The sequence below is a fragment of the Miscanthus floridulus genome, chromosome 17 (assembly GCF_019320115.1).
Source record: "Miscanthus floridulus cultivar M001 chromosome 17, ASM1932011v1, whole genome shotgun sequence".
Classification (NCBI taxonomy): Eukaryota; Viridiplantae; Streptophyta; class Magnoliopsida; order Poales; family Poaceae; genus Miscanthus; species Miscanthus floridulus.
The window spans coordinates 92,760,103-92,821,050 of record NC_089596.1 but is presented as its reverse complement, the minus strand read 5'-3'; the positions used below and the strand labels follow the sequence as shown (position 1 = coordinate 92,821,050).

Below are 60,948 nucleotides of genomic sequence, written 5' to 3'. Positions count from 1 at the left end.
GCTTCTAAATATGCCTCCATGCGGATTTTCCAATATGAAAAATCATCCCCCTCGAAGATAGGAGGAGGTCCATCCCCGTGAGACATCTTTCTCTAGATGGTTAAGTCTAGCACTGAGGCTCCGATACTAATTGAAAGGATCAAGATAGCCCAAGAGGGGTGAATTGAGCTAATTTCAAATTTCTTTGCAATAATTAAGTACTATGGTTATCCCAATTAATCCCTTGTACCTAGAAAGTTTTTCTAATGATCTACCACACAAAAGTTTAGCAACCTATGTTTCAATCCTACTCTAGCATGGCAATTCTATGAATGTAAATAACAAGAATTAAATTGCTCAAAGTAAAGAGAGAAGGAGGAATGTGGCAATGTTTTGCTGAGGTATCAGGAGAGTCACCACTCCCCACTAGTCCTCGTTGGAGCACCCACGCAAGAGGTGTAGCTCCCCCTTGATCCATGCAAGGATCAAGTGCTCTTTATGGGTTGATTCTTTGATACTCTAGTCATGGTGAATCACCCACAACCGCTCATAACTTGAGTTGGGTCATCCACAAGCTTTGTCGGATGATCACCAAGATCCCAATCACCACCAAGCCATCTAGGTGATGACAATCACCAAGAGTAACAAGCACAAACTCTCACTTGACCATGACAAGCCTAATGACAAGGGTAGATGCGTACTTTGCTACTCTTGCTTTCACTAATGAGGGCTCTCTTTGGTATTCTCAAATCTCAATCACCTCACTAGGACCTTGCTCTTTTTGGCACTCTCAAAGGTGTTTCTCAGCTTCTAGAATGAGCAAAAGTACCTCCTCACACGAATGGAGGAAGTATTTATAACCTTAGTTGAAAAACGAATCGTTATGTGCCTCTAACGGGTGACCGGACGCTCTGACCATATTGATCGGATGCTCCGATCAGTTCTCCACGAACTCCAGTGTTTAAGTTGTGACTGGACGCGTCCGGTCATGATTTTCCCTCTCTGGAACCATACTGGAGTCAACCAGGACACTAGCACCCAGTGTCCGGTCACTCACCTCTCAGTGTCCGGTCGCGTCCAGACGATTTCACCTTAATCAAATAAACTGAGCAGACTCTGCGCCAGCGTCCGGTCACTCCGAAACCAGCGTCCGGTCAGTATTTGACCCTCCATTCACTTCCAACTCTCGATCATACGTGAATGAAGTTTGCTCTAATGGATCTAAGGGCTTTTTAGGAGCTGTCTAGTGCTAGATTTAGCAAGTGTGCACCACACCTAACTCACTAGACTCACCTAGGTCAAGTTACCCATCCATACCCCCCTTAATAGTATGGTCAAAGGAAAAAAGAAAGTCCTAAACTACACTAAGTGTCTCCTCAACATCAAACGATACTTAGAACTAGTTCATCCTTAACCTTATGATCCATCCTTTGAAAACCAAAATGATTTTCATCGTAGGGGCATGACCACCATGATAGCCCAATCGATCTCCATTATCGTGACCTAACTTAATTGCCTCGGTAAAACACACGTTAGTCACAATAATCACGTATTGTCATTAATCACCGAAACCCAACTAGGGGCCTAGATGCTTTTCGCAACTCGTTGATCCACCTCTAGGATGTCGTCCGATCAACTTAAAGTGGGTGTACAAGGTCAAGCGGGACGAGCTCGGTGCCATTATCAAGCACAAGGCGCGCCTCGTTGCCCGAGGCTCTATTTAGCGTGAGGGCATCGACTTTGAGGAGGTCTTTGCGCCAATAGCGCGCATGGAGTCGATTCGTTTGCTACTAGCCTTGGCAGCAGCAAAGGACTGGCGCATCCATCACTTGGACGTTAAATTAGCCTTCCTCAATGGCGAACTGATGGAGATGGTCTTTGTCAGGCAACCTTCAGGTTTCGCCGTCAAGGGAGAGGAGCACAGGGTGCTCCGACTACGCAAGGCGCTCTACAGGTTGCGGTAGGCCCCACGAGTATGGAACGCTAAGCTTGACGCCACGCTGGGCGAGCTTGGGTTTCAACAGTGCGCAACCGAGCACGCGCTCTACACGCGGCGATGGGGGAAGGAGGAGCTCGTCATCGGTGTGTATGTGGATGACCTGATCGTCACCGGCGCGCGCACGGAGAACATCAATGGCTTCAAGCGCGAGATGGCGGCTTATTTTCAAATGAGCGATCTCGGCGCACTCTCCTACTACCTCGGCATCGAGGTGAGACAGGAGAAGGAGGAACTCACGCTCAGTTAAAGTGCGTATGCCTCCAAGCTGTTGGATAGGAGCGGCATGGCTGAGTGTAAGCCTTGTGTGACTCCGATGGAGGACCGGCTGAAGCTGACGAAGGCCAGCACCGCGGCGAAGGTGGATGCAACACTCTACTGGAGCATTGCCGACGGTCTGCGCTACCTAGTCCACACGAGGCCGAACATTGCGTTCGTCGTGGACTACGTCAGTCGCTTCATGGAGGATCCTTGAGAGGATCACTGGGCTACAGGTAAAATGGCTACTGCGCTACGTCAAGGGGACAGTTGATCATGGGATCATCTTCCCAAATACCGGCGGGAATAAACTGCAGCTCACTGTGTTCAGCGATGAGGACAAGGCGGGAGACATCGACGGACGACAGAGCACCTATGGCGTGCTCGTCTTTCTCGTATCGGCTCCAATCTCATGGCTGTCGCTGAAACAAAAGGTGGTGGCGCTATCTACGTGTGAGGCATAGTATGTAGCAGCAGCCACAGCGGCGTGCCAAGTTGTGTGGCTGCGCCGGCTGCTGGGCGAGCTGACCGGCATGGAAGCTCACCTACCCGCACTGATGGTGTACAACCAGCCCGCCATCGCCCTCACGAAGAATCTGGTTCTGCACGACCGGAGCAAACACATCGACGTGAAGTTCCACTTCCTCATGGACTGTGTCGATGGAGGGCATGTCGTCGTCGAGTTCGTCGAAACTGGTCGGTAACTCGTGGACGTCCTCACCATGCCGCTCGGACGTCTTCGACTCACGGAGCTGAAGGAGATGATCGACATGGAGAGGGTACAAGGGATAGCAGTAGGTTTAGGAGAAGAATTGTTAGAATAAACTACTTGCTTTCCTTGTGTGAACACAGCAAGGGAAGGCGGCGCCGAAAGACCCCCTACTGTGATATTGTAGTCGCTGCAGGTGCAGGCGTCCGCACGGCTCATCTGCAACACTGTAGCCACATGCACAGGCCGGCGCAGAGTCAGCCCTTGTATGGTATCTCATTACTGTTACAGCATGTGCGCTGTACTAGAACTAGATGGATATAGTTGTATAAATAGACTACTACGGCAACTCAGTAAAGAGAGTTCAGATTTGCTATTTTCCATACAGGGCTTCGGCCAATGGTGATGTCTTGTACTGTGTGTGTATGCTTTGTTCTCCCTCTTCTTCAACCTCGAGCCATAGTATATGGAGACGGACAACGCTTGTTCGTGGTCGGAACGACTAATGGGATGCTCGACAACACTAGCGGATGCTCAGTAAAACTGATGAGTAATTCACTCACCTGAGCCGGTGATCCTGTGGACCAACAATCTTGGGTTCTGACGTTGGCCTATTGGCGTGCGTGCAGCCTTAGCTGACCTTTCGGTTCACTGCAAGAACGTTCAGAGCTCCCATCTATCAATCCATCGGTTAACCAACAAAAACGCTGCTTGGATTGGATTCACTTGCTCAACTTGACCCAGATTATGGCCGATCGCTGCTGTCGCTGTCAGAGAACGAAGAAGCCAGCCTTGCTGCGAGCCATTTCCTTATACATTCGCTCTCGGACTAGCTCGGAGGAGCTAGCGACAGGACAAACACAAACTAGCGTATTACTGGCTCTCGCGTCCATCTACTTTTCCGCGCGTAGTCCGTTCCTGACAAGGAGAGATCGTAGTAGAACAATTGCAGAGAAAAAGGTGGCGTACAAAAAGTCCGAAGGATGGATGGATGGATGCAAGTGTGTGTAACTTTCTTCAGTCCTACGAAATCAAACGTGGTTTTGATTGAGGTGATGGCAAGACATCGCACCTAGCTTAGCCTTTAAACTCAGCTTACTGGCAGCTTCCTGAATGACCGGCTCACGAAAGGAACAGTCCTACAAAGACGTTTTCTAATTAACAGTCCGATCCATCGATCAGCGCGTGGGGTGTTCGAGTCCCTCTTGACCACCGGCTGTACCGATTCATTCAGGCGTCTTTCTTCGTCTGAATGCATGTAAAGGTGCCTGCTAGTCAGTCCTTCAATTCACTAGACGTCTCAGACTATACTGAATAGTACAGCACAGCGACGAAATTACAAGCTACAGTCTCATCAGTGTGCACGCAGGTCAACAGGGGTAGTTGTAGCATCTCCCAAAGACACTGCACAAGTTTCCACCGCTTGCGGTTTACCGCATTGACTAGCCGCCGCAGACGAGAAAACGGTCAAGTTTCCCGTCACTTCCCTTTGAAAGCGACGCCCAACGCAACAGCCGGAGGAAGTTCAGAAACCGATCGAGAGACGTTGGCGGCGGCGAGACAACGACGAAGCAGGCCGATCGACGAAGCACGACGGCGGCGGCCGGTCTACCACTACCAGCTGCTACCGCCGGTCTACGTCTAGCTAGAGGTCGCTGCGAACCGCGCTGCATGCGAGTTGGGTTGGGCCCCACAGCGCAGGGACGGAGGAGGGCTCCGCTCGCGGTCACGGCCTTCACGGGTCGTTGGAAGGAGACTGGGAGCGAAAACGAGGCGTGACTGGGAGCGAAAACGAGCGTGGGGGACTGCATGGACCGACGTATCCCTGCCACTCTCCGTGGCGTCCATTCTACTCCGGAGTCCGGACAGCTGGTCTGAACGGTCCACCGTCTGGGCCCCACGGCCCTCCGTGTTGGAGGAATGGTCTCTACCCCTTTCTGTTTTTCCTTTTTTTTTGCGCTCTCCATCTTTCTTTCATTGGCATTATTGTGCAGCTACATACTCCTGATGTATCAGAAATTCAGAGGTCTACGTCTTAAAAAAGGCAAAAAACTAAAAATTAAAAGGAAATTGAGAGCTACTCTACTCCACTGGTGCTAGTATGATGTGATGACAGCTGAGTGTAAGACCACGGCTAGGGCTGAACATCGAGCCAGCTCGGCTCGTCTCAGTCCAGCTCGAGCTGACTCGTTAGGTTAACAAGTCAGCTTGGCTCGGCTCGTCAATATTATGAGCTAGAGGAGCAGCTCAGCTCGGCTCGTTAGTGAGCTCGAGTTGGCTCGTTTAGCTCGCGAGTTACTAAAAAATAGAACATATATGTTTATAATGTTCATGCCACAATAATTTCAGAAGGTGGCGTTCATCATTATGCAACCATACATGATTAATACATATCAGGTTCATCAAAAGTATCAACCATGCAACATAGCTGGTCCATTCATGATCCATGCAGTTTCAGCATACTTACTACTTGCTTGCCACCACAGGCTTAGAAAAGTCTACTAATTCAATGTCAGCATCATCATGTTCTCCCTAGAAAACAATCCATAAAACAATATTTAGGTACCACAACAATTATAAAATCAAAATTCATATGAAACAACTAAAATAAGGATTATATATCAATTAAATAGGTGTACACTTCTAGGTCAGCAACATTATCTTCTGGATTCATGGTCGTAGGTTGATAGGCCTCAACTCGTTTGAGCTCTTGAGCAGCTCACGAGCTGGCTCGAGCGGGTTCGTTAAAATAGCAAGCTAGACTCCAGCTCGTGAAAAAGTTCAAACGAGTCGAGCCGAGTATTTTGTCTAGTCTAAGGCTATCTCCAACAACAACACCTAAAATACAAGACACATTCGTCCTTTGGTAGCGCTACATATAAAAGGTTCAATACATATTCAACATCTTCTCCAACAACTAGATCTAAAAGAGAATCCTTTCTGTAAATGAGTTTCCAGGAGAGAATGCACATATTTAGATTGAATCTCTCAACAACTTAAAATAGATCTCCTATATAGATAATGCTAATTTTAAATCTTTTACTATTTATTTTGGTTTTGATAACCCTGGGTTACTTGTTGGGGACCGTCTAGGCCACAGCCCACGCAGTGCCGAGCGACTGCTGCAGTACAAAGCGTGCCAGGTGGTTGGAGTGGCGGGCATCGGTCGCGAGCTGCCGGCGCACCACAACTCCCAAGGTGAGATGGTCAACTGGACCGGCCAACCACTGTTGCCTGATAGATGCTGCTAGGTGGAAATGCCATTGTTGCCCGCCGCAGATTAATGCTTTGTTGACTGACTAATTCGTATCACCCTTGTTTCTTCTCGTTTTCTTTTTTTTTAAGTAAAGAGATTGTTCTACTGCCGAAACACAAACCAAATTCTACAGATCATCTCCTTTGTGTGTTTTCAGCTTAGGTCATGTTTAGTTCCAAAAACTTTTTCCAAAAAGTGCTACAGTAGCCGTCACATCGAATCTTACGATTCGTGCATAGAACATTAAATATAGACGAAAAAAACTAATTGCACAATTTTATTAGAAATCGCGAGACAAACATTTTAAGTCTAATTAATTTACAATTGAATACTAATTATCAAATAAAAATAAAAATGCTACCGCACCTTAAAATCTCAAACTTCATCCGACTACACAAGGCCTTCGTTTTGAGCTCTGTGACTCTAGAAATTACTATAGTTTCTCGTCAGAAACTCCGTCCCTGTCAGACTGCTAGATCAGGAAGACGTCTAAACACTGCAAGAATTCGACGAGATCATGCATGCGTCGTTTCGCCCTTGACAAAAAGGAAGCTTTTTTGGTGTTGTTTCTGGTGGAGTAACTAAAGGAAATGGAGCGCGTCAATGGCAGAGTAGATTAGAAAGTACTGTAGTAGAAACAGCAGAGAGCACCAGGAGAAGCTCAAGAGTGGAGATACCATGAGCAAAAATTACATCACGCACCAAGGAGTTAATTAAACAACAAGTATCTCACGCGGTACTAGGAATTCTCCGATCACTGCAACGGCGACGGCGCCGCGGCGGCGGCGGCGGGTGAGGGCGCCATCCTGGGGGACGTGACGGGGAACAGCGGCAGCAGCCGCGGCGGCTCGGCGGCCCTCGGGGAGGGGTGCAGGAAGAAGCCCTTCCGCGCGATGGCCGCGCGCTCGGCGGCGGCCTCGTCCTCCTCGCCGGGGGACGCCGCCGCCGACGCCGGCGACCGGTTGAAGGGGTCGGCCAACAGCGGCGTAACGGGGCTCCCGAGCGCCAGTGACGGGAAGTCGAGCACGCTGGGCGACAGCATCTCCGGCGCCGCCCCCGCCCCCGCCTTCCTCGGCGACGCGCCCGCGGCCGCGGCCGCCGCCATCGCCAGCGGCGCGATCATCTTGAGGTTGTTCTTGCCGATCCGGCGCTCGTAGAGCTTGAAGGCCGGCTTCTTGGGGCCTCCGGCGAGGCCACTGCCGCCGTGGTGGTGGCCGTGGCTTTTGGCGGGCTTCAGGGCCGCCGCCGCCGCCGCCGCAACCGGCGGTGGAGTGTCGGAGCCGGTGAGCCTCTGGACGACCTGCTTGAAGTTGGCGGTGTCGGCGTGCACGAAGGTGGTGGGGAACGGCGTGGTGTCGATGATGCGCGGCACGGGCTTGGGCGACGGCGGCACGGGCGCCTGGGAGTACTGGGACTGCTGCTGGCGCGGCGACGGGGAGGCGGCGGCGGACGAGGGCGAGGAGGAGGAGGTGGAGGAGGACGGAGAGTTGGGGGCCCCCCGCGCCATGGGGAGGAGTTGCTTCGCCGCAGCAACTTCCATTCGCGGTGTCTCTCTCTCGTGCGCGCGCTGGGGGGCGTTGGTTTCACGGAGAGGGGAGAGCGGGAGAGGCGAGAGGGGTCAAGCGGGGAGGCGAGAGGGAGTGGGAATAAGAAGAGGAAGAGGGGAGGTTAGTTGGCGTGGGCCTGGGTCGGGTGGATGCTTTCTTCCTCTCTTTCTCTCTCTACCCTAGCCTAGCCTGCCTGATGCGGTCAGTCCTCTCTCCTCTTCTCTCTCATCACAGATGTTGTTGTTTTTTAAAGGATTTCTTGCTGGCTTTCTGTTTCAGTTTCCGTCTCATGACTCACTGCCTTTCGTGCACTATTCTTCTATGTGCAGTTTCCGCTGTTTTTTTTGGTATATCTTTATACGATGAACCCACTCTCTGAAAAAAACTACTTTTCATTTGGAACGAATCTAAAAAGATACTAACATTTAAAATGGTGAGTAAATATCAATAGAATAATTATACAATAGATTTTTTATAATAAATATATTTATATCTTCTCCTACAACTAAAAAGAACAAAAGTAAGATAATTTTTTTGTGCGACTTTTTTTTGGGTCGCTCCTTCCTTCCGGCCGTGCGATACCCCACGCGATAGAAAAAAAAACTGTCATCTCTGTGATCCCCGCCTGCTTTGAAGGAAACAAATCGATCATCTGAGGCCACATGTATGGAAGAAAACAATAATCAATAATCATGCATGGAAGGAAACAATAATCATGCATAGAAGGAAACATCAGTGATGCCAAATAAAAGATATGCAGGTTATACATGGTGAGACTGGTGAACCTTCTGTAATTTCCTAAACAAATATTTCCACCATTAGTATATAGGTCTATTCCCCTACATTTCTTTGTGCTCCCATTAACATATAATATGAAAAGTATTGTTGTGTTCATCACCACTTTCAGTTGACAACTCCCATTAGCATATACTTCCTCTACCCAAAATATAAGTCGTTATGGGATGCGTGCAGGTCAAACTTTCTCAACTTTAACTAGGTTTGTAAAAAATATATGCAACATTTATATCTTCAAATAAGTTTATTATGAAAATATATTCAATGTTCTATGTAATGATACTAATTATGTTTTATAAATATTAATATTCTTTTATATATAATTGGTCGAAGCTAAAAAAAAGTTAACTTCTCGAGAAGCAAGAATGAATTTTATTTTGAGACAGAGGGAGTATGTGAAAACGGTGTTGAAAATATTTTAATAATCAAGTTCGTCTCTGTCTGATTGGTAAACTTAGACATCATAATGGTATAAAAAATTTTGACTCTCATGGATACCCTCATGGATTAGTGCAAAGCATCCCAACCCTACAGCATACACTAATGGCAACCTTAAAGTTATGATATGTTCAAATGGTGGACAATAAAGACCATCTTAGACGTTCTGGCGTTAGAGTATATACGTGCAGATACATAGACATGGTGGTGCAAGTGAGCAGCCAGCAGGAGTCGAGAGTCAGGGGTGTTTGGATCCTAGGACTAAACTTTAGTCCCTGTCACATTGAATTTAGATATCAATTAGGAGAACTAAACATGAGCTAATTATAAAATTAATTACATAAGTTGTGGCTAATTCGCTTACCAGCGGCGTGTAGAGGATGGTATGAAGATGTGGTGGAACTTATTTGTGGATTTATTGGCGCACGAAAGAAATTGATATCGAAAATCTCTTCCTGCTGGTATAAAAAATGATCTTAGCCGCATTACGTAAAGATCTACACAGTAGAGTTTGTGAGTCGCGATGCCACGCTCTCTGTGACTGTGTACATTTCACGAACTTAGCTTTTTGATTAAATGTCACTTTAACGTCGGTCGTATACTTTTACAGTATTGTTATCTTATCGTGCGATCCGTGTGTTTTAGTACAAAAGTTTAGCTGTCCCGTAGCAACGCACGGGTACGAACCTATTTGCATATATACTCGAACCTGTGTGTATATGATTATATGGAGATGTAGCAGAACTTATTCATGGATTTATTAGCGCATGAAAGAAATAGATATCATAGAATTCTTTTTGCCGATATAAAAAAATATCTTAGCCGTATCACGAAAAAGTCTATACAGTAGAGTTTGTGAGCATGTGACGTCGCGCTCTCCGTGACTGTGTTAATTTCACGAACTTTATTTTTTTGACGTCGATATTTAATTTAACAGTATTGTTATCTTATCTATGATCCGTGTGTTTTTAGTATAAAAGATTTAGTTGTCCCATAACAACGTACGAGTACCCTACACAGTAGAGACATAACGATTAAACATCTTAACGTTCGAAACACCGTAATTGACGAAACCAAAAGTCAAATTTTACGCCTGGGATTTCACGCAGCCTCATCGTCTTGTAACATTCGAAAGTGTCAAATCTTGCTCCTTGTGGAACAACGAGAAAAATGTACAGTGAGCTCGTTCTGTCGTGAGCAGAAGCATGGCTCGGGATAGTGGTGTCCAACCAGAGGAAGATGCTTGTGCCGAGAAAAAAGGAAAAGCAAAAGAAAACGCGGCAGGCATTGACCTGGGCAACCTAGCCTTGACCCCGTGCAGCAGCTGTCCCATCCCTGCCGGTGGGCCGCAGATGCGATGCTCCCTCTCGCCTCTGCCTCGCCTGTTCTGTCGCGTCCGCGTCCGTCGTGGCCCGCGGGCCTAGTACTCCCTCCGTCCGCACAATTCTGAAACAGTGTTATCAGCTGACTGATTATTTATAGATAAAAAGTATAAATATTTATAATATTAAATAAATATTACTAGATTAATTATGAAATTTATTTTTATAATAAATTAATTTAAAGTAATGTTATTTACTAAAAATTTAATTAAACCTGAATCACTCGCGTGCCACGCAGCCGATCTTTCTGACACGGAGGTAGTAGCACTTGCCATCGCTGGCTTCTGCCGTAACGTGAGCCGTGACTGCGCAGCGTGAGCCGTGAGCCGTGACTGCGCAGCCCATCTTTCTGACACGGAGGTAGTCCCTGCGCAGCGTGAGCCGTGACTGCGCAGCAGTGCTCTCTGCACTGCACAGGCAGCCGATCTCGTTGTCATGGCTATTCGCCGTACCAGCCTAGTACTCCTACTATAGGGGCAGTAAAAATATGCAGTATGTTTTGAAAGAGAGCATTAGTGCTTGTTTAGTTTCAAAAAGTTTTCTAAAAAGTGTTATAGTAGCCATCACATCGAATCTTACGATACGTGCATGGAGCATTAAATGTAGACGAAAAAAACTAATTATACAGTTTGGTTAGAAATTACAAGACGAACCTTTCGAGCCTAATTAGTCCATGATTGAATACTAATTATTAAATAAAAACGAAAGTGCTACGGTAGCCAAATTCTCAAAATTTGCAAACTAAACACAGCCAAATTGTAGCTCTGAAAATCTAGATACGAGTCAAATTGTCAAAAGCAGCATGCACTGGTAGGTGCATGAACGAAGGTCAGAAAGTGGAAGCAGTGAGAAAGGTGCTGGTGCGCTCGTGCTTTTCTGCCGGCGTCGTCACGGGACTTTTGTTGAAGGCGGGCGGAGGCGGAGGGACCTGTGGCTGCCGCTGCCGGTCGCTGTGGCCTCTGCCGTCTGCCGAGTCAATGCCTTTCGCATTTTTGTAAATATTTTCGGAGTGTTGGGCTGAGCTGAAATTTTCACTGTTTAGGCTGAAAACACTGTTTATACTGAAATGTTGTGAGAGATAAATACTGCTCCAGCTGAAAAAAAAAATAAGCCAAACAAGCCAAATTTCAGAGGAGCCGAACAAAGCCGCGCCTCCTGTTTTACGTGTTGTTCCGAGTGGTTGCGACCAAGCTTTCAGCAGTCGTATTTGGCTTATAAGCCATGGCTTATCAGCCAACGAACAATATTTTTCTCTCACATCAAATTGGCCAACAGTACTTTCAGCTATGACTTATCAGCCAAATAAGCCCAAACAAACAGGGCGTTTGTTGTCCTAGCCTGCTGGGGGTTCTGGATTCCGGTGATAAGGTATTGAATTGATTACCCCCATGGAACTGGTGGTTTTCTGCTGACTGTGGCTATCACATTTAACATTTTGAAGGCAGGGGTAAGGTAATTAAGGCCGGCTGAATCGACAAGCAGCCGGTGGATCGGACAAAGCTTCCTAACGGTTTCACACTGCATTACGACCTCGATGAATAATGCCGAATCAGCGGCTTCGTGCGTAACTGGTGGTGCGTGTCGTCCTTGTCCTTCCCCTGGCTTCGTGCGGCCACATCACGGGGCACCACACCAGCAGGTGAGGTGTGGCGGTGCGCGGACCGGGGAAGATCGCCGAATCCGGGGCGGGGGGCCATCCGAATTTTATATTTTTTTTGTCCTTTTTTTTCAAATTTTTTTCATAAATATGCCCCGTAAATATTTTTTTGTCGGGGACCTAATACCAGGGTACCCAATAAGGTGGAACTAATAACCATCGAACGTTGACGCTTCCGGTCAGACAAAAATGCTACTACGCTTCTTGCCCGAACGACTGAAGATCGGCTCCGCCTTGTCCGACCCCCGAGGGCTGGCTCCGTCTCGCCCGACCTCCGAGGGCTGCCTCCGCCTTGCCCGGCGTCCGGGAGCGGGCTCCGCCTCGCCTGACGACTAAGGACAGGCTCCGTCCCGCCCGATGGCTGAGGGCCGGCTTCGCCTCGTCTGATGACTGCTCCCTGCACCTTTATGCTAAAAAGCACAGAGTACGACAGGACATTCGAGTCAATAGCCATACCAAGGACCATGCCCTGCACGTCTGTAGGGAGGTACCGTTATGATACGATGGGATGGGTGCTTTAAGCCCTTTCCGACCTAACAGTGCTCGAATAGTGTTGTAGGCGTCGACTTTTGTCCCACAATGTTGTAGGCGCCGCCATTAGCCCTCGGGCGCGGATACTAACACGGGCATACGACAACCACTACGGTCCCAGGAAGAGACTCGCGCCATCTACAGTGACGAACGTACTATCACCGCGCCGTCCACTCCCCACAGGGCCACAGGACAACACCCTTGTTCGACACGCCGCCCGGAGGGGCGGGACGGGGCCACTTGCTGATCCGGTAAGGGCATGGCGTCACCAGGACACGGGCACCCGACGAACGTGCCAATCCCTGACACCGCCTGACCATTTCGGCAAGGCTGGCTCAGTGGAAAAGGAGGGCTCAACACCTTCGGAGGGGCTTCTTGGCCTCTGGTTTTTCTCCTTTCTCCCATCTGTAACCCCTGCTGCCCCCTTGGTCTATAAAAGGGAGGGCAGGGCTCTCTACTAAGGGTATCGAGACTTAACCGACACAACTCAACAACACACATCACACACAGCTGCGCTGCCACTGGGCTCTTGGCATCCTTCTGACCATTCCATCAGAGACTTGGGACCAGTCCCTCTCTCGACCGTTTGTACCCCTACTACGAACTATTTTTTGTGCTAATAACACGAGCAGCAACAGACTGAACGTAGGGACATTCAGCCCGAACAAGTATAAACCTTGTGTCCATTAGCGCACCATCCGGGCCTAACGCGCATCAATTATAAATTTACTAGCCGGTGTTTGTTCGAAACACCGACACCTTTCAAAATCTGGACCCTCAGCTCGGCGTCATCTTTGGTGGCGCCGAGCTTACAAGTCTCGGCGTCAAAGGGTTTGGCGTCTAGGTCGGGGCCACGTTGGCGGCATGGACGCTGACCCGGCAGGCAGCACGACGCTGGGGTTATTGGCGCCGAGAACGGCGCCATGATCTATGGCGCCGAGGTGGTGTTTTAACTCACATCGTGCTTGGTGCGAAGATCTACGGAACAATTATACTAGTTTCATTTCAAACGCCAAAAGTTATAGGATAATAGCTTGGTGCGAAGATCTATGGCGCCGAGTTCAGTGCCAAGATCTATGGCGCCGAGGCCTTGTCCACGTCGACGCCAGGTCATCACCACGTCCGATGCATCGTCAAGACCTCGGCGCCATTGACCATGACGCCGATATCAAATCAAAGACCTATCTATGAATATTTAAAAAAAAAGACCGAAAAATAAAAAATTCGAAGCACCCGTGTGTTCCATTCCATCCATCCGTTTCCTTCCACTTCCAGCGTGCGGTCGCCACCGGGAGGACCTCGTTTTCCCCGGGGTTAATCATTGCCGCGGCCGGAGAAACGAGTCCCCGGGTCAAACGAACCAAAACGCTGCCTGCGGACTCCCACCGCGTTCCTGTCGCTGCTCGCTGCTGCCCGCCCGGCCCGATTGGTTTTGCTGAGTGCGGTGCCGGCGCGGGTCCGTGCCCCCCGTGGCTGTGGATCCTTCGAATCGAGCGGACCGACCGTGCAGGCCGCTGGAACCACTCGCTCCGGTCTCTGCTGCTCGTGGTCACGGTGCGTGGTCGGTGTCGGTCCGGGAGGGTCTCTTCAACCAGCCTCGTATCGTTCACTAATCGCTTTAAGGTCAAAGAACATTACGCGCTATTTCAACACGTATATACGGAGCGGGCCGGATTTTGTTGCTGCTTTCTTGTGTGGCGGGGCCCCGGCCGGCTCCATTTGTCTAGGCAGTTCTACTTCTAGAAGAAGTGGTGAACTGGAGGCAAGAATCGGCGTTAGGCTCTCGGCTGCTCGTAAAGCCATTTGTGGTGATTTGATTTGGTATGAGAAAAAAAACTATATTATGACTTATAAGTCGATTTATAATGACAGCCGAACACTCTCTTAGCCGAGTAGTCTTTGCAATATTGGGGCCATTGCCTAATAAGCCTCTCTTTCTGACCAGCATAAAAGGCATTGTACAACCTCCACATCTAACCTTGACCATAATATAGTGCTCCACTGCTCCGGCTTCTCTGAGACTGAGATGGAACATTCCTGCTGTCCAACCTTACCTCAATCCCCGTCGTTGCTCACTCAAGACTGTCAGACCAGACAGCAGCTGTGCACTGTCGGTTAGATAGATTAGAGCAAGTACAAGGACAGTTCCAATGAAAGAAACTAGTAGTTTAATATATGATACCGTATCAAAAAAGTATTGTTTTCCAATCCATAGTTTTTATGAGTAATAATTATTTTCTCTTTCTCTCTCCCAACTCTATCTTTTTCCTCCAATGGGAGTGCGGCACGAGTCCTCTAGAAACTGGTGGCTTCTCCCCAATGGCGATTTCATGGTTCTTTGGTGCATTGGGTCAAGAGAAGACCTGATTTCTTTATAAGGAAACAATTTCTATGATTTTTGCTCTCTTTCTTTATTAATTACGTTGCTATGTCAGCGTTTTACCTACGTGGTAAGTCATTTAATGAGAATATAAATCATCGTCAATACACCATTGGAACTGCCCTAATAAGCTAGGCTATAAGCCAAGCCAAGTCAGCAAGAAACAAACATATGCCTTGTTTAGATCACCTCCAAATTTCAAGTTTTTTCACTCTCTCCATCACATCAATTTTTGGATGCATGCATGGAGCATTAAATATAGGTAAACAAATAACTAATTGCACAGTTTGGTTGTAAATCACGAGGCGAATCTTTTGAGCCTAGTTAGTCCATGATCGAACAAAGTTTGTCAAATACAAACGAAACGTGCTACAGTGTCCAGATTACAAAAATTTACAATCTAAACAAGGCCATAATAAGCTATACAACGATCTAGTCTCTTCTGCTATCTTAAATACTTTTGTTTTATTATTATATGTAGGACCCACCGCTGCCTTCCTTCCCTTCCTTTTAGCTTTTGTTACCTCTCCTAGCTCGAGCTGCCCATCACTCATCTGACCCGCTGGGCACCATTACGCAGCTCCTCCTGTCACGTTGCATTGCCACCCATCCTTCACTTTCCCGCGTCTACTTCTCATGCAGACCGTACGTCGATCGTCACGCTCGCAGGACGCAGCCATGGAATCTGTTGACTCGTTTGGCTTCTACGTCCTCATGCTCGGGCTGGACCATGCAGCAGCCTTGGAGGAGGACCAGGCGATGTGCGATTCGAGCTTTCGGCGATGGCTACCGCGGGTCCGCGGAGGAATCCAGCGCCGGGCTCGTCTCCTAGCTGTGACCCCTGATCTCGCTCGCCCAACAACTGCTAGGTGCTAGTGCTAGCTGCTCATGAACCGTGACTTCACTGCCTCTCGTCCCATCGGCCATCGCATGAAAGAATCCGATGCGCATGCGCCGGGCGAGATTCTAGTAGGAGTACTACGTAACAAGGGACGACGGCAGTTAAAAGTGATTTGCTACATGAGATCACCCCACCCCACGGGATGCTCGTTGCCCGACCCGACCACCGATCGTTTTTCATCCGTCCAGAGCCAGAGTTAACTGATGAGACCCGACCACCGATGAAGCGTCTCCTGTGTCTGAGACCGTGTACGGTCGGCACGGCTCGAGTCCTTGAAGAAACCTCCGGACATTGATGACCACGCCCTGGTACGCGTGAGGGCTGCCCGACCGGCGTTAAAGATGTACGTAGCCGCGATTCCAGTGTCGAGGAAGACGGATTCTTGTTGAGACGCGGTGTTCTTTCCGTTCGAGAAATGACTGCTGGACCTGTGATCAGAAATCCCATTGCTTACCGTTATGGAATCCTGCCGTGCTGGGATTGATGCGATTAATAGGACTCACCACCATCCATTAACAAAAGAACATCGTTAGGACTTAGGACATGGGACCAGGGAAAGGCGTCACGTTACTGGCTGAATAAAGGGGTGGATTTTGGCCGAAACAAAGCATTCCACGAGCAGACGCCTCGATTACAGCAGCAGCGTGGATCGAATTTGCAGGCCCTGGTCAGGTGTCCAAATGCCGCTTAGGTATTAGATTCTTCAGAACTTACAAGCCTATGAAGTCCTGTAGCCAGAACTGCTGGAGACTTCAGAACTTGCAATCCTACAAAGTCTCTGCCGCGCAGCTGTGTAAAGCTCGACAATCCAAACGCTCCTCGTTCAACGAGGACGTCATGGACGAGAGACGACGTCGTAGCTAACATAGCTTACGCTGCAAGTGAAAATCGACGCCAAAATTAAGGGCCAAGTGGAAAGCACGACAGAGAAAGGGTAACATACTGCACTACCCAAGAACATGTACGGAGTGTATGTCAAGGAGGGACAGGAGCTCATCTCAAGGACACTGACGTTATCGAAAATGCGTTTGCATGAAAAGCGCAACGATCCTTTTCTATCGGAGTCAAACAAGTACAAACCCATGGCCGCACAGCAACACTGAATCATAACAAAGTCCTCTGTTCACAATACGCAAGGTTTGGTACAACATTCCATCTTACAAGAAAATCAGCATCGATGAAAACAGCGCATCTTCTGCATCTTGTCATAGCAGCAGTGCAGCACCCTGCTGTCGTTACGCCTTAGGCTTATGCAATTGAGCCCTTCCTGCAATGACAGTAATCGCTGCAAATAAATCTGAAGGATAACTAATTCCTATTGAGCACCCCAGAAATCAGAGGAAGCTCTCTCAGTTGGCTAAGAACAGGAAGCAATAGCACCCACAGAAAAAACTTAATGATGTGCTTGTTAGTTGACTGGCATGATCTAATGAGAACTAAGACAGCTAGCTGACCTGCAATGGTATATCTATGTTTTTTTGGCTACCAATGTAGAGCCATACAAAGCCAAAGTTTCAAGGCCCATAGCGCTGCAGCGAATTCACGACCCAACCTGGAAATTTCAGGAGCAGTCCAAATTCTGGCACATGTCTTTGTCTACAAACTTCATCGTCGTCCCATTTTCTTCTTCTTCAACTCCTGCTGTACTGCTTTTTGCCTTGCCTTCTCCGCTGCGAGGTCAGGGCCCGGATTCTGATCCTCAGCAGAATCAACTTTTGATCCTCCCAGATCACTTCCAGGGGAATTCTTGCCAAGGTTCTTTCTTGATCCAACTTTTGAAGAGACCGCTTCTTTAGAGATGGTGGCATCCCTATTTATGCATACATTAGATTCTTCCATCACAGTCCCCTCAGGTTCTTTAGGTTGCATACTGGGTGTCACTGGGCTATTAGTATTTTTAGGGCTATGCTTATCTGGACTGATGCCTTTCCTGGAAGAAGCTACCTTTGCGAAATGACGCCTAGTTTCAAACCATTTGCTAACCTGTCACCATAATGCACAGCGAGGGTTAAATCCAATGCCAATATAACCATGAGAACCATGCAATTAGAAAATGATAGGAATCCACCTGACGAAATGTTAACCCTAGTTCTTCTGCCAGGCTTTCTTTAACAGAACGACTAGGGTATTGTTGTGTCTTAAAATGTTCAAGTAGCTTCTGCAAGGAAAATGATGTGCATCAACTTATTCGATCAATTAAAGCAGTCTAAAATGGTTAATTCTGCAACCAATTGTAGTGAATCATAAATGATACCTGATTAACTACTGGACCAAAATGTCCTTTCCTAGCTGTGCTGTTGCTGCCATTAGAGGTAAGATCTCCATTTTTCTCATCTACTGAACCATGAAGAGACTGCAACCTTTTTTTAGAGCTTTGTGTAGTCAGTTCATTATTATGGTGCGCAACTCTGGAGCCTTTTCCTGCTGGAGAATCAGCTTCACCCTCTTCATTGCTTTTTATTGGTGTATTCTTCCCAGACCATTCTTCATCATCACTAGAATCAGATGATGCTTCACCATATGCCTCCTTTTGAGTCCAGCAAGAATAGGAATATGTCATGGTCAGAAAACAAACTTCTCACATGCAAGCATGCACTGAAGAGCATATAGCCTTTAGCAAACAATTCATAACCTCATGCAATATTGACATAGTACATATAGCTGAGTTGCTAAAAAAGGCTGGTGTGTTTAGTTGCGCAAATCAGTATCAAGATTGAATGCAGCAGCACATAGGTATAAGCTAAGAAACCTCTGGAAATACCTAAATTCAAGGCACAGGACATCACCTAGATTATGCGCATGTCTTTTCAACATCTTTTGAATTTGCCTCGATTATGCTAGTTTATTGACTACTAGATTATGCACATATGTCTAAGATCACATTCCATGATTAAGCTCATAATTGTACTTTTGAATTTGCCTAGTTCCTCCATGAAACTGAAGCGATCGACTTGATGAAAAACAAACACACAATAGGCGTTATTCAAGACTAAAACACCAAAAAAAGAAAGATTTTAAATATGCACAGATGTAGGTCGAGGGCATACATCATACAGCTTTTTGTAGTCCAACCGTTCAGCCTGCCGTCTCCTTGAAACTGGTAAAACCACACTCTGGTCTATTTCAGTCTCCATAGGGTCATCAGCAGAACTTGCTGTGTTAGCCTGAGCAGTGCTCTTTTCCATATCACCCACCTTGGCATCAGGTAATGGAGGCAATGAAACTTCATCATGTCCACCAGATTTTGCAATCTCCTTACAAAAATCATCTGAGTCAGATGAGAAGTCAGACTCATCAGAACTTGACTTCTTTTCGACATCTTTATCCGAATCAGGACCTGCTGGATCATAGTCATCATCCTCTGAATCTTCAGAAGGTAACCCAAGGTCATCAACCTTCTTGTCCATCAAAGGTTCCGAGTCATCAGAACAGGTCAAAAAGTCTGAGTCATCAGAGTCTGATCCTCCATCCTCATCCTCTTCGTCTTCAGACGATCCTTCTTCCTTACTGACCACATGCTCTTCAGGCATATTGGGGTCAAAGTCATTGTCATCCGAGTCATCTGATGGAAGATCAAATGCGTCATCTTGCTTAGAGCCATTTGCCATAGCAGCTGCCTCTGGAAAAACTTTCTGCAAAAATAAATGTACTACTGAGTTGAAATGTAATTCAATTTGTAAATTGATACTGTACTTATAAAGGGAATTTTTACCTCCCAAGAGTCCTCAATGGAGAGGTCACTCCCCTGGAGATCATTTATTAGATCTATACAGTCTATCTTGCAATCACATGCTGGGCAGAGCCATCCTTCATCTCCCATGGGGACTACAAATGAATGGTGCTCATGAGTGAATGCCGAAACAAGAATTACTGATACTATGAAAGAGGAAATTGAATATTACTATCTTCAGTACGCAGAGGAGGATTTAAACACTTCTGGTGGAACCCTCTGTCACAAGCTCCATCGCAGAGAATGATATCATTACCCAATGTAGAATCTTTCGAACCACAAGTGGCACAAAAGATCTGTGGTTTATGAAACATTGTCACTGATTAAAATGCTGAGCCACAATTACTAGATAATACAGATACATTGATGGAATCAAAATTACACGCTGACTTACATCTTCACAAGATATTTCTCCTTCAGAATCAAATAAAGTTTCGTCAATTTTCCCCTTTGAGAGAAGAGAATCAATATTCTGGAAGACTTCTCGTATTCTCAATTTGCATCGTAAGATTTCTGATTTGGCTCGTTCAAGCTCCTTCTCAGGTCTTATCTTATCCAAACTACATGTTTATACATGGGCGTCAGTCATTTTATATTGCAACAGAATTTGTGATGAACTCAACAGCTAAAGAAATATCACGGCAGTAGAAAAATCCCAAGACGCTGTCTGTTAATGCAAAAGGATGTCATCCACTTGACAAGCGTATTTAAGCTAAAATAGTCAAACCTATTAGTCAGTTTTGTAGCACACAACACTATTGTGGTTGGTTTTGGTTAACAAAGAAACTTAAGGATTTTGGCTAGCACATAAAACACGGCCTTGCAGCACTATTCAGTAACCCTGGCAACACATAGGGAATGAAGAACCAGACTTCTAAACACATATGTAACACTAGTTACTAATAATATAAGAGAAAAAGAATTTAAATTTAGAAGATGCTAGCAACTCAAAATTCCAAATAATAATATAGTGACAAACCTTTGATTTTTCCAGCCTTCGCTAGCATAAGCTTCAATTAGGCTTTGCTCATAATTCATTCGGTTCAAAATGTATCTAATCCGTTTACGAATTTGTGAAAACTCATCTGTGGAACTTTTGTTTGAGGCTCTGCTCCTTTTTCTTCTCTTGGCAGCCGGTTGTACTGGAGTCTGTACATGCTCAGTAGGTGTCGTCTTTGAACTTGATGTGGAGCGAAGCACCCTGACATCATTATCAGATGACCTCAAAGTATATGCTTGACCTGTTAGTCCTTGGGAACCTTTTTTACCTCTGTTTGCTGCCCTTTTATAGTTTTTTCTTATCCCCAAGTTATTTGGCACTGTTTGAGATGTAGACAGCAAAACTGGATGCTCAAGGGTCTCAGGATTCTGACTAGAGCTCGCACCATTTTCAATCTTACCATTGCCCTCAACTGGACAGTGAGCTGTATTTTTTTCCATAGTAAAAGTTCACCAAAATTTCATCAATTTACAGTCGACAAAAAGCAGTCTTAGAAAACCCTCTTCCTGAGGACCGCAATGAAAAAAGAAGCTCTACGTGGCCAAGCCAGATTCACCAGCACCGTGCGATCTACAGCAAAGAAATAAAGATGAACGAATAATGGTTACATGGACTCAACAGTCAAGTACCTATTAAAGTCTTGCACACCCCTGATTTGAACTAGGTTTGATTTGTTCCCCACTATTCAAAATTATTAGACTAGCTGATGATCTTTTTAGTTGAAAATGAGTAAGAGCATCCATCACCGTTAAGTGATTAGCTGCCAAAAGAGCCCTCAGAGAACACGCTCGGCTGTGCTTAAGGCAACATATGTCCTTTCCCATTACCAACGTTTCCTTCACGCATTCAGCTTCACCTGAGATGCCATTTCATCCCATCAAAACAGAAAGTGGTTGCATCACTTTTTTTTCCCATTTTTGTTTTTGCTTTGCCTTTTTCTAGGTGCGCATTCTGATTTCTATAGTCACCTCAATGTTGTATGTATATCAAAAACATTTTAATGGATATTTAAAGCATTCAGCTAGCAGAAGATCATAATTTTTACTATATATCAAAAGCATACTATATACTCATTCTTTTTTGTTTGTAATTTTAGACGTCCATGAAAATTGACGAATTATGTATATGGAGAAACAAAGGAACTACATTCGAAACTGTAGCAAACATTAAATGAGTTAGGTGCACGAAGCTATGCTTCTTTCCTGAAATCCTGTAAGTACAAATAAAAAATAACAATTTTCATAAACTTAAATGGCAAACAAAAAGACAGCTGGTTGTTTCTCATTGGAATCGATAACTTCTTAGGATCTAAATACGAGTTCCATATAATTTTCATAAGTGCCATTGTAATTTGTAATGTCAGCAAGGACTAAAAAAACTGGAATCCGAACAAAGATGGTAATTAAAAAGGTATTACTAGAAAACTTACATATAGAAACAAAAAAAAAGTCAAGCAAGCGACAATTAACACGAGGTGCATATTATAACCGTATATTTCCAAAACAATAACGTATTGGCAACTTCTATAACGTAAAAGATAAATCAGGAAAGAAAACAAAGGCATGAAAAAACAAGGCAAGCTCAAGCCAATTCCACATTTTGCTTGACGACAACACAGAAAAAGATGTCTGAAGCCTCGATGACCTTGGCCAGGAAACAGGCAGCTTGCAGCTCATCTCCTGCTTCCACGTGTCATGGACCGCGTACGTCCAGAGCTCCAACTCCACAGCATGCCATGCAATGCTGGGTGCCACCCTCCACCCCTCCCCATTTCTATGGGTAGAGGGTGACCTTTGCATAGCATTTCTAAAGCGCATCTAATTTGAAAGAGAAAATCACAGCCGCCTACTGTATATCCATTCTACACACCAGTCCCATCTCTATGCATCCTGAACTATCTTGAACAATAGGGTGAAATCAAGAAATGATTTGCGTTTCATAGTGGCGCTGGATTTTATTTCCTACTGCCAAGATAGGTCAGTTGTTCTAAACACGAACTGCTTTCATACCAAACATCTGGCCCCATATCTACCTGCATTGTTCGGCTGCTATAAATTCCCAGGATTTCCTCCCGGTGGCCATCTACTTCCACAGTGGCTGCTACAAATTCCCAGGATTTCCTCCGGTGACCATCTACTTCCATAGCGTGAAGAGCTATATCCACGAGGACCCCTGGATCCACAAAATTCAAGCTGGAAGCTCGTTTCTCCCCCTATGCTAAGTAAAAAGCGGTTGCAAATTGCAACCAGCCGTGGGCTAAGAATGACTTTGGTGTTCCGCGACCGCGACCGCGACCAACCAACCCACCACATGTCCGGCTCCCCAGAACAAACGAACTATCGGAACCCTAGAAACCATACCCTTCTTCAACGCGACATCCTGAACGCCACAGCACCGAACCACATCACACCCTCTGAAATCCCCTATCCCCACGAACTGTTGAAGAAACAGAGCTCAACCGCCGACAGAAATCATATCGTACCACACCATGACCCCGAGCTCCCTCCGCAGAACAGGCCGTCGAGAAAGCTCCCCTGGCGAAACTAAATCGCGAGACGCAGCTAGCGAATCCAAAGCTCCGAGCACGGCGTTTGACTGCAGCCAGAGGAACGAGAACGAGAACGAGAGGGACGCTCGCGCGCGCGCGCAGCGGGGAACGGAGAGGCACGGGGAGAGGGTACTCACCGCTGCGAGCTCGCGACGCAGCACCGCGGAGAAGCTTCCAGGCCCGGCGGCTCTCCTCTCCCGCGTGGGGCGAGGGGCGGGGGAGGAAGAGGGGGGACGGCGTGAGCCGTGAGCGAAGCGGCGGGCGGAATAAAAAGGCGTGTGCAGTGCACGGCTCAGGACGCTCGGTGCGTAGGTGGGCCGGATGTGCCACGACGGCCTGACAGTTTGTTACGCTAAGATTGGGCAGAGCCCCGCCCACAGTCCCGCCCGAGTTGGGCCGAAAGTGCCAAATGAGTAGCGCCTTCCTCCCATTTATCAGCACGCAGGTTTTTTATCAGCACGCAGGTTTAGAGCCAGCTAATCAGCACTGTTTTCTCAAAAAAAAAAAAAAACTAATCAGCATGAGCAGTCAGCAGTCTGTCAGTGTGACAGATGGCACATAATAAACACAGTACAGTGTACGACACTCACATCATCATTTTTATTTTCTCTAGTCATAGTATAGACACAGACACCTCTATCGTCCGTAGCCCACACAGTTTTAGGTCTTTCGAGTATTGACACGGGTCTTGAAGGGTCCCAAAGAATCTAAATCGCCCGTCCTCCGTAGTCATTTCAGGCGAGATGTGAGCCGGCAGTTTTCGAGATACTGAGACTAACGAAGTCACAATAGATTCCCCATCAACAGAATAACACCGTTAAATAAAATCCGCAAAAAAATATGAACATGTGCATCACGTCGAGAATTTAAGGCCATGTTTGAAAATATGAACATAGTAATTATCGTAACTCAAAGTGGCTACAGAATAAGTTATTTTGTAGCCAGCTATAGGATAGTAGTTCTATATATATATATATATATATATATATATATATATATATATATATATATATTAGTTATTTGCTAATAATTATCTCTTTTAGATCCAAACATGTATAGATAATGAACTAGGGCCTCATTCGCTTGGAGGAATTTTGGAGGAATCTGGATAAATCTGGAGTAATTTGTGAGAGGAAAATACTGTTCAGGATGAAAAAAAGAAGCGGACTAAGCCGGGTTTAAGGACACGTGAACGGAGCCTAGCTAATTATCAGTTGGACATTTAGATAACAACTATCCCACTATTAGACCAGATCAGATAATAAGTTATTAGGCAGCTACCTATTATCAGAAGATAGTGAATGCAAACCGGCCCTAGATCCGGGTGAACAGATTTTACCAAACTCAACCAGCTGAACACATATGCTGCTCTAACTAGCGCTGAAAGCGATCTGAAATGCTGATCCAGGGCGTACGTGCGTCGGACGGCTTTCTACTTTTGCACGTCTCTCTAACATCTAGAAATTATCTTATGTACCTGACAAAAAATATATACTTTCGCCGTCTTCGAAAGTTACGACGACTACACATTAATTAGGCATGTAATACGATCCCCGCAGGAACACGGAACTTGTGCTATAGGTCGCTCGTACAATACATACGCATACGTGCAGTACTTCTTGGTATTTTTTTTAAAATACTTCTTTTTATCATTTTAAAATACTTCTTGGTATCCTGCAGGGAGTTTTGTATACTACTCAAGGCCGGGAAATACTCCTACCAATCCTTTGAAAAAAAAATACGCCTACCAAATACAAATAATGCGCATCATCGCTGTACGCAGTTTGTTGTTTTGCCTGCCATTCCGAACGTAACTTTACTTTAGGCCCTGTTCGTTTCTTTTATAATTCGTACTTTTCAGTTTGTTTTTTTTAGCCAGAATATTATTTTTTTTCTCACAACAAATTAGCCGGAACAATATTTCGGTTTGTTTTTTTAGCGAAGCGAACGGGTTCGATGAATGTCCATCGTTCTAGATCCATCATGCCCACACGAACTGATGCAGCGGCATATTTAATTTGGAAATTACAAATAATAAACTCCATCTGAAAATGCAAACTAACCCTCATTCTGCAAACTTGGAAGCTATATTACACAGTCGATTTGAAAATGAACTGAAATGCAAAACTGCTCGGCTCGGCTAATAATTAAGCTTAGCTTCGGATCATCATCAAAAAGAAAACGCTACCATCCTGATTGCATTGCATGCAGGAGAGAGAGAGAGAGAGAGAGAGGATGCATATGCATGTATAATAACTCATGATCAGGTCTCGATGAATCCGGTCATGCGGAGCACGGCGTTGCGCACGGTCAGGAGGTCGCGGCCCTTGAGCGTGCGACCGCGCCCCTCGCCCATGGACGAGGCCGCCCTCCCCTCCGACAGCCGCCACCTCGCCTCCAGAGCTACGTGCGGCGGCACAAATGCCGCCTCATCGTCGTCGCCGTAGTAGTAGTCCTCCGCCCACGACGAGGAGGATGGCCGCCGCTTCACTGCGGCTACGGGGATGTGCTTAGCTTCACTGCGGATTTATTTCATTTCACGGTGTCGTCGTAGCCGGTAATCGTAACGGTGTAAGGATTTGGGGCTTTACGGCGGCCGGCCGGCAACCGCTGCAACGCTGGCTGTTTCGATTTTTTTGACGGCCGCGATGTCGCCGCAGTTAGCTAGTAGCCGAACCTTTCGATTTCCCGGGTCCCGTGTGCACGTAGCGGAGAGCTTGAGGAGGTGCCGTGTCAACGTGTGCTGCTGTGCTTGTGCATGCAGGGTACTTGAGGGGAAGAGCACACTTGACTTGCATCGAGTACACGGGGATTAATTGAAAATGGTCGAACACACAAATTTACTACCACAATGCACTTGGACTAATCGCATAATGCTTGTGACTGATCCGTTTTGAAAATGTACGTAGATGAGGTTTAGCCATGACTGACCTGCTGGAGTAGGCTATGGCAAGGCTGATGGAGTAAAGGGCCCTTTCGGATCCACTATTATTAGTAGGAATTGTTTGAATTTACCTAATAATAATATGTTACTGTCAAAATAGGGTGAACGAGATGTCTTCTCAGACTCTCGGTTACATGTTAAATAGCCATGAAAAGCTCCATGACGTAACTTGTACAGGAGATCAAGTTTACAACAAATTGAATCACAACAAGATGCTAACAACCTTCTACCAGCCTGTTCGGCTGGGCTTATACGATCGTATACGATCGTAGATTATAAGCTGGAACAGTATTTTTTTTCTCATACCAAATCAGCTAAACCCGCCAACAGTAAATAATCCACGATCGTTTACGACGAAACGAACAGGCAGTTGGATTGCAAGCCAAGTAACAAACCTTGGCCGCTCATGGCCCCTAGACTAACGCTATCTTAACAGTTACTACTCCAAAATTGCTAGTAAAACTAATAGTGAAGAGCATATCTAAGAGTTTCTCTTAAACTCACGCTCTAAATTATCATCTAGAGAGTCAATTGAATAAAAATTACACTCTATATATTTTCATCCTCCAATAGTTTCTCTATATCTTGTGCATACTATAGAGAGCCAGCTCTGTTTTCTATCTTTGGCTAGCGAGAAATTTAAACTTCTACAAAAATACCTATAGTATGCTGGACAATATTTTTTTACAAAAAAATTATTTCTATCAATTAGAAATGATATAAATAGGCTTTTGGAGTTGGTCTAACCGATTCATAGTAGTTAGTTGGTCTAATAACATATTTGTTTTGATCTAGTAGTGCTAATTTTAGCTGCTAACTATTAGCACTAGTAGATCCGAATAGATCTTAACTACGTTGGTTGAGGGTTGTAAAAGAAGTTCAACATTTTTCAATTACAAAATCTGATTTCCAGCCTTCGCCTAATTAAGTTATTAGAGCATCTCCAAGAGTCTTTCTAAAATTTACTCTCCAAATCATCATTTAAAGAGTCATTTGAGTAAAGATCGTTTTCTATATATTCGTACCCTCCATCAGCTTTTATATATCTTGTGCACGCTCTATATAGAGTCATTCTCGTTCTCCATGTGTGGCCAATGAGAAATACAGAATAAAGGATGTCTATATTTGAAAATCTAATTAAAGAGGTAGTTGGAGGGTACTTTTTCACTAAATCTCTATCCTTATAAATTATGAAAGATATAAAGAGGCTCTTGAGGATGCTCTAGATAGTCTTTTAAGGAACAACTTAGGTGGTTTTAGGTGACATGACATTGACACGCATGCAGATACTACCAGAATCCACCTAAACTTCGAGAAACATGTAGCTGAGTACTACTACTACACAAATGATTTTAACAATCGCCTTCTATTTTTTAAGACTTTAACAATCGTCTTCTATTTTCTTGGGGATGGTTGCTCTATAAATGTTTAATGCATGTAACCGCCTCTAAAATCAACCTGTTTTTAGAAGATGTTGACATAAAACAACCGTCTCTAAAAATGAGTAATTTCTAAGAGTAGTTGACTAAGCAATTAGAAATCGATTTTCAAGCAGTTGTGGTTGACTAGTCAACCACCCTTGCAACTAGCTACCAATAACATTTTCAAACAAAGTTGGATGTAGACAAAATCTATATAAATTCTAGAGCTTGATGAGATATGAAATTTTATAGTTGATGGTGTTTTTATGAGATTGTCCAGGGGGGCCAAAATACACATTTTAAGCTCTTAAATTTTGGAATTCAAAATTTTGAATATTTCAGACGATACCAGATGGAGACACGCTCTATATAAAAGTTATAGTGCTTGATGAGATGTAAAACTTTGTAGTTTTTTTTTCATTTGAGATTATTTATGAGGCGAAATATTTAATACATGATTCATGATGTTAATACAGAAGTGGGCGCGAGGCAAGGTATCATGGATTCGAGTGCCCGTGGGTGCACCTGTGCGGAAATTAAAACTGAAATCGAAGTGTAATTATAAAAAATTGAAAATGTTTTTCAAGGGCAGATTGACTAAAATCCAAGTGTATTCAAAGCAATAACTAAACTCTAATCCACTCCCTCTACCACCTCACTGCCGGGTCACTCGAATACCAAACATTTGCCTGGATCTTAGATTTAAGATTCGACAGTGAAGCCACATCATTACCGACTCATGCACATCTAGCTGCGATGGTTCGACAGGCATTCTGTGTTATGTAACAGTGAAAGCCAATAATTTCAATTTTATGCCAACACTTTTATATATTTATATAAAATATATCAAAATTATGTTTTCAATGAACTAACTTTCTAGACAAATTTTCTCGTATCACTTATAAGTTATAATAAACATTCAATTCAACATGTAAAGCATTTTGTTGTTAAATTTTGGAAGGTTGACTTCAGATCACAAAAAATAGAGAGATTATACCCGTGAGGTCAAATATATAAGCATGTCCAAGCTCTACTCGGTTTCGTACTCTCGACCACGACATGTACGTACGCACATGGATTGGGAGGATCGGAAGCTTACTTCGCCTAACTACTTGCTGCTGCACTATGTACAAGTTCATATTATATTACCGTATCTCCCGGTCATCTTCAAACAAAGATAATCGTGACAAATATGTGGAGGCGTGTAATCTTGTTGTACCCATTTCACAAAACACTAATTACGTATATGAACATACTAATGAAATATATAAACATATAGATCAGGACGGGACCAGTACCAAAAGCACGGGTGGCACTGCTCACATTAGTCGATATAGTGGACTATTCGATATCGATGTAGTAATCGCGCATGATTCAGTGCAGCGATGGTCACGGTGTAGTCGTTCTTCCAAAGCCTTCTTGATGTGTCTTTGGTATTATATTGCCTTCTCGTCGGAACTACTCCCTTCGTCCTAAAAAAAGTGTTTTTCTCGTTGTCTGAGAAGTCAAAAACTTTTAACATTGACATATACAACACTGGTAACATATGTGTAAAACATATGCAATATCCAAATAAACACACTTGCAAAGTACGCCTGAAAAAATAGATGAAACCATAGGAACAGAAGCTTACAATATATGTGTACAACCATTGCAACATATGCAACATCCCAATCTACTTTGCAACATTCATATAAAAACACTTACAACATACCTATGAAACATCTGAAACATAGGCTTGCAACATGCTCTTTCAGAGCAACATCTCTTTGCTGCTTGCAAATGGAGGCCCGTCGGAGTGTGGTTTTCACCGGTGTAGAGCTCACTGGTGGCGCGGAGCTCGCTGCTCCGTGGAGAAGGCCGCGGCGGGTCCGCGCGCTGGAGAAGGCCGTGGCGGGCGGGAGGGAGAGGGAGGAAGACTGGCTGGCGTGCTTGGGCGCGGTGGAGATGCTAGCCGGTGGAGCGGAGGTGTGGTGGAGAGCGCGGTCGCCGAGGCGGCGTGGCGGAGCGCTGTCGCGACGCTATGGTGAGTTTTTTTTAGAACGGTTGCGAGGCGAGTAGACGAGCAGATAAGAGGCGGTAGTTGGACTGGTGTCGTGGCCAGCAAGAGAGTGTCCCGACGAACGGACGCCCGCTTCCTAGAATTACCGCTATTTTTAACATTACAACAGGTACATGCAAAAGCCACGTCTATATATATACTAGCCAATTTAGTATATATGGGATTATATATTTAATTTATACGTAGCACCTAGCATTTTTTATGGATCTTGATGTATATTGATATGATTGAATATAAATGAGCAAAGCTCAATTAAAGTTCAACATTTGGCATATATGACACCCATCATATATGTTCCTCATGCCTAATGCATTGATACTGCAAGCGGATGCACGCGCCCATTGCACCGTGCTCTTGCCAAGTACTCCTCCGTCTCTAGATAACTGTCGTTTTTTTATTTTCGTGTCATAAATTTAACTGAATTTATAAAAATATATGCAACATTTATATCTTTAAATAAATTTATTATAAAAATAAATTCAATGAAATATCTAATGATATTAATTATATACTATAAATATTAATATTTATATATATATTTAGTTGAAGTTGTTTATCAGGAAGCGACCAGGACGGAAGGAGTATATGCGGAGGCATTTATGCTTTCCAGAGCACCAAAGATCGGAACACAAGAAACATCATGCATTTTTTTATTCGTAATATGCAGGTGCTTCGGTTCTTTTGTAAGAGCCTTGATTACATTTCGCTCATGATTGCTATTCACTCAAAACTTCAAGACCCTAGTCTGCATTTTATTCCAAAATAAAATGCAGAAGGAACTAACAGGGACTCCTCTCGCTCAGACACGTTCTTTAAAAAAAAAGAGAGGTATATGCATCGTATGAACTTGTCGCGTAGTGCCACTTAGGTCCACAAACTTTTAAATCGTACTTCTGGCACCTTAATGTTGTTTAAATATGCCACTTAGGTCCATAACTCATCATATCAAGATTTTTGCCGACGTGGCGTCCACAGAGCGCACGTGAGCCGCGCGTGAGCCTGGTTTGGGGCGTGCAAATAAGCAGAGAGGCCCCTAGTTCTTTTCGTATCCTCCATTTCCCCTTCGATTCGTCGTCAGACGTGCGTAGGCATCAGTAATGGCGGCGTAGCAACGCTCGGTGGTCCTCCCCGTGCGCGCGCTCGACGGCCGCGCTACGTCCGTGCGCCTGCCCGCCACGGCCTCCGTGCGGGACCTTAAGGCAGCGCTGCGTGTCTGCTTCCCGCCCGCGCAGGCCACCCCGACCTTCCACCTCTTCCTCCTCGGCGGCAAGCTCCTCCTAGACGACAAGCTCGCCAACCTCTCACTCGCCTGAGGCGAGTTCGTCTCCCTCATCCCCTTCACCGCCAAGCCCGCCGCGCTGCCGACGGCGAGCGCCAATCCGAACCCACGCGCCGGCCCCTCTGTGTTCCCCGCGACCAAAAGGTGTAAGTTTTCTTCATCTTCGATGTGGCGCGGGGAGGATGTGTACGCCAAGATCACCAGGGTGATCGTCCATGACCCGGCCTCGCCGTCCTTCTACTGCCACGGTGTGGAGCCGCTGGACCTGCTCGGATGATGGAGCACCTCAAGCAGGGGCTCGGGAAGCACGGCCAGATCAAGCACGTCCAGGAGATCCCCGACAGCGAGGCGTCCTTTTGCCCGCTCCCGTCCCACCTCTCGCAACCCACCAGGGAGGCGCTCAAGGCCATCGGAGTGATGAGGTTGTACAGCCACCAGGCCTAGGCCATCGCCTCCGCCACCTCCACGTCCGGCAAGAGCAAGCACGTGGTGGTGTCCACCTCCACGACTAGCGGCAAGTCGCTGTGCTACAATGTGCCTGTGCTGGAGTCCATCTCACGTCCCGCCGTGGCGTCGTGCGTGCTCTACATCTTCCCAAACAAGGCGCTGGCGCAGGACCAGCTCAAGACGCTACGGGGGATGGTGAAGGGCGCCGACGACCTCGGCAACGTCGTCAGCATCTACAACGGCGACACCCCGATGAAACACCGCGCAAGGATCAGGGACGGCGTGAGGCTGCTCATCACCACCCCGGACATGCTGCACGTCTCGATCCTGCCATGCCACGCGCAGTTCCGGCGGATCCTGTCCAACCTCGAGTACGTCGTTATCGACGAGGCTTACTCCTACAGGGGCGCCTTCGGCTGCCACACCACGCTCATCCTCCGACGGCTGAAGCACGTGTGCGCGGATGTCTACGGGAGCCACCCGACCTTCATATCCTGCACAGCGACACTGGAGAACCCCCGGGAGCATGTCACGGAGCTCGCCGGCCTGGACGCTGACGACGTCGAGCTCGTGCAGAACGACGGCAGCCCTTGCGGGCCCAAGCACTTCCTCCTGTGGAACCCGTCGGTGTCAAGGCAAGGGAGGTGCCTGAGCGCAGCGCAGGAGGTCTCCCATCTCTTCGCCGAGATGGTCCAGCACGGGCTCCGGTGCATCGCCTTCTGCAAGACGAGGAAGCTCTACGAGGCCGTGCTGGCGCGCGCACGTGAGATCCTCGAGGAGACCTCGGCGAAGCTCACAGACACCATCTGCGTGTACCGCGGCGGGTACGTCCATCGCCATCTATGTCGGCCTCGACGGCGCGCTGGACCAGTACTTCATGAGCTTCCCGCACAAGCTGTTCGGCAAGCCGATGGAGCACTGCCACGTCGACTCTCGCAACCGCAAGGTCCTAGGGCAGCACCTCGCCTACGCCGCTTTTGAGAAGCCGCTGTGCCCGGAGCACGACGCTAGGCACTTTGGTCCTAGCATGGACGGTGCCATGGTGACCCTGAGAGATCGAGGAGAGCAAGGCTTTCTTCTAGGTGCATGAAGGCGCCGTGTACATGCACCAGGGCGTCAGCTACTTGGTCGAGCAGTTGGATCTGTCGACGAGGATGGCGTACTGCCGAGCAGCAGCTGATCTCAAGTACCACACTAGAGTTCATGACGTCACCGAGATCAACATCCTCCAAGACGACGGCCATGGCGATGGAACTGCCGGTGATGAAACTGCATCATCATCATCATCGCCCAGGGCAACTGCTCAATCAAGCGATTGCAGGGTGACGACGGAATGGGTGAGGTTCGACAGGATATGGAAATCGAACGACCAGATGTCCGACAGCATCGAGCTGGACCTGCCTCCCTACTCCTTCCACACGCAAGCGGTCTAGGTGAGCGTTCCCGTGGCGGTGAGGGCGGCCGTGGAGCAAAGAGGGTTGGGGTTCGACGGCGGCGTGCACGCGGCGTCTGGCGTCCTGCCGCTACGCATGATGTGCGCCGCCTCTGACCTCGGGACGCGGTGCGCTGCCGCCGCGGCGCGCGGGAGCGGAGCTCCGGGTGATTGTGGTGACAGGGCGCCTAGGGTCCTGCTGCTGTACGACAAGCACCCCGACGGCATCGGCCTGGCGGCGTAGGTGAAGCGCCTCTTCGGCGAGCTGCTGGTCGCGGCCCTGCAGCTGGTCTCGACGTGCGGCTGCGCCGGCGCGGATGGCTGCCTGAGCTGCGTGGGGGCCTCTCTGCTTATTTGCACGCCCTAAACCAGGCTCACGCGCGGCTCACGTGCGCTCTGTGATGCTACGTCAGCGAAAACCTTGATCTGATGAGTTATAGACCTAAGTGGTATACTTAAACAATATTAGGGTGCTAGAAAGTATGATTTAAGAGTTTATGGATCTAAGTGACACCACGCGAGAACTAATAGGACAATAACATTTTTTTGGTCGCCAAAAAAGACTAGGAAATCTTACTGCGCTCCGATCCCGATCTCGGCACCTCTCCACACATTTCCTATACACAGCGACATCGAAAAACGAGCAAAGCTATAATCATCACGGCGGAAAACGAGCGCATCGATCAACGCGCTGAACGCGTGCTAGTACCAACAAGCAACGACGATGCGCCGTCACGGATTCACGGCCGACGGCGACGCGCGGCGGCGGCACCTCTGGTGACCATGGGGATATCGATCGGAGACGACGCCGCCAAAGGCCCGCTGCACCCTTCACGTTTACCGCAGAAAACAGCGGCCGCAGCCGACGCGGCGGCCTCCTCTATATGACGGGAACGACGCCGCCGCCAGAAAAACTCGTCGTCCTCCGCCTCGTCGTCGGCGTCGGTGTCCGGCCACAGCACGTCCGCCTCCAGGAACTCCTCCGTCGCGTCGAGCTCGAGCCCGGCGGCAGAAACGGTGGAAGCGCCAGAGAGGAAGAAGCCGCCGTCGTCAGACCAGTCGGATGACAGGAGGGCGCTCAACGTGGAGCTCGTCGAGGTCGCGTTCCACGAGGCAGCTGGTTCGCTGAACGGTTCGCACGAGAAGGCGACGACGACGGCGGCATCGTACTGGTACAGCTCGGGAGCCGCCGCCGGCAGGTCGTAGTCGTAGCTCCCCTCCTCCTCCGGCGATGGCGGCGGCGTGTCTGGCCATGGCCACAGGACGTCGGCTTCTTGGAACTCCTCCTCCTCCATCCGCCTCGGCAGCTGGGGAATCTTGCTACGCGAGTAGCCGGAGCATTTTATGTCTGTAAGAGAAGAGAACCCGCGTCGGACGGGGGAGGGGGCGCTGCTCTGGGCCTCTGGCTGCCCCACCCTGACGTGACGTACGGGACACTCTTCATGCCATTTCATTTCCGCCCAGTTAATATCCGCGCTTGCAAACTGGCAAATCATGTGACGATCGCCCGTGGTTGTTAACGTGAGTTTTCGAATTAGGAAGTTTCTCCTATCACATCAGATGTTTAACACAGGTATAACGTATTAAATATAGACTAAAAAATAACTAATTATATAGATTGAGACTACTTTACGAGATGAATTTTTAAGCCTAACTAGCCCATGATTTGACAATATGATGCTACAGTAAACATATGCTAATGACGGATTAATTAGGTTTAATAAATTCGTCTCGTAGATTACTAAGGACTTGTGTAATTTGTTTTATTATTACTATCCGAACACTCTCATATAACACCGCTAAACTTTATCCCCTGGATTTAAACACCGCCTTAACTATGTGAAGTTTATGCTAATTCAGAAATGTCAGCTAGCGTCACTGAAAAAATTCAGCGATTTTTGGAGGGATTCGTTGAGGTACCACCGGGAATTTGGACCCGGGAGTTCTTTGTTTGCAAGAATCGTTTTTGTATATATACTTATAAATAAATAATACCCGGTTTTAAGGGATGAGCTCGACTGGAGGAGTTGGGTGAGATTATCAAGTGACGGAAGCGAGCACATAAGAAATGCCAAAACCGCATTGCTGAAATGGATATGCAATCATGAAGGCCCGTGGCTTGTCTGACCAAGTAATTCAGGAATGCGGTTGGGATTTGGAGAGGAGCCCCACGGATCAAGCCACCCATTCCAGGCAGGAGCTCTCATGATTGAGATGGCACATTGCTTGCATGAGCTGCATTAGTCTCAGCATGTTCGTTTCGGCTTATATGATTGTGGATTATAAGCTTCAACAGTATTTTTCTCTCACATCAAACTAGCCAGCAGTACTTCTAGCTTATAATCCACGATCGTTTCAGCCGAAATCAGGGGCGGACACAGCGGTGGGCGCGGAGGGCTCAAGCTCCCCTACCCATATCGCAGCAGTGGAACCTCTTGTGTAGGGAGGCTGAGAACAGAAATGTTGTTTAGTCTCCTTAAAATATTTTCTGGGTCCGCCGCTGGCCGAAATAAACAGGCTGTATATTTGTAGCTTTCTCCGATCCCGTGCAAGTTGATTCCGTCAGGGCCTGCAATCCCTGCCCAGCCTCACGTTGCAACTTGCAACAAACCTCCTTTCAACATCACCTTCTCTAAAGCATGCATCCAGACAAGATTTCAGTCTCTAATACTAGTCTGGATGTGGGTAACTAGTAATAAGTAGGTAAGACCAAAAAAAAAAAAAAGAGAGAGAGATGTGGCCTCATTGCGCAGGAGTATTTCAGAAGAACTGTAGCAAACCAGTTCAAAAGCGCAATCTAAAAAAATCGTAATGAGAAATCAAAAGCCGGCGAACGATTTAATATCATACCAGAAGCAACGAAACTCTAAACCCCTTTATCCTTTCCCATTTGCTCTCCTCTCGCAGTTTTATCACGAGCATAAATTTTGTACAGGATTGTACAGCACGCTGACTAGCTACGGGTGTAACTCTGTCGCGCATATGAGGAATGAATATTTTTTTCCCAAGGTGCTTCTCTGGTAAAGCCCGGAGGCTCCACCAATCTATTTACTGCCTATCCAAGAACATGTAATCAGCACGGCTGGACTGGAAGCCAGCTGTTGCCGTTGCCAGCACCTTGAGGAAGGAGACAACCTCCTCTGACGAACTCAGCAGGTAACGGGCGTTGGACCGCTTCCTTCCGACGGCGCAGGAGAAGTAGTTCTCGCCCTTGAGATCAAGGACCGAGGACCCTTCGCGCCAGTCGTGGTTGCTGCTTGCGCTGCTGTGGCTTGATGAGGATGACCTCTCGGATGCAGCCTGCTGCGCCTTCTGTGTCCTGGACTGTGGGTTCCTGGAGTTGCTCCTGCCATTCGATGGTGCCCTTCCGTTCGGCCTCCGGTCAAGTGAAGCTGAGCCACCCTCTGGTTTTGTTTTGGATTCAGAAGGGTACTCGGGATCAAAAAAGACATAGATGTCCTCATCCTGAAACACGAACAAGACCGAAGTCGAAAAGAATAGGCACAGAAATCGTAAATCAAGAATCATCAGTATAGTATTACATGAACAAACTTAAACAAGAATTCCTACAGCATGTACTTAAAAGATGGACATTATTGTTTTGAACGAACAGATGGATGATATTCAAAGCGTTTAACAATCGGAAGGAAACATGTGGAATCCATACAGAAAGCTCCTCAATTTTGCTCGGAAGAATATCCACAGAGACTCTGTCTAGTCATTCAGACTACTATACTCATTTTGTATTGTTGGATTACAAGATTGACGAGGATGCTTTCCATTAGTGGCTCAAAATTTTCATTAACGTAACAGTATCAAACTTAATGTTTTATATGAACATTGATGGTTCTTTGACATAACCTATCCCAAAAATGATTTGTAAATAGGGGTAACAGGGTATTTTACAATTTTACCATAGTTGCGCCAGTAAACGAGAGGAAAGATACAGTTCCCACCTTCCCTTTGACAGTTTGACCTTGATCCATGCATATTTCAATTTTCACATGAAAAAACCATAAATACTGAATTTTCTAATTGAGTCGACATCCGTCTCGTTGGCATTAAAAACAAATGCATTTTGAATGTTCTAAAACCTTTCATTTCTTCATTCGTAAGTTTCTTTATCCTATCTACAGAACTAAAAATAAGATCAGAGCAAGAACGTGAAGCGTTGGAAAATTACCTTCCCAAGGAAATGCCCTATACACAGGACACAGTCAATTGGAGTAACCATGTTTTTGCTGTGAACTATCTCCCCTAAAATACGATCAATTGCAGCACCCTATAGAAAGGAGACAAATGATCTGTAAAACCTCAACTAGGCTAACATGGAGAAAACCATCTACCGTCACCAACCATCATACAGCACCACTGACCTTTGTAACTCCAACAGACCGAACTTCAACTGACCGACTCCCTTGAACAACATCAACAGCTGCATTTGAGATCGGACCTGTCCACAAGTGCTGCAGCATATCTCTTGCTTGTAGCCTTCCAAATTCAACATCTTTGAAATAGAAGGTGGAAATAAAATGTTACTGCACAGACCTTCTTTAAAAAGAATGCTCGGAAGATCAACACTTACCAGCATACTTGTAGTTCCACACAAATGATGTTTCACGATGTTCGAAATGGGATCTTGGGGTTCTTTCTGTAAAGTATTCAAAAACATGCTGGAGAAAAAAAAAGATATCAGAAGCTTGATATTAATTTGACGCAACAGAAGATTATTCATGAAACAGACACACCTTTACGCTGTCAACCCAATCCATGTTCAGATGCTCAGGCATTGTTGTCATCCATTCTCCATAAGTCGGGCGTAAAAACATCCCATGCTCTGCCGCCAACCACATTTTAAATTCTCCAAAATTCTGTACACATGGAAAGATGTGTTGGTTCTATTGGAAAATGTAAAGGTCAATCGATCAAACCTAAAATAACAGACAGGTCTGCTTTGAGTATTACTTCATCAAGAACACTCCTGTCACTGCCACTAAGAACAATAACTGTAGTCCGCTCATCCTCACAGAGGGCTCTCAGAGGACCCTTTAAGTCAGGATGCAACTTGAGTTCCATTTCCTTGATTTGGTCACCACCCCTTCTCCCAGAGGATTCAACTGGCTCGGTCAATGTTGAATTGAAACCCTACATCCAGTCATGTATAAATAACACGAATTGCTGAACTTGTTACTGTCAAACAACGGTGAATGTGACTCATAAAGTAGTTGGAAGTGCAAGGGTCCTGAAGCCTTATGGAAATTCGAAACTGAGAATTTTACTCGATTCTTATAGCAATGTAAAAAACACTGGAGGCTTATTATGCCACAAATGTGTCATGATGATCTAGTCTACCAGAAAATGTAAGGCAACAACCAGAGTGAAGACAGTAGCTGCATATAAGAGCAAAAGATGGGACTGTTCAAAGCGACTCTACAGAGAGTAAAGTTGCTACCAGATACAAGTGAGCCATTTTTTAACTAGAACGCCCAGTCAACATGATGAAAAAAGATCTCCACAACTATCAAGTATACAATAAGAATATAGTATTACCAATATGAGCAGACGATTTTTAGAGCGCAAATATTGCTGGATTGCTGTTTGACTAGGAAGACCAGGAGGAACTTGTCTTGTCCTCCGTAGTGCTTCAGCAACCGTGTGATTTAGCTCACTACATGAAAAAGAAAATGATAATCATCAGAAAACTTGAGTGGCAAACAAATTTATAACCGAAGGGACTTGGTCCATCAAATGACAAACTGGGCTACTGGAAATGAGAAACTCACAATACAAAAGTTTCAGCCCAATCTTGAGCCGTGTGAGTTGTGACATGAGCATAGTTGTGCCTGTGGCGTTTCTCTCTCTCATCGGATGGCATCATTAAAGCATGCCTTATTGAGTCTGCAACTTCTGTAATATTCCAAGGGTTTACTAGAATGGCGCCAGCTCCAAGTGATTGGGCTGCCCCAGCAAACTGAAATTGCAGTAATAGCAAAAATAAATAAATAAAACATCCCCCCCCCCCCCCCCCCCCCCCAAAAAAAAAATATATGGCATGCATAATCGGTCAGCTACCTCACTAAGTATCAGAACTCCTTTCTTAGACCCTTGGCATGCAACGTACTCATAGCTCACAAGGTTCATCCCATCTCTCAGTGATGTTACAAGAGCAACATCTGAACAAAAACAGTGAAAATTAACATAGGAATAAAAAAATCCATTAAAACTATGGTGTAAATCAGGTATACTGAAGTGGAAGAAAACACATCTGCCCAAATGTCAGTATAAATAGAGTTTTAATGATTACCAGTGACTGCATAAAGAGCACACAAGGCATGGAAATCAAGAGATCGGTCCTGCAAGGAACACATCGTTTCAGATTCTTGTAAAGAAGATGCATTGAAGCTCTTTTTATGCAAGGTGTTAAAACATTGATACTTATTTGTAATACTTAGAACAGCAGATCAGATAATGCCAGTTCTACAAAATTAGAACCTTACAAACGGGTAGTGCCTTCTGAACAGCAGATGTGGTATAATGCTTAAGAAAAGTTAGGTCCTAAGACAGATATGGAGGCAGCAATGGGAAGTGTGAAAACTACCAGATGATGAATAGGGACAGCAGTCAACGTTCCGAATCGACCGTTTATGCGCCCAACAATTTCATGCACTTGGCTCGTTAGCTTTTGATCTGCAGATCATAATAACTAGTTATTCAGTGATTAAAAAAACAATCCTGTTGAACTTGCAGAACAGATAAATAACAGTATGGCACAAAACCAGCAAAAATCAATTGTAAAGCAATATGTTAATCTATTTCTCCCAAAGCAAGGTTCTCAAAGAGCATTATACCCATTTTGAAAAGAAGTGGTGCTATGGGATACATAGCACACCTAGCAAAAGTGATTACTGATTACTAATAAGACTTATTCTTTATATATAAATAATAACCAACCACAAACAAATACGTGGGTTCGTTAAGTTGTAGACAACCTAAAAATTTGACCAAGTATGCATGAAACACAATTATAGAGACATTCATTAACATAAATATAATAAAAAATTTTTTGCACGCAGCATACAAAGTGCTTCATCTGGTCACATTTGTTTTGGATATCCACAAAGGTTTCTGTGAAAGCTAATAAAAATGTAATATTGTGGACATGTTTTTTTTAGACAAACATAGTAGAAATTGCAGATACTCTAGGACCACACTAATTTTTCATCTAATAAAGGGAATAGATCATTATGCATGTAACACATGTTATTTAACCACTAATCTAGTGCAGTAGCCCTATGTAAGTCGCTGAAAACACCCTTGTGAGGACGACACTGCATCCCCAAGAGTCAAAACATTTTAAGCACACGGAATCTTTCAGAACTCTAATGTCTGCACTAATTAAATCACTAGAGCTTACGATTCAGAATGTGAAAGTTGAATAAGCTCTTTACAAAATATAAAGAATGCAGTAGCATTAAAAAAACTGTTGTAGGATTGTCTGTCTCATTATTCAGAGGAGTAAACATGGATATTGTACAGCCGAAACTTTAAACAAGATGCAATAAATAAATACCCAAATAAAGCCTCCTATGACAATAATATAATTTCACTGCAACTGACTTGAAAAGGGAATTTTATTTCATATAGAAGATATCAAGCTGTAAATTAAGAACTCATGCAAGTAAGCAAATCATATTTCTGAAACTTCTATGCTGCACACATGCTTGCAGACTTGCATTAAGTATTAGCAAATGAAGGGGAGAACACAGAAAGTGCTCATACACTCAGGGACGTCAGTTCTTGTTGGCACAGCAATCTGCAGTAGAACAACTTTGTCGTTCCAGTCTGGGTTTTCCTCAAGAAACTTTTCAAAGGCCAAAATCTTTTGTGGAATTCCCTTAATCATGTCAAGTCGATCAACACCAAGCATTACCTATCACATTAGCAAGGAACACAAAACTATATGAAGGAACAACAATATATTCAATGCCAGCAAAAAAGGCAAAATTCAAAGTTGAATGAGTTACAGAGGTAACAATAACGTACATGAAGGGGGAAAAAGGTAAAAAAAAAATAGTGATGGCAAGAGGATTTAGAAAAGTAGTAACTGACGAGTACTTAAAACTACTAAAACATACAAGGTAGAACTAAGCAGAATAAAAGGAAAATCAGTAGCAGTATCCTGTCACCAAGAGAGGTGGTGATCAGCTAGCATTAGACAAGAAAAAAAAAGATGAGACTTCCAGGGCATTCAGCACCCACAGTACTGTAGAGTGCATGGTATGTTAAACCGATGAGTAAATAATACATGTTTTAGTGAGCATAGCAGAAACACCGCCTGCTTATCAATATAAAATGCAGGGAAATGTAGTACCACACCACCACTCAGCTATAACCACAGTCCACAGGTTATTGACCAGCTATTTATCAGTACAGTTATTTACATATTACCTCCAGTCACAAAAACTTGTAACATTTGACTTTGCAAGGTCTTTGATGCATACCTTTGGCCACTAATACCTTCTAGAATACATTCTTAAAGTCCTTCAAATTTATGATATTTTGCAAGTGTTTTTCTAATACATATCTACAAAAATATCCAACATGTCTCCAAGAAAGTTAATGATGTTTGTAGTTTTAAAGTTTTGACCAAATATTGTCATAAGCGACATGTTTTTGAGACCAGAGGTAGTATAAAGCTTCAGACTGATATGGTATTTATTCTTCAGAGGTTTGAAATTTCATTATTGTCACCTAGAAGCAAACTGCAACAATTCAAATGGCTTGTATTCTTGGGCACCATACATAACAAATCCTTATCCTAATAACAAGTCATAACCAGAGATACCATTTTGCATTTATCAAAGGATTACCGTGAATTCCTCATGCTGATGGATAAGTCTCTGTGTAGGTCTTTGTGGCGCTGCAGCAGCATGGTGGTCTTGCTGCCCATCAAGGACAACATCCTTGATTGGAGGACATCTTAGCATCTAGGACAGCATCTAGGACTAACATCTAGGACAGCATCTAGGACAGCATCTTAGACTAGCATCTTAGCATATGCTTGGCTGGCTAGCAGTCTATAAATATGTATCCCCAACCCCTTAGGTTGGCATGGCATTTGTGTGAGAAATAAATCAGAAAATTGCCCCAACTCCTAGTGTCATCCTCTCTCGATGAGAGTAAGAATTCTGCTACTACCAAGAGTAAGAATTTTGCGACTAACAAGTGGTATCGGAGCCGTACTATCCTGTAGCCTGAGCATCTCCTGCTTATCTCCTTTCCCAGCCGCGCAACAGCCCCAGCTGGGAGCAGCAGCTCTGGCCGCTCCTGCTCACTCCTCTCCCTCTGCGCGTCTGAAGCAGTCCTCTCCCCACGCAGCAGCCCCCTGGTAGCGCGTCATGTCCGCAGGGCAGTCTCAGCGCTCGGTCGCCTCGAGCACGCGGCGTCGGCAGGAGGCCGAACTTGCCGCGGCAGAGGAACGCGAGTGAGCGGCGGCAGAGACCGCTGCGGCGGTGGCAAGGGCGTCGAGGCTGGCAACGGCGGAGCTGGCAGCAGCTAGAGCGGAGGCGGAAGCAGCGGCGGCGGCGGATGCAGCGCGTGCGGCAGCAGCAAAAGTCGAGGCTCTGCGCGGCAGCATCAGCAGCTCTGTTTCTGCTGACGACAGCGCCGACGCGGACCTCGAGCTGCTGGGGAGGGAGGCAGCGCGAGCGCGGGCGGCGCAGTGGGCAGCCGCGCACGCCCACGAGCGCGGCGGCAGCCCAGACAGGCGCGGACGCGCCGGCGGCACTCCTGGAGGAGGCGCACACGGCGGTGGAGGAGGCGCGCACGACAACGGTGGCGAACGGGTCGATGGAGAGCGCGGCCTTCACAGGCAGCGTGGCTCTCTCTCCCCGGATCGGTACCGTGATTACCACGGGCTCCAGGCTGTTGTCAGGGACGTCGGCCCCGGAGGTGGGTGGCCTACCCTCATTAAGACCAACTACGTCGAGTGGGCTGCGGTGATGAGGGTAAAGCTCCAGGTGCGGCACATGTGGTAGGCAGTCCGGTACGGCGACGTCGACTACGACCAGGATCGACGGGCGCTGGATGCCCTCATGGCTGCAGTCCCGTCCGAGATGCAGTTCTCGCTTACCAACAAGCGGACTGCCAAGGAGGCTTGTGACGCCATCGCTGCGGCACGCATCGGCAGCGACCGCGCCCGCAAGTCCACACTGCAGGCACTTTGCAAGGAGTGGGAGAACCTGGCCTTCAAGCCAGGTGAGGACGTTGATGACTTTGCTCTCCGTCTCAACACTCTGTTGCAGAAGATGGTGCAGTTCGGCGATGACACCTACGGCGAGGAGAGAGCTGTCGAAAAGCTCTTCCGCTGCGTCCCCGAGAATTACAAGCAGATGGCTCGCTCGATCGAGTCCTTGCTGGATCTCTCCACGATGTCGATCGAGGGGGCGATAGGTCGCCTCAAGGTCGTCGACAGCGATGAGCCACAGTCTCTCTCGGGGCCCATCACCACTGGCGGGAAGCTCCTTCTCACTCGGGAGCAGTGGGCTGCCTGCCAAGGTGACCGGAAGAAGGGGGAGCCTTCTTCCGCGACAGGCGGCCGCAAGCGTGGCAAGCCGCGCAGAGACGCCCAGGCCGGGGCACGAGGACGTGCCGAGGGTGATGCCCGCGGAGGCGCCCAGGGCGGCGCCGCCGGCAAGCACAAGCCGACACGAGACGACACCTGCTGCAACTGCGGCCAGCTTGGCCATTGGGCCAAGGACTGTCGACAGCCACGACGCGCCTTGGCCCACGTCGCACAGGCGGAGGGGGAGGAGCCGGCTCTGTTCATGGCACATGCAAGCATCGAGCTACCTCCAACGGCACCGGCCGCAGCGGCTCTCCTCCACCTTGACGAGCCAAAAGCACACGCCCTCCTCGGCGACGGCTCCGGCGACGACAAGACTGACGGGAGGTGCCTCAACACCGGTGCCACCCATCACATGACCGGTCGACGGAAGTTCTTCACCGAGCTTGACTCTAGCGTCTGAGGCTCCGTCAAGTTTGGGGATTCCTCCGGCGTGGATATCAAAGGCGTCGGCTCCGTCATCTTCACCGCCGTGCCTGGTGAGCACAGGCAGCTCACCGGAGTCTACTACATCCCCGCGTTGAGTAACTCCATCATCAGCTTGGGACAGCTGGATGAGAACAGTTCGCGCGTGGTGGTTGAGGATGGAGTCATGAGGATTTGGGATCGCCGTCGCCGCCTTCTTGCCAAGGTATCTAGAAGCGCAAATCGACTCTACGTCCTTAACGTGCAGTTGGCACAAACCCTCTGTCTCGTTGCTCGTCGGGATGACGAGGCGTGGCAGTGGCACGAGCGCTTCGGGCACCTTCACTTCGAGGCCCTGAAGCGGCTTAGTGCCATGGAGATGGTGCGAGGCCTGCCGTGCCTCGACCATGTGGAGCAGCTCTGCGACGTCTGCGTGTTGACGAAGCAGAGGCGACTCTCCTTTCCCCAGTGGGCGAGCTTTCGAGCCAAGGAGAGGCTCGAGCTTGTGTAGCCCGGTGACACTGGCCACACCGGGAGGACGACGCTACTTCCTGCTGCTCGTCGATGACCTCTCCCGCTACATGTGGGTGATGGTCCTCGGCAGCAAGGGAGAGGCTGCGGACGCCATCAGGCGCGCGCAGGCTGCTGCGGAGGCGGAGTGCGGCCGCAAGTTGCGCGTGCTGCGCACCGACAACGGCGGCGAATTCACGACGGCTGAATTCGCGTCGTACTGCGCTGATGAGGGCATTCAGCGCCACTACTCCGCTCCGTACAGCCCGCAGCAGAACGGCGTCGTCGAGCGGTGCAACCAAACGGTTGTGGGGATGGCTCGGGCCATTCTCAAGCAGAGGGGGATGCCAGCTGTCTTCTGGGGAGAGGCGATGGTGTCAGTCGTCTACATCCTCAATCGCTCGCCTACCAAGGCGCTCGACGGCAGGACGTCGTACGAGGCTTGGTATGGGCGCAAGCCGGCGGTCTCCCATTTGCAGGTCTTCGGCTGCCTCGCGTTCGCCAAGGAGCTTGGCCACATCAGCAAGCTCGACGACAGGAGCACTCCGGGAGTGTTCATCGGCTACGTGGAGGGCTCGAAGGCCTACCGCATCCTCGACCCGAAGACACCGTGTGCGCACGACTCGCGACGTTGTGTTCGACGAAGGGCGAGGATGGGCGTGGGACAAGGCGAGGGACGACGGCTCGGCTCCGACGTACGACGACTTCACTGTCGAGTACATCCACTTCGAGGGAGCTGGGGGAGTAGGCAGCTCTTCTTCGACGAGCGCGTCTACCCCAGTCCCTGAGCCTCCACCGACCCCGGCGCCTGCTACTCCGACAGCACCACGTTCTCTAGTCAGAACCTCGGCTGCGATGAGTCCTTCGCCGGCTCCACCACAGCCGGCAGCACCACGCACTCCAGCACCGACAGGCACCTCTCCAGGCACGTCTACTCCAACACCAGCTCGTGTCGAGCACAGCCCGATTGAGCTTGCTACTCCGCTCTCTCACGACGAGGAGCGAATCGACGCGTACCACGATGGCGAGCCATTGCGGTACCGTACGGTGGAGAACCTTCTCGGCGACCAGCCGGTGCCGGGACTGGTGCCTCACGACCTGGAGACGCAGTTGCACCTTGCGTGTGACGATGGCGAGCCTCGGTCGTTTGCTGAGGCCGAGAAACACGCGGCATGGCACGCCGCGATGCAGTTGGAGATGAATGCGGTTGAGAAGAACCACACCTGGGAGCTTGCTGACCTTCCTCGTGGTCACCGCGCGATCACTCTTAAGTGGTTGTACAAGCTGAAGAGGGATGAAGCCGGCGCCATCGTCAAGCACAAGGCTCGCTTGGTGGCACGAGGTTTCGTGCAGCAGGAGGGGGTCGACTTCGACGATGCCTTCGCTCCCGTGGCACGGATGGAGTCATGTGCGACTCCTTGCGCTAGCTGCTCAGGAGGGCTGGCGTGTTCATCACATGGACGTCAAGTCGACGTTCCTTAAAGGCGACTTGAAGGAAGGAGGTCTACGTGCACCAGCCGTCGGGATTTGTGATTCCCGGCACGGAGGGCAAGGTGCTCCGCCTGCGCAAGGCCCTGTATGGCTTGCGGCAGGCACCGAGGGCGTGGAATGCCAAGTTGGATTCCACGCTAAAGGGGATAGGGCTTCGAGCAAAGCCCGCACGAGGCAGCCATCTACCGACTGGGACAGTGGAATGAAATGGCTCTGCTGGTGGGTGTCTACGTCGACGACTTGGTGATCACCGGCACCAAGGATGCGAAGGTGGTGGCATTCAAGGAAGAGATGAAAGTCACCTTCCAGATGAGTGACCTGGGGCCTCTCTCCTTCTACCTGGGAATCGAGGTGCACCAGGATGACTCCGGGATCATGCTTCGACAGACCGCCTACGCCAAGCGCGTCGTTGAGCTAGCTGGGTTCACCGACTGCAACCCATCTCTTACTCCGATGGAGGAGAGGCTGAAGCTGAGCCACGACAGCACGACGGAGGTGGACGCTACGCAGTACCGACGTCTTGTGGGGAGCCTTCGCTACCTTGCCCACACACAGCCAGACTTGGCATTCTCCGTCGGCTACGTTAGTCGGTTCATGCAGCTACCGACGACGGAGCACCAGCAGGCTGTGAAGAGGATCATCCGCTACGTTGCGGGGACTCTCGACCACGGCCTCTACTACCCTAGGTGCCTTGGGGTGGCACACTTCGTCGGGTACAGCGACAGTGACCACGCCGGCGACATCGACACCAGCAAGAGCACAAGCGGGGTCCTCTTCCTCCTCGGCAAGTGCCTCGTTAGCTGGCAGTAGTCAAGTAGCAGGTGGTGGCCCTGTCCAGCTGCGAGGCCGAGTACATAGCGGCCTCCACCGCTTCGACTCAGGCGCTCTGGCTCGCTCGACTGCTCGGTGATCTCCTCGGCAGAGACACTAGAGCGGTGGAGCTTAGGATGGACAGCAAGTCCGCTCTAGCCCTGGCAAAAAACCCCGTTTTCCATGAACGGAGTAAGCACATCCTGAAGAGGTACCACTTCATCCGAGGCTGTTTGGAGGAAGGGAGCATCAAGGCAAGCTACATCAACACCAAGGACCAGCCTGCGACCTGCTTACCAAGCCTCTTGAGAGGATCAAGTTCCTTGAGCTCTGCTCCAGGATCGGGATGGTTCAACTTTCCCACAAGACGACGCACAAGACTTAGGGAGAGAATGATGGATAAGTCTCTGTGTAGGTCTTTGTGGGGCTGCAGCAGCATGGTGGTCTTGCTGCCCATCAAGGACAACATCCTTGACTGGAGGACATCTTAGCATCTAGGACAGCATCTAGGACAACATCTAGGACAACATCTTAGACTAACATCTTGGCATATGCTTGGCTGGCTAGCAGCCTATAAATATGTATCCCCAACCCCTCAGGTTGACATGACATTTGTGTGAGAAATAAACCAGAAAATTGTCCCAACTCCTAGTGTCATCCTCACATGCTAGCCGACAATATTAAACACTCGAAAGACCATATTCAAAATTCAAAATTATATAAATAAAAAATTGGATACAGATCTTTCCATGTAAAACCTAAATATATGGATGAACTTGTTTTCATTTACAATAATGGATTTTAAGTTCGTTCTAGAGTAAGTAAAGGACAAGTGTTTTCATACCTTTCGACCAGCAAAACGTTGTGTCAATTCACTGATGTGCCTTTTTACTGCTGGAAGCTCCAATGCTCGCTTGAAACGATCAGAGTCTATCCCAATAGGAAACTGAAGATTTCAGCCAAGTGAATGAAAAGAATCATTCACTCATTTCGCACATACGTTTTGGATAACTCATAAATATCAACATGACAAAGAAATGTGCATAAGGAATTATCAAGGTAATGGAAATAAGGTTACAATACACTTTAAGTAAAAACATCAGTTTTGATTTTTACCGCTGCGACCCTGGTTAGTCTTCCTTGATCTTCCACACCCTCAGGGGTACCCTCAAGTCCAAGTATTCTAGTGCAAGCACTCACAAAATGCCTCGCATAGTCGTAAGTATGAAATCTGAAGAAAAATAATAAGAGCACCATCAAATAACTCACAGAAATGAAACTGATAATTTCATACGACGCATTGGCCTGTATTTTTTTTAATCTTGGAGCTTCTTGAATAAATTTCTTGGAAATTTGCAGAAAACTAAAAGTTGCTAAATAGGTTTAGGATTTTGAATTTAAACCAAACTTCATACATAGGTCAGATCAGTTCAAACTAAAAAAAAATACATCACCAAAATTGTGGATCCAATACATTCCTACCATGATAGCAATACGTCACAGAAACAAAACAAAAGCATCACAATCTATAGTACCGCTTTCTCTGTTATACAGTGAATGAACTGGCAAGCAATCCTTTTCATGCTGTCAAATTAGAACCTTCATTTTCACCTGATTTCATATTCTAAAACTTTGTTGGGAGGTTATAAATATACTAGCACTTGGCTGTGCTGTCTGACCCCCCTCCCCCCCCCCCCCCCCCCCCAAAAAAAAAAAAACAATGAACTATATATACACTGATCAGAGAGTAACTTTATAGTGGACAAGGAAAAGACCCAATTACACCTGATTTTTTCGGACGTTGGGAGCAACATGCACAAAAAGCAGAACCAAAGTCATAAAGTTACTTTAAGTAAAACAAGAATAAAAAGGATACCCAATTAAACTTCTCAGGTTTGACAATCAAATTCAACATGACAGCCGACAGGAAATCCATAGGTATGCTTACCCGACTAAATCAGCACACAACACCGAGCGAAGCAGCTCCAAGCGGGACGGCAGTGTTCGGTAAATCTCTGATGACGGGAATGGCGTGTGCAGGAACCACCCGACCTTCATATTGATGTCATGGTCCTTGAGGCACTTGGGCAGGAACATGAGGTGGTAGTCATGGCACCAGATTACATCCCCCTCCTGGTAGTGCTGGTACACGACATCAGCGAACATCTGGTTAGCACGCTTGTACGCGTCGAACTGTGACTCAAAGTTCCTCGTTGTTGCCAGCCTGTCCTCCTGTGGTAGTCCTAGGTAGTGGAACAGCGGCCACAGGATGTTGTTGCAGTACCCATTGTAGTACTGGTGCACAATCTCCTCGTCCAGGAACACTGGTATGCATCTCTGAGAAGTTCAAGCAATCAACAAAAAAATGCCTCAGATTATCAGAGTGCTGACAAAAAGTCACTGTTCTATTGACCCAGATGACATATGGAATTGCAACCAAACCTTCTCGGCAAGAGCTTTGGTGAGGGCTCGCTGGCCAACCTCGTCTGGAACGTTGACGCCCGCCCAGCCAATCCATTTTGCGTCGACGTCCTTCACGCCTTCAGCATCAGAAAAAAATTTCATATGAACTAAGGTACTAGCTGTCAGCGCAGAATTCCGTTGCATGCGTCTCCAGCAGGGTCCAGGGCACATCGCATTTGGGAGGAGATTAAATTTCGGAATTACCAAGCAGGGCGCTCACGAGGCCGCCGGCGCTGATCTCCAGAGACCATTGGTCCTCGCCGCGGCGGTTGGCGGAAACAGGCAGGCGGTTGGCCACGACGAGGAGGCGCTGCTTCATGCCACGGAGGCCGAGGCTGCGGAAACCGCTGCGGGAGCCGGCGAGCGGCGGTCGCGCGGCGTGCCCAGCGGCCGCGCCGCCGGCATCCTCCATGTTGGCGGGTGACGCACGGCCAGGCGACTGGACCCCATCCACCGCGAAGGCCCCCGCGGAAGCCGCCGCCGCCTCGGCGCCGTCGGTATCCATCGCGTCCGACGCGAAGATGTCGTAGCGGCGGCCGTGCTCCCGGACCATTCGGTCGACGCGGATCGGGGAGCCCGCGCCGCCGCTGCTGTCGCCGACAAAGGGCGATGAGGTTGGCATCGCCGCCGCCGCCGCGTCGCCCCTCGTGCAGTTGCTGCTGCGCTGTCCCCCCGCGGCGTCAGAGCTCATGCGCCGCCGCGCCCCCGGCCTGCAGCATTAGGCGGACGCGCGTGGTGAGCGACGACGACGACAGCGAGGCGGCAACAGGCGGACCCAAGCAGGCCCACCCATCACGCAGGGAGGCGGGTTTCGGACGAAGCGGAAGATGAAACGACGACTCACCCGATCCCGAGTCGCCGCCTCTCCGATCGATCGCGCCGGCCAGTCTGGGAGCCCGAGCCCTTCCTTCGCTTGAGCCTGGCAACAGCTGTGGCGGCTCGTTCGCAATGGGAGCAGTGATTCGAATCACGAGACGGAGAGGTGGTGGCGAGGGGTTCGGAAGGGGAGGAACACCGGCAGAGCTACGGCATGCAAACGCAACATGCAAAACGGGCTGCCACGCCTCGAACTCGGACGCTTGTTTGCGAGCACGCGAGTGATATGCAGGTGGGATGGAGGGACTGGGGCTTTTATCGGAGGGAGCGACTCGCAAAGTTTTTGCGGTACAGCTATAGGCTGGCTATATGATGCCCTTGTTGGCTTGAGTTATGGCCATGGCGGCCTCTTTGTTTCAGTTTAAACATTTTCTAGACAGCTATTAAGCACTGCTCCTAAAAGGTTGATTAATTATGGAAGAAGCTGCTTATACCAAAAGATGGATGTCTTGCAGCGTAGTAGATTTTCTACACCATCATTTAGGGCACCCTCTTGTGGAACCTGCAAGCATCTAGGTCCTTAGTTGGATTTCAGTGATTAATGACGACACGAGATTACTATGATTAACGTGTATTTTGTAGAGGCAATTTAAGTTAGGTCATGGTAATGTCAATTGATTGGGGAATTATGGTTTTCATGTCCCCGTCGATAGAATTCGTTTCGGTTTTTAAAGGATGGACGACAAAGTTAAGGACGGCTAGTTCTAAGTATCATTTGGAGTTGAAATGACACTCAGAGTACTTTAGACTTTGTTTTTCCTTTGACCGTACTATTAAAGGGGTATTATGGGGGTACGACTCCAAATACCCACGACAGATCACATGGGCTGTGCCCCTAGGGGCAGCCCTAGCCCACAAGACGAAGCCTTACGGGGCACGACGCTGCTCGGCACGTCCCGCAAGACACCGGGAAGATATCCTAAAGATACTACGAGATTTGTTAGGATACGTATGATCCCATGATTCCTGTAATCTGTTATTACTTTTTAGTTATCTCCTAGATCTAATCGACTTATAACCCTGCCCCCAGACTATGTAAGGCGGGCAGGGACCCTCTCCAAACACACGTAATATCATACGATAACCAATACAATCCAACAGACCACAGGAGTAGGGTATTACGTCACGTCGACGGCCCGGACCTGTCTAACTCTTGTGTCTCTGTTGCTTTCTTGTTCTCGATTATACGCATCTCCGCCGATCAATCTACATTCATGAGATACCCCTCGGAGGACTGCTGACGATATTCTGTCGACAGTTGGCGCGCCAGGTAGGGGTGTGCGTGCTGTTTTCATGTCGAACAAGATGATACGTTTTGTAGGCTCTTTGTCCCTCTAAAGGTCCTTGTGTAGGTTTTAGTAATTGAGTGACAACCTAGGTGGACTAATTGTGTTTATATGAGATACACATGTGATTAGTCCACAGGTACATGTGTGTGAGCAACATATGCCATGAAGGTGAAAATGGCTTGGAGATGTTGCAAAGCTCACACATGTGATGATGAAGGAGCTCATTGCAAATGAGACATGACATTGAGTCATGTGACCAAGGTGGAGAAGATCAAGACATGACTTGGCTTGATGGACCGGTTGCAAGCGTGAAGGGCAAGTTAGAGGCTTTGGAGCGATGGACCGCGTGGCGGTGAAGCTTAAGTAAGACTTGGTGCCGATAGACGAAGGCAACGATAAAAAGCAAGTGTAGTCAAGATCGATGAACCAATATGATCATGTGATGATATGAAGTGGATCATATCATTGTTGATCATGTTGGTGCATGTGTTGCATCGACATTGGAGGAGATGGAATGGAATACGCAAGGACAAAGGTATAACCTAGGGTATTTATTTCACCGATCATAGGTGTGTAGAGAAGTTTATGACCGAGTTTAGGATAGATGGTCCGTACTATCAAGAGGGGCAAACTTGTTTGCATATCGGTCATCTAGTGCCACTCGAGTGATCTAACTTTGCATCGTCGCTAGGATTGAGTGGCGTGGCAAGTTGAGTGGCTAATCCTTTGAAAAATGATTGTGAAAATGCTAACACACATACACATGGTGGTGTACACTTGGTGGTGTTGGCACATTTATAAAGGAGATGAAGTTGGAGATTGATGTGGATTAACTCGGCGATGGAATGGAAGGCGAGAAGGGTTCGAAACTCCACCGGCGGAGTGTCAGTCCGTAGAGTACGGACTAGTCCGACTGGTGCCACTCGGCGCCCTATACAGAAAAAGACAGGGTCTCATAGAGTGGACCGAACTGCTAGGTCATGTGGTGATCGGACGCTGGGGTCCTGCGTTCGATCAGTGGCAGCAGAAGAACGCACATCGTCAATCTTCGACCAGACGCTGGCGCTGAAAGTGACCAGACGCTGGCACTGGTGCGTCCGGTCAGGCTGACATAGGCGACATAGAGAAGTTGGAGAAGGACCAAACGCTGATGCTGCGTCCTATCATGACCGACCAGACGCGTTCGGTCGTGACTGGATGCTTACTGGAAACGACCGGACGTTGATGTTGGTGCGTCCGGTCACTTGAGCAGCTACATCCGGTCATCACTTGACCGTTGAGATTGGGTGAACAGCATTTGAAGCCGATGACACGTGGCAAGCATCGGGCGACCGGACGCTGAGGTTCTACGTCCGGTTGATCTGACCGGAACGTCCGGTCGTCCTAAAATTTGCCCAGTGAAGGGGTAACAGTTAGTTTAGCCCATGGGGCTATAAATAGAAGGTGGTGTCGGCCATGGCTGGGGGAGAGCACCTTGGGGGACTTTGTGTCCATGCTTGTGAGTGCTTAGGAACCCTCCTTCTCACATATGCTTGATAGTGATCATCCGATTGTGTGAGAAAGCGATTCTAGTGCGATTGCATCGTGAGGTTGCATCGAGTGGCACTAGGTGATCGAGTTACAAGCTGGTGGTGCTTGTTACTCTTGGAGGTTGCCACCTCCTAGATGGCTTGGTGGTGGTCTCCGTCGAAGCCCGCAAGAAGCTTCTACGGTGCTCCGGAGAAGAGCTTTGTGAGGGGCATTGTGCTCGCCCGGCGGAAGCCGCGAAGAGCAACTCTAGTTGAGCGTGTCATTGAGCTACCCTCACTTTCGGGGTAGATTCTTGTGGTGCCTGATGTGCGGGCTTGGCGGGTGATGCCAATTAGCTGCCAAACCACCAAGTGAGCGGTCGACACAATGGGGACGTAGCGTGTCAGCAAGCACGTGAACCTCGAGAGAAAATCACCGTGTCAACCTTGTTCTTCCCGTTGGTTTGCAATCCCTTTACACAAGCTTGTGATTACTTTTATATATATTGTGCTTGTGTAGTTGCGCTTATAATTAGTTAGCTTGTGTAGCTCACTAGTTACCTTCTTACTTGTGTAGCATAGAAGTAGCTCCCTTGTGTGGCTAATTTGGTTTGTGTAACCTTGTTAGTCGCATTGCTTAGTTTGTGTAGCTACGTATTTGCGCTCTCTAATTTGGCATTGGTTGCCTGTTGTTGAGCATTGCTAGTGAGCTTTGTTGGCTTTGTGCTTTTGCTTACTAGCATGTGTAGGAGCTCCCTCATTGCTTGAAGTACTAATGGCATAGGTTTGTGTGACCTTGCTTCTAGAATTGGTTAGGTGAGCTCTAGCTAGCCTGGCACCTTTGTTGTTTAATTAGGATCTTAGCGAGGTGCTAGAGAACATAGATAGAGAGGTGTAGTCTTGGCTATACCGATAGTTTTAATTCCGTACTTGCTTCGGTTAGCTAACGCGATTAAGTTTTAGTAATGACTATTCACCCCCCCCTTTAGTTGCCATCTCGACCTTACAAGTGGTATCAGAGCTAGGTCTCTCATTTGTGGTCTTCACCGATCCGAGAGGATGGCGGCTTATGGGCTAGATGTTGATTGTCCATATATTTTTTATGGCACACTACTTTACACAATGGAAAAATTGGATGATATGACAATTTTAAGTTTATTTGCCCTCAAATGTGGTGGATGGTAGATGTAGGCTTTTCTCATGTGTTGGATGAAGATAATCTAACTCAAGCACAAGAGAAATGCCTAGATCTCGATATTCAAGCTACTAACATCATGTATAGATCCTTGCATGATAACATCTTTGGAGAGATCATTGACATGAAGACCGCCCATGAGATTTAGGAGTTATCTAGATGAGAAGTATGGGACTGGTCTCCGATGATGATGATGAGCCCTAAGAAGGAGGCGCATGAGTGTGTCAAGCATGATCACAATGTGGTGATTGAGAAAGATTGCTCCACCTCATGGTCAAGTGATGATGATAATGATCATATCACAAGATCACTTGACAAGATTGATGATGATGCCACAAGTGATGCCAATGATGATGCTACTCCATGCACACTTGATGGTGATAATGATGGATCATACTCGGGGTATGAGAGTGATATTTCTTCAAGCTCTCCAACTACATCACATTGCTTCATGTCACAAGGTGACACTAAGGTATCTAATACAAATGTGATTGATCTTGATTCATATGAGAAGCTTCTAGATAGATATGGTGGCATGATCAAAGCTTTAGAAAAAGAGATGGCTAAAACCGATAAATTGAAAAATGAAAACTCTTTTCTAAAGAACACATGTGAACAACAAAAGCATCTACTTTATGTTACTACTTGTTCACATGAGGAGCTAAAATTGGCTCATGAGGAACTTAGTGTTGCTCATGATAACTTGGTACAAGACCATGCTTTTCTCACTATGGAGATTTCTAATGGAAAAACTAAAACTAGTGAGAGCTCATCACATGGGTCAATTGATCAATCACATATTGTTGCTAACCCTTGTGATGTAGGCAAGAAGCATGTATCCACCTCTAGTGATGAATTTATTAGAAATGTCATGTTCTTCACAATTAGATGCTTGTTCTACCCCTATGTCTTGTGAGACTAACCTTTTAAAGGAGAACAATGAGCTCAAAAATGAAGTAAAGAATTTGAGCAACAAGTTAGAGAGGTGCTACAACTCAAAAGTCACCTTTGAGCATATGTTGAAGACTCAAAGATACTATGGTGACAAGTGTGGCCTTGGCTTCAAGAAGAAGATGACAAAGGGCGAAAGAAAGAGAGAAAAAAAGATGAAAAAGCTACAACAAAGAAAGCTCTCTCATACCATATGCTACCGGTGTCATGAAGTGGGACACCTTGCAAATAGTTGCCCTAACATTGAGAAGCTCAAGAAGATAAAAGAAGATGAGAGGCTCAACCATGTCAAGTGCTTCAAGTGTCGCACTTGGGGTCACCTTACCTCAATGTGTCCAACCAAACAATTGGTCAAGCAACTAGAAGAGCCTCAACCAAAGCCACAAGTTGAGCAAAAGAAGACGCCCCAAGAGCAAATCAGTATCAACCACGAAGAGGGTGGTAAATGGATGATAAAGAATAAGAAAACTAGAAGGGTGGAAAAGCAAGAGAAAGAGCAATGCGTCCAAGAATGAATCAAGATACAAAGCAAATGAGCAAGAACAAATAAGAGAAAATAGAAAAGATTGCTCACATGAGATGCTATAGTTGTGACACATTAGGCCACCTAGCTTCGGGTTGTCCAAATAAGCTTGAGAGGAAGTCTCAAGCAAACAAGGAGAAGCAAGGCAATGAGAAGCACAACATGAGCAAGGAAGAAAATGCTCAAGCAAAGAGAAAGTGCTACTCATGCCGGGAAAGGGAGACAATGGTATATTCATGTCCTCTAGGTGACAATTCTAAGCCTATTTTAATTGTTGATAATAATGTGCTTAGAAAGGATGGTAATGGTACCTCTATGGTTGCTATTGTAAAACATCCCACTACTCATACTAAGGCGTTGCCTAAGTATGTTGCTCCTAACTTGAGAGGACCTAAACTTGTTTGGGTACTATCAAAAAGTGGATGATTGATTGTAGGTACCATCGGCATTAGAAGACTTGATTCAATTGATTTCATATTGATCATCATATGTTGAGTTAAGATATAAAGCCTTAGTGCATATCCAAACCCAATGCCATGATAATTGAGTGAAGTCCAAATGTGCTACATCATACAAGTGCTATAATTTAAGTTGTTGGATGATTCATTGGATATATTTGATAACTTGCAAATAATTGAGTTGAAGCTTGCTAGTTGAATGATCATGAGCTAACCAAGGTATATCTCTTGTTGATCATTTCATTTGGGTGCATATGAGTTGATTGAATTGGATAAATATGCAATGTTGCTTGCTATAAGATGATTGAATGGATAATTGCTTAGTAATCAAGTTTGGATTGATTTGTGTTGGATAAATTCATAAGATGACTTTTAGTAAGTGGATTGAATGGATTTATGTCTTGTGAAAGTATTCAAATAAGTTGGTTTCAAGTTTGATTCATACTTGATGAAGTATAGCTCAAGTGATTGAAATCTGTCTTATATTGAAAATCTGAGCTAGCTATGATCTTAGCCATGTTTGAGTGATCAAAACTCATTGGATTGACATGAAAATTGGTATACATGCTCTAGACTTATGTTATGAAATGCCTGTAGAAATTTCATGAGAATTGGATAAGAGATGCCTCAGTTTTGGAGTGAAACTTGTCAGCTATAGTGCAAGTAGTTGTCAGCATGTAGTAGTGTTGAATAATTGAAATCTAGGTAGCAATCTAGAAGTCAAAAGAAGCTCAAATTTTTATAGCTGCCTAGATAACTAAGTGAATCACATCTATACCAAATTTCGTGGTATTTAGATTTGTACTTTGGGAGATATGCTTATTTCTTTGAAGGGTACAGAATCTGCCAGAAAAGTGACAAATGTTGGATTGATCTAGAGTCACTTTAATTGAAAGGTCCTCAAATTAAAAACATGTTTAAGAGTAATTGAGGTACCTAAGTTGGTTTTGAGATGATTTAAAAGCATGATAAGATATGAGTACAAGGCTATTTGATTGTGGAGTGTACTTTGCACACTTTTGGTACTCAAGATGAAAATCAAGATCAAACTTGAGTTAAAGATGAAGTTTAAGTTCAAGTGATGATTGGAGATCATTTGGTAGAAAGAAAAGGACTTAAACAAGTAGAAAGAAATGGTCTTAAAGAAGGAATCAATATTACTCATCATGTTAAGTCCATCACTTGGATCAATCAATCAAGTTATTTTAAGTGAGTGTCAAGAATGGTTCTTGAAGAGAGGTACACTTCTCCCTAGTGTAGGGGCTTGCCGCCTATGTGTAGGTGAACTAAGTGTGGTACTTGAAAGACTAACATGAAAGTGAGGATCCGAGAAACATTTGAGATACAGTTGAAGCAATCAAAAGGGTTGATCAAGAAAAGCAAGCAACACCCAAAAGAGAGCTAGTCATGATATTTCAAGTAGTATTCTCAAATTGATGCTCTCACGCAAGTAAAGATGAAAAGAAGAAGCAAGCCAACCACAACAAGAAAGTGCACTTGATCATAAGTGGTATTCATTTCATATGGGTGAAGAATGAGATTCAAAATGGCATCTATTGGTCTTCACCAAACTTATAATTGGACTTCACATTGATATTGGAGTAATGAATTGGAATCTATATGACTATCCTCTACTCCAACATAGCAAAGGATATCATTGTAATGTGCATGATCATTTCATCCCTTACTAGTATGCTGGTTAGTGCATATAGTACATGCTTCATAGGATCATGCATAATAGATGAAATGTTTAAATTCATAGCCTACCACTACTTGCTTGAATGATTACTTGATCTAGTGGTTAGTATATAAATTTGTTCATGAGCTAGTAAACCCAAGTACTTGATTTAATTTAGATTGCCAACAAGTGACAAGTACAACATTGGTAAGATAATCCCTTGCAAGAGGTGTGAAGAAGCTTATCATTGGTTCAAACTGGACTTGAAAGCTTAGGCAAATCAATTTAGTTCAAGTCAACCATAGAAGCTCATGATAGTGATAAGAGTATAAGCACAAGACAACAAGTGCAAATGGATATCTAGTTTGTTTGTTTCAAGTGGTATCTAGACTCAAGTATTTCATCTAGAATCTACAAGTGATGTCTAGATCAACTCACAAGTGATATCCTATAAGTGGTACTCATGAAGATAGCAAATGTTCAAGAAATGGTTTTTACTGATAAATCCAACAAGTGGTTCCATACTAGAAGATTCTTTCAAGTGGTATCACATCTACACATGGTATCAATCATGCAAGACTGATGGTTCCACAAGTGATCCTCAACTTTAAGTGATCATCAAATGAAGAATGCATCCCTCATCTACAAGAGCTCAAGTGTATCAAATGGATGACCCATGCTATCATATAGGGGGAGGTGTCCCACAAATTAATATCAAGATCAAAGATCATATGTGTGGTATCTTAAGAAGCCCTACACAAGACAAGATACAAGTGGTACAAGTTACAAGTGGTATCTTCAAGTGGTGTCATTCCAACAATCAAGTGATGTCCATAAAAATGCAAGATTCAAGCCTCAACCATCTACCCCAAATGCATACCTTTGCATCAATGAGAAGCACACCTTTTATGAAAATTGATGACAAAGGGAGGAGAGATTGTACAAAGATATGAAAGCTTTGAGATTATGGTTGTACAAGGGGGAGAGACAAGATATGAAAGCTTTGAGAGAAATTGAGAGGTTGGACATGAACATGGACAAAGAGGGAGCAACATTGAAGAAAAGAGATGGATCAAAATTCTTGGACAAGAAAAGCACACAAGTAGGGGGAGCAAGCTCATGAACCTTGATTGATTGCATTTGATATGTGCATATTCATGTGCTTGCTTGCATTGCATAAGCTCTTAAATTCAATATGCATGCTTGTGTGATGTATGCTAGTTGTAGAATTTGATTGATGAAATGAAAACTAGCATGCATAGGATGATAGCTAGACACTTGGTATGCTTTTCAAGTAATGCTAGTACCTTGGTTTTAATATTGATCTCATGAGGTATCTAGTGATTTTATTTCTAAGTGATATCTAGCTAACCATGGTGCTAAGGATGAACTTAAAGGTGCAACTCCAATTGGTATCACGCTTCAAAGATTTACTTTATACACCTTAGCATCATTTAGTAGTAATTACTCTCCCACAATTCCAATCTATGCATATGTGCGAGCTTCAAATCAAACACTCTAGCACATATGTAGGGGGAGCTAATACTACCATTTTGGGTTTGTGGTACTTGTCTAAAATCATTTACACATGGTAAAATTGCTTGGGCAAGCAACATGAATCCAAAAGAGCTTAATTTCTATATCTTTGTAGAGTTGTCATTAATTACCAAAAAGGGGGATATTGAAAGGTCCTTGTGTGGTTTTGGTAATTGAGTGACAACCTAGGTGGACTAATTGTGTTTATGTGAGATACACAGGTGATTAGTCCATAGATATATGTGTGTGAGCAAGATATGCCATGAAGGTGAAAATGGCTTGGAGATGTTGCAAAGCTCACACATGTGATGATGAAGGAGCTCATTACAAATGAGATATGACATTGAGTCATGTGATCAAGGTAGAGAAGATCAAGATATGAATTGACTTGATGGACCGGTTGCAAGCGTGAAGGGCAAGTTAGAGGCTTTGGAGCGATGGACCGTGTGGCGGTGAAGCTTAAGCAAGACTTGGTGCCGATAGACGAAGGCAACGATGAAAAACAAGTGTAGTCAAGATCGATGAACCAATATGATCATGTGATGATATGAAGTGGATCATATCATTGTTGATCATGTTGGTGCATGTGTTGCGAGATGGAATGGAATACGCAAGGCAAAGGTATAACCTAGGGCATTTCATTTCATCGATCATAGGTGTGTAGAGAAGTTTATGACTGGGTTTAGGATAGATGGCCATACTATCAAGAGGGGCAAACTTGTTTGCATATCGGTCATCTAGTGCCACTCGAGTGATCTAACTTTGCATCATCGCTAGGATTGAGTGGCGTGGCAAGTTGAGTGGCTAATCCTTTGAAAAATGAATGTGAAAATGCTAACACACATACACATGGTGGTGTACACTTGGTGGTGTTGGCATATTTATAAAGGAGATAAAGTTGGAGTTGATGTGGATTAACTCGGCGATCGAATGGAGGCGAGAAGGGTTTGAAACTCCACCGGTGGAGTGTCAGTCTGTAGAGTGCGGACAGTCCGACGGTGCCACCGGCGTCCTATACAGAAAAGACAGTGTCTCATAGAGTGGACCGGACGCTGGTCATGTGGTGACCGGACGCTGGGGTCTTGCGTCCAGTCAATGGCAGCAGAGAACGCGCAGTGTCAGTCTTCGACCGGACGCTGGCGCTGAAAGTGGACGCTAGAACGGTGCATCCAGTCAGGCTGACGTATGATGATGTAGGCGACGCAGAGAAGTTGGAGAAGGACCGAACGCTGATGCTACGTCCAATCGTGACCGATCGAACGCGTCCGGTCGTGACTGGATGCTTACTAGAAATGACCGAACACTGATGTTGGTGCGTCTGGTCACTTGAGCAGCTGCGTCCGGTCATCACTTGACCATTGAGATTGGGTGAATAGCGTTTGAAGCCGATGACACGTGGCAAGCATCGGGCGACCGGACGCTGAGGTTCTGCGTCCGGTCGATCTGACCGGAGCGTCCGGTCGTCCCAAAATTTGCCTAGTGAAGGGGTAACGGCTAGTTTAGCCCATGGGGCTATAAATAGAAGGTGGTCTTAGCCATGGCTAGGGTAGAGCACCTCGGGGGACTTTGTGTCCATGCTTGTGAGTGCTTAGGAACCCTCCATCTCACATATGCTTGATAGTGATCATCCGATTATGTGAGAAAGCGATTCTAGTGCGATTGCATCGTGAGGTTGCATCGAGTGGCACTAGGTGATCGAGTTGCAAGTCGGTGGTGCTTGTTACTCTTGGAGGTTGCCACCTCCTAGATGGCTTGGTGGTGGTCTTCGTTGAAGCCCACAAGAAGCTTGTGCGGTGCTCCGGAGAAGAGCTTTGTGAGGGGCATTGTGCTCGCCCCGCGGAAGCCAGCGAATGAGCAACTCTAGTTGAGCGTGTCATTGAGCTACCCTCACTTTTAGGGTAGGTTCTTACGGTGCCCGATGTGCGGGCTTAGGCGGGTG

The 60,948-nt window shown here is 46.7% G+C and overlaps 3 protein-coding genes and 1 pseudogene across 5 annotated transcripts; 1 reads left to right on the top strand and 3 right to left on the bottom strand.

Annotated features, from left to right (window-relative positions):
* Positions 1-6,780: 6,780 nt before the first annotated feature.
* Positions 6,781-7,902, bottom strand: LOC136517126 (VQ motif-containing protein 4-like). The gene has a single exon (XM_066510643.1). It carries the CDS (start codon positions 7,736-7,738, stop codon positions 6,953-6,955), a length of 786 nt encoding a protein of 261 aa, XP_066366740.1. The 5' UTR covers positions 7,739-7,902; the 3' UTR covers positions 6,781-6,952.
* Positions 7,903-16,852: 8,950 nt separating this feature from the next.
* On the bottom strand, positions 16,853-23,346 carry LOC136516881 (homeobox protein HOX1A). 3 transcript variants are annotated; one of them, XR_010774137.1, is made up of 10 exons: positions 23,245-23,346; positions 20,539-21,129; positions 19,954-20,119; positions 19,732-19,855; positions 19,542-19,654; positions 18,877-19,461; positions 18,084-18,356; positions 17,898-17,987; positions 17,284-17,812; positions 16,853-17,096 (listed from the first exon to the last, which is right to left on the bottom strand). XR_010774137.1 is itself a non-coding variant. In XM_066510376.1 (9 exons), the coding sequence occupies exons 2-9, from the start codon at positions 20,997-20,999 to the stop codon at positions 17,435-17,437; spliced, it is 2,190 nt and encodes a 729-aa protein (XP_066366473.1). In that variant the 5' UTR covers positions 21,000-21,129; positions 23,245-23,346; the 3' UTR covers positions 16,853-17,434. The 3 variants fall into 3 exon arrangements, 2 of the variants coding, with proteins under 2 accessions (XP_066366473.1, XP_066366474.1); XM_066510376.1 differs by having other exon boundaries at positions 16,853-17,812; XM_066510377.1 differs by having other exon boundaries at positions 16,853-17,812; positions 20,539-21,415; positions 23,245-23,334.
* Positions 23,347-29,254: 5,908 nt separating this feature from the next.
* On the top strand, positions 29,255-33,059 carry LOC136515987 (uncharacterized; annotated as a pseudogene).
* Positions 33,060-35,552: 2,493 nt separating this feature from the next.
* On the bottom strand, positions 35,553-50,161 carry LOC136516742 (alpha,alpha-trehalose-phosphate synthase [UDP-forming] 1-like). The gene is made up of 18 exons (XM_066510226.1): positions 49,840-50,161; positions 49,200-49,705; positions 48,975-49,072; positions 48,481-48,869; positions 47,649-47,763; positions 47,377-47,478; positions 40,472-40,622; positions 39,291-39,379; positions 38,997-39,045; positions 38,765-38,865; positions 38,476-38,663; positions 38,243-38,360; positions 37,658-37,837; positions 37,441-37,563; positions 37,278-37,365; positions 37,069-37,199; positions 36,876-36,974; positions 35,553-36,157 (listed from the first exon to the last, which is right to left on the bottom strand). The coding sequence occupies exons 2-18, from the start codon at positions 49,684-49,686 to the stop codon at positions 35,741-35,743; spliced, it is 2,925 nt and encodes a 974-aa protein (XP_066366323.1). The 5' UTR covers positions 49,687-49,705; positions 49,840-50,161; the 3' UTR covers positions 35,553-35,740.
* Between the last annotated feature and the right edge of the window lie 10,787 nt (positions 50,162-60,948).

Coding starts and splice junctions, on each gene's coding strand:
- LOC136517126 (XM_066510643.1), bottom strand. CDS start 7,738: ATGGAAGTTGCTGCGGCGAAGCAACTCCTCCCCATGGCGCGGGGGGCC.
- LOC136516881 (XM_066510376.1), bottom strand. CDS start 20,999: ATGGAAAAAAATACAGCTCACTGTCCAGTTGAGGGCAATGGTAAGATT. Junction 19,856..19,953: donor GAGAAATATCTTGTGAAGAT/GTAAGTCAGCGT, acceptor CATAAACCACAG/ATCTTTTGTGCCACTTGTGG. Junction 17,813..17,897: donor TAGGGTTAACATTTCGTCAG/GTGGATTCCTAT, acceptor TTATGGTGACAG/GTTAGCAAATGGTTTGAAAC.
- LOC136516742 (XM_066510226.1), bottom strand. CDS start 49,686: ATGAGCTCTGACGCCGCGGGGGGACAGCGCAGCAGCAACTGCACGAGG. Junction 38,866..38,996: donor TGCTCTTTATGCAGTCACTG/GTAATCATTAAA, acceptor GTTTTTGTTCAG/ATGTTGCTCTTGTAACATCA. Junction 37,838..38,242: donor AAAATCGTCTGCTCATATTG/GTAATACTATAT, acceptor GACTGGATGTAG/GGTTTCAATTCAACATTGAC.